The sequence below is a fragment of the Oratosquilla oratoria genome, chromosome 30 (assembly GCF_046742065.1).
Source record: "Oratosquilla oratoria isolate Oo_2021 chromosome 30, ASM4674206v1, whole genome shotgun sequence".
Lineage (NCBI taxonomy): Eukaryota > Metazoa > Arthropoda > Malacostraca > Stomatopoda > Squillidae > Oratosquilla > Oratosquilla oratoria.
This window is the reverse complement of record NC_134806.1, coordinates 13957469-14028768: the sequence shown is the minus strand read 5'-3', so window position 1 is coordinate 14028768 and position 71300 is coordinate 13957469. Positions and strand designations below refer to the sequence as shown.

Genomic DNA, 71300 nt, shown 5'->3' with positions numbered 1-71300 from the left:
CTTCAGTGCAAACTCCATTCAAATGAAAACCTCTATTATGGAGTGTACTTGGGAGCCCCTTATGTATAAAATACCAGTGTGTTTCCTTGGATAAGGTCCTGTAAAGTGTGCCAGTATTAACAGGATTAACCCTTAGCATACAATGACGCCAGTGTCGGCATCGTGAAGCATGAGCGTGTATATGAGGATACTGGTGTCAGGGTCCTGATTATATTTATTTTGTAGTTGTAACTGAGTGTTACTGTGGATGTGCTGTGTCTTGTGACACTGCTTCCGACCCAGGGCAGTGGACAGGATGCAGGGATGACCCGTCATCCAGGAGGTGCCAAGATGAGAGGGAGGGAAGAGGGTGGAGGGGAGTGGAGTGTATTGGGGATGGAATGGGTAGGAATGGTTTCTATGCCTTTGGTATATGTAATGTATATAACCGAGTGACCCCATGTATTCTGTGGACAGACTTGATCTTGTTTTCTGTGGTTATCCACATTCAGGGTAGAAGAGAACAAGTATTACAGCTATAACTTTATATTCTATAATGTGTATTGTAATGCATCATCATATATTAGGCAGCTGTGCATGATTATTCAATGTGTATTGAAGAGATTGATAGTGCAGTCTGTCAATGTGTTCCTGGTTCTCTCTTTGGAAGCAAGTCATGTTCATTGGTTCATCCCATAAGTCACTCAAAGGTTCCTGTCTGATAGTGTTGGTACTAAAAATAGTCGTTATTGCATGGTAGACGTATTTTTTTTTTCTTCTTTATTTTTTACAGAGCCATATAATTTGTATTTTTATTGCTAAAACTTGCATAGTTGTTTCTGCTCATATGTAAATCTACTACTTTGATTTGTCCCAATCTTGCCATATTTGAACTGTTTCATCCGTTCCCCATTTCTTTAAGATTTCGTTTGTTATGACAAAACTCTTGAGCATAATTAAAAAAAAATGTTCTGTTTGCAGGAAGAATTATCTGCTGCTCCTCCAGAACTTTGCAGGAACAACTCAGCTGCTTGAACTGTGCGAACAGCTGAAGAAGGAGGACACCAATGGATAAATCAACTCGTAATTTGTATTATAACTTCGTGATATACTGTATGTAGCATCTTCAATCAAAGTGTTTCTTTTACTCCAAGTATTCTTAGTTTTACAGCACTGTGTGGGACAGAAACATGGAACATAAGAGAGGAGGAGTTTGTGTTTGAGATGAGGTGCCTGAGAAGTATGACAGGGGTTACTAGGCTGGATAGAGTGAGAAATGAGAAGGTGAGGAGGAGAACGGGGTGGAAAAGGAGTCGGGAGATGGGATCAGGAACAATTAGCAAGTACATTATGCATTGTTATTTTTTTTTTATTATTCTTTAAGACCCATTCTTTGTGTGCGTGTATTTACCTAATTGTATTTTACGGGAAGGGGAGCTATGCTCGTGGGGTCCCGTCTTCATATCTCATTTTATCTAAACTATTTTTAAATTCATGTATTGTTTTTGCACACACCACTTTCTCATCTAACTTGTTCCAACTGTCTATTACTCTGTGAGGAAAGCTGTTCTTTTTCAGATCTCTTCTATAGCTGTTTTTTTTTCTCTGTGTCCTCTTGTATTTCTATCATCCCATTTTATCAGATTCTCTCTCTCAATAATTTCTATGCCTTTCATGATTCTGTAAATGGCTATCAAATCTCCTCTCTTCTTTGCTCTAGTGTCTGTAGTTCAAGTTTTGCTAGTCTCTTTTCATATGATAGTTTTGAGAGTGTTGGTGCCAATTTTGTAATTGCTCTTTGTATTCTTTCAAGTTTTTTTTTATACATTTTTTTGTACTTGGTGACCATATCGTTGCTGCATATTCCAATCTTGGTCTTATCAGGGTGATTAGAATTTTCTTCACCATTTCTTCATCCAGGTATGTAAATACAACTTTGATTGTTCTTATTAAATTATAAGTTTCTCCAAAAATCTTATTTATATGTTTCTCAGGTGACATATTATTCATAACAATGACTCCCAGGTCCTTCTCATTTTCTACTTTTTTTATTCCTTCTTCTCCCAATTTATATGATCCTGTTATTCTGTTTTTGCTTTTTCCAAATTCCATTATACTACACTTTTTTGTATTGAACTCCATCTCCCACTTCCTACTCCATTCCTGTACTTTATTTAGATCACTCTGTAGTGATTCACAATCTTCTTTCGTGTTCACTTTTTTCAGTAGTTTTGCATCATCTGCAAAGAAGCTCATATAGCTTTCAATTCCTTCATCCATATCATTAATATATATAGCAAACATTATTGGGGCCAGAACTGTTCCTTGTGGAACACCGCTTATTACTTCATCCCATTTTGAGTGTTTGTCTCTTATCACTACTCTCATTTTCCTTTCTTGCAAAAAGTCTTCCATCCAATTAAGCAGTTTGCCCTGTATTCCTCCTTCAGTTTCTAATTTCTTAAGCAACTTCTTATGTGGTACTTTGTCAAAAACTTTTTTTAGGTCTAGAAATGCACAATCAGCCCATCCATCTCTTTCTTGTATTATATCTATTAGCCTTGAATAGAAACATATTAAATTGGTGACGCATGATCGTCCTTGTCTGAATCCAAATTGCCTTGGATTTAGCACGTTGTTTTTTTCTAAATATTTTACCCATCTACTTTTGACAATTCTTTCACAAATTTTTGCTATTGTACTTGTTAGGGAGACTGGTCTATAGTTGTTAGGGTGTTCTTTATTTCCTCCTTTATATATAGGTACTATATTTGCTTTTTTCCAGTGTTCTGGAACTTTTCGTTCTTTCAAGGAACTGTTTATTATGCTGTGTATTTTGTCTGCCAGTTCATTCCTGCATTCTTTCAGTATCCAGTTTGCTATTTCATCTGGTCCATGCGATTTTCTGACATCAAGATTACTCAAGTGTTTCAATATTTCATTCTTTGTTACTTCTATTTCTTTCATGGGGGGGACTTTCTTTTTCCATTCGATCTCTTCAGGGTGTATGTTCTCCCTTGTAAACACTGATTTAAAATGTTTGTTCATAATTTCCGCCATTTCAATTTCCTCTGTGTATTCAACTCCTCCTTGTCTTAATTTCTCCAAATCTTGTTTGTTTTTCAGTTTGTTGTTTACAAATCTGTAAAATAGTTTTGGTTGATCTTTACACTTTTCTATGACATCTTTTTCATGTTTTCTCTTTTCCTCTCTGCACGTTTGTACATATTCATTTCTATAACAAGTATATATTTTCCATTTTTCAGGCCTTCTGTCTTTTTTCCATCTGGTCCAAGCTTTGTCTCTTTTGTCTTTTAACTCCCTACAACTTTTGTTGTACCAGCACTTTACATATTCTTTTTCTTGTTTTTGTCTTGGGACATACTTTTCCACTCCTTTTTTTTTTTTTTTTTTTTTTATAAATTTTTGTCAAAATATTCCATTTCTCTTCCACTGTTGTTTCTTCTTTGTATATTCCTTCCCAGTTTTCTTTTTGAAAGAATTCTCTTATTTTATCAAAGTTTGTTTTTTCATACATCATTCTTCCTTTTCTATATTGTTAATTTCTTTTCATGTATTTTTCCTCATTTAGTTCCAGTTCAATCAATATGTGGTCACTTTTACTTATTGGTGTTTTATATTCAATCTTTTCCACTATTCTAGGTTCAGATGTAATTATTAGGTCTAGTCTCGATGGTTCTTCTTCATTTCTATACCTAGTGTTCTCCTGTATCCACTGTGTCATTGTATGGTCAGTAATCATCTCAAGTAGAACGTTTCCCCATGAGCCGTCTCCACCCTTTACTGTCATCTCTTCCCAGCAGATTTCTTTGCAATTAAAGTCGCCCATCATAACTATTCTTCCTCCATCTTCCATTATCTTATTTAATGTTATCTTTGTGTCTTCTAACATACTTTTATGTTCACTCTCTTCCCATGAGGCTGTTTTCGGAGGCACATAATTTATCACAAACTTTCTGCTCTTCTTATCTCTGTCTTCCACTTCGATCATAATCATCTCTACTGTATTCTTTCCATATGTGACACAGCTCACGTTTATATCCTTCTTAGTCAGGAACATAAGTCCACCCCCTTGCTTTGTCTCTCTGTTTCTAATCCAATAATTATATGCATCATGTCCTACACTGTTGGGTGGTAGTGGACCTTTTAATTTTGTTTCATCTACGAGTATGCAAAAGATAAGAATATGTGAACCTACAGCTGTGGAACAGCATATGTTGGGGGAGGGGTGTGTGTCACCTTTACATGCAGCCTTTAATTTAATTTTCTTTATTATTATTTTTAACATTTATAAGCAGAACAAAACTGAGATGGGCTGGGTGTGTGGCACATATGGAGGACCATAGAACACTAAAACGATCAGTTATGATGGATAGAATGCCTGGAAAGAAGAATTATATTTAACATAAACATATACATATCCATCACTATGTAATGAATTAGTCAAAACTTACAAGAATGTTAAAATGGATCTTGTATCGTTACTTTTCATTCATTCACGACCTGCCATGAATCTAACTGAATCTTTATTCCCTTTGTACCCAGTTAAGCTAAATAACTCCCACAACACAGTAACAGCGAGGAAGATATCCCTTGTACGAGAGGATGTATATTTTTGTACGGTGTAGACTGGCCCCACTGCTCACCACAATGCATATGTCCTGGGGGCATTCAGTCACAGCTCATTATGAGACAAAATGGGAGGACCGTAAACATATTTTTCTTTTTTTTAAGGTGGAGTGAAGGTGGAGGTAGAATGTAGATTGAGAGAAGCGAGTAAATATCTTGGTGGATTAAAGAGTGTAATGAGGAATAGACATTTGGGAATGGATGCTAAGAGGAGACTGTATGAAGGAGTGATTGTGCCAACAGCACTGTATGGGGCAGAAACATGGAACATAAGAGAAGAAGAGAGAAGGAGTTTGAATGTATTTACCTAGTATTTACCTAGTTGTAATATACGGGAGGGGAGCTATGCTCGTGGTGACCCGTCTTTGTATCTCTCCGCATCAAGTTTTATCTTAAAATCTTGTATAGTGTTAGCACATACTGTTTTGTTGTCTAATTTGTTCCATGTATTTATCGCTCTGTGTGGGAAACTGTTCCTTTTCAAGTTTTTTCTATAACTATCCTTTTTCAATTTTTTCCGTGTCCTCTTGTTTTACCGTTTTCCCACACTAATAGGTCGTTCCTGTCTAAAACTTCCATTCCTTTCATTATTCTGTAGATAGCAAATCTCCTCTTTCTCTTCTTTGTTCCAGAGTTGGTAGGTTCAATTTGGATAGTCTTTGCTCATATGTTAGTTCGGCGAGTGTCGGTGCTAGTTTGGTTGTCGCTCTTTGTAATCTTTCTAGTTTCTTAATATTCTTTTTGGTACTGGGTGTCCAAAGTGATGCTGCGTACTCAAGTTTTGGTCTTATTAGTGTAGTTAGTATTTTCCTTATTATTTCTTCGTCCATATAAGTAAATGCCACTTTGATTGCTCTCAATAAGTTATAGGTTTCTCCGAACATCTTATTTATATGCTTATCTGGTTTCATGTCCTTTCCAATCATCACTCCAAGATCTTTTCATAGGTTTTTTTTTTCTTCCTCAATTCTGTAATCTTTTGATGTTCTGTTTCTACTCTTTCCAAATTCCATTATACTGCATTTCTTAATATTGAATTTTACTTCCCACTTTTGAGTCCAATTCCAAATTGTGTCCAGATCTTGTTGCAATGAGTTGCAGTCCTCTTCCGTTTTTACCTTCTTAAGTAATTTTGCATCATCTGCAAAAAAAATTATATAGCACTCCACGCCTTCATTCATGTCATTAATGTATACAGCGAACATGATCAGGACCAGTACTGATCCTTGCGGGACACCGCTTTTTACTTCTTCCCAGTTGGAGAATTTTTCTCTAATTACAACTCTCATTTTCCTCCCAATCAGGAAGTCTTTCATCCATTCCAATAATTTTCCTCTGGTGTCACCTTTTGACTCTATCTTATTTATTAGTTTCCTATGAGGTACCTTATCGAATGCCTTTTGCAGGTCCAGAAAAGCAGTCTGCCCATCCATCTCTTTCTTGTATTATGTCTACTAATCTTGAGTAAAAGCAGATCAGATTTGTTGTACAGGATCTCCCTTGTCTAAATCCAAATTGATTTGGGTTCAGTATAGATTTTTCTTCCAGGTATTTAACCCATCTGTTTTTGATCACTCTTTCACAAATTTTTGCTATTGTGCTTGTTAGTGAGACCGGTCTGTAGTTAGATGGATCTTCCTTATCACCTCCCTTATAAATTGGTACAATGTTTGCTTTTTTCCAGTCCATTGGTATTTTTCTTCTTTAAGTGAGGATTTAATTATATATATTTTGTCAGTTAATTCTTCCATGCATTCTTTCAGTATCCAGTTTGCTATTCCGTCTGGGCCATGTGATTTTCTGACATCCAGGCTTTTAATTTGATCACTGATTTCTTTTTGTGTTACGTTTATTTCTTTCATTGCTGGGGATAATTCTCTCTCTCTAACTTCACTATTAGGCAAGTTTTCTATTGTGAATACTGATCTGAAGTGGTTGTTCATTATTTCAGCCATTTCCAGTTCTTCTGTAAATTCCTTTATATCTTGGCGCAGTTTTTCTATTTCTTGTTTGTTTTTCAGTTTTCCATTTACATATCTGTAAAATAGTTTGGGTTCTTCTTTACATTTGTCTAGTATCTTTTTTTCATAATTTCTCTTTTCCTCTCTGCGTATTTTTACATATTCGTTTCTTAGTTTGAGATGAGGTGTCTGAGAAGTATGATGGGGGTTACTAGGCTAGATAGAGTGAGAAATGAGGAGGTGAGGAGGAGAACAGGGGTGGAAAAGGAGCTGGGAGATAGGGTTGATGAAAGAATATTAGGATGGTTTGGACACATGGAAAGAATGAGTGAAGAAAGACTAGTAAAAGAGGTATGGAAGGCAGATGTGGAGGGAGTGAACATGAGGGGACGTCCTAGGATGAGGTGGATGGATGGGGTGAAGGGGGCTTTGGGGAAGAGGGGAATGTCTGTTGAGGAAGGACGGGAGAGGACAGAAGACAGGGGTGAATGGAGAATGGTTGTATATGGATGATGTATGGTAAAGTGTCCGAATGGTTAGGCTCAATGACTAAAACACGTAGAAATGTGTTGGCTCTTTATTTGTAGCACAGAATATGATATGTGTGTCGGAGGCTGAATGGGGGAGAGAACTAATCGGCACTGTGAATATGCTATCACACTTACTCTTTCGTGTCCTGAACCAGCACTTGCTTGACCACGACCGCCTGGTAGCGTAGTCAGAGATAATCTGCGTATTGTCCGGAGCGGGCTAGTCGCCCTGCTGGTTCAGCGTAGCGAGTCCCCAATCAGATGCTAGGATCTGGGTCACGTGATGACGCGCATCTGGGTCACGTGATGACGCGCATCTGGGAACAATGGTCATGCTAGGTCGCGTCTCCCCGCCAGCTTAACGCGGGAACACGTGACCCAACGCGAGACGCTTACCATAGAAATAGTCATGCGTTCTACTCATACCACATCCCTCCCCCTGCCAACAAAAGGCAGCGACAGCCGCCGAAACACAAATACCAATTCAGCGTGAGGGAAAAACCGATGTGTACGATGTAAAGAGGTGGCCCACCAAAAATGGGTCGCCTAGTTACGTCAATCACTACGATAAAAAAAACCCTCCGCGGCAAAATGCCAACGAAAAAGAAAAAAAAAAGAAGAAGAAGAAAAAAAAAAAAAAAAAAAAAAAGGGAAATAAAGATACAAGGGCTTCTGCCCCTCTGCAGGCGATGGTGTTGTCATGAGAAGGGGTTGGTGTCCTTCACTTGGCGGTGCTGAGCCCTCTCGTCATCTGAGAGGTGTTCGACGTCCCACGACCAGCAGAGACTGGTAACCTGTAAAAACAACAACAGCAGAATCTTGTCCCAGAGGGGGGGGGGTAGCTGTCATGCAACCGAGGCAGGGTGCGAAGGAAGTATATTGATGTTTTCACAAATGGGGAAATGTGTGCACAACTGAAAAGGGAAAAAAAGTATGGACATGACAGGTTCCAACTTACGTGGACGTACACGGAGAGGTCACATGGCTGTATCTTCCCGTCAACCTGGTGCGTGTGCGTGAAAGATGCTGCTTCACCCTGTCGACGCGCTGTGGAGCTCCAACCGCTCCATGCCACAAGGCATTTAGCTGCCTGCTACAGACTTATGCTTTGCAGAGCTGTAAAAATGAGCAGCGGCAGAAACTTTGCACAGAAGAGGGGGGGGGGGGTTTACGAGTGGATCACACTCCTAAGAAATATGTATATACAACAACCATTATTTACATGAAATATTTCAGAACGAGGGGAAAAATATGCACCTGATCGCTGCCAAATGACGGCAGGTGTGAAGAGAAAGTCTCTACCATGATGGTAGGTTGGAATCCTTCTCACGAGTGATTACTCGGAGGGGTCAGACTCGCTACTCTGGAGTAGGTCTGTAACCTCTTGCTCATGTGTGGGGAAAGCTCTTCGTACGTTTTTATTCTCACACACAGAGAGATTGCCCTCGAGTTTGATCCGGTCCGTGTGGACACAGAACTCACGTCCCGACTTGATATGCTTGATGGCATAAATGACATCGCTCACCCTTCTGATTACTCTATAGGGGCCTTGGTATAATGGCTGCAGTTTTTTTGACACCCCCTGTCTAGGTTTTGCAGTTACGTACACTCTATCACCAAGGGCGAGCTGCTTTACTCTAGCCCTGGGCCGTTTCGTGTGCCTGTCAATAGTGGCAGCCTCTATGAACTTTTGGCACCTATCGAAACATGCATTTGCTAACGCCATTGTTTCGGCTGCAAGGTTTTCGGCGTTGTACCAAGGGGCACTTGGCCTGGTAAACTCAGTTATAGGTAGGACGGGGTCTCTGTGAAAAAGGAGGAAATGAGGGGAATCTCTGAGGACTCTATGGTACGCGGAATTGTACGCCAACACCGCCAGAGGAAGCATCTGGTCCCAGCCGGTTTGATTATCCTGTACTAGGGACCGTAAGATCTTTATAATTGTACCATTTACCCTTTCAACTATGCCATTACTCGAGGGATGCATAGGGGTGATTTTGTGGTGGCTGATGTTTGCCATCGCCATCACCTCTTTGAACGTCTCGTTCATGAATTCACCACCGCCATCTGAGATTACCTGCCTTGGAGCGCCATGTATGGCCAGGACGTGTTGTAGAAAGGCACGGGCTACTGTCCTCGCTTCCTTTGAATTAATAGGTACAGCGACCAGGAAGCGGGTTAGTACATCGACTACGGTCAGGATGTACTTCGCACCAGTTAGCGTGGTGGTTAGTGGACCAATGAGGTCAACGTGCACTCTCTCAAATGGAGCTTTCACGTCAGGAAACTGTCTAAGTGGAGCTGGGAGGTCATAGGAAGGTTTGCAAGTAATGCAGATTTTGCATTTTTTGATAAAATCCTTCACATCCTCCGACATCTTAGGCCAGAATGCAAACTTCTGTAGGCGTTCCAGAGTAACTTGGATTCCGCCATGGCCGGCCATCGGAAGGGAATGGGCGATGCGTAACGCTGCCGCCTTTGCTCCATCAGGGCATACCAGGCGAAGCTCTTCCAACTGGTATGCATTCCTACGCGCATGATATAGGAGTCCGTCGGGGAGGAGTCGGAACTCCCCGATTGGCACTCTTAGGCGCGGGATCTTTGGCACTTCTGACGTCACTCCTTTGAGGTACTGTTTTACTCGACCCCAATCAGGGTGTGTATCCTGATCCTTTCGGATCTCAACCTGGTTCCAGGTGATGGTATCCTCCTCAGTAGTTGTGCATGAGTTCCCTCGGCCACCCGTGGTTACGGCTGAAACTATGAAGTCATCTATAGGGTGGTCAGCCCCCCGTATCCGAGAGAGTGCGTCCGCAACAATGTTGAGTCTCCCAGGTATGTACTCGACCTGGATGTCAAAGTCGGCGATGGCCATCTGCCACCGGAGGATCCGAGTGTTTGTGCCCTTAACAGTGAAGAGCCAGACCAATGGCCTGTGATCACTCATCAACCGGACAGGATAGCCCATGATTAGTGGGCGGTTAACCGTGAGACCGTACACTGCCGCTAACGCTTCTCTCTCCACGGTGCTGTACCGTCTCTCATGCGTGTTCAGCGTGCGACTGAAGTACGAGAGTGGACGTCTCGCACCTCCTTCGCCCTCTTGCTGAAGCACGCCCCCGATAGCCGAGGCACTAGCATCGGTGGTGAGTAAGAACGGTTTGGAAAAGTTGGGATATGGAAGGACCACCGTTGATGACAAATGATGCTTGAGGGACTCAAACGCATGCAACTGAGGAGGTGTCCATGCACCAAGCACACGATTGTTGTGCTTCCCTGCGACGTCACCCTTTGTCATATCTATTAGGGGCAACGAAATGGCCGCGAAGTGCGGGATAAATTTGCGGTAATATCCCGCCAATCCCAAAAAGGAAAGCAACTCTTTCCGACGCGTTGGCCGGGGGAAAGCTTTGATGGCTTGGACTTTCTCTGGCTGGGGCTTTATCCCTTCCTGGGATATTACATGGCCTAGGTAAGCGACCTCCTTCTGGAAGAAATGACATTTCTCCAGCCTCAATGAGAGGTTTGCTTCTTGCAACCTCCTAAGGACATCCTCAAGATTCTTGAGGTGGTCGACCCAGGACGTACCCAGAACAATTATATCGTCCATGTACACCATCGCACTGACCCCTAACAGCCCCGTTAGTACCTGGTTCATCACCCTTTGAAAACAGGATGGAGCGTCCTTTAACCCGAAGGGCAGAGACGTGAACTCGTAATGCCCTTCGGGAGTCGAGAATGCCGTTTTCTCGCAGCTGCTCTCCATCAATGGGATCTGGAGATAACCCTGCTTTAAGTCAAGCAGAGAGAAAATGACGCTGGAGCCGAGACTGCGCAGCATCGAATCGATGTGGGGGAGAGGGAACCTATCATCAACCACGTGTCTATTTAGAGCACGAAAATCAAGACAAAGACGAAGGGTTTTGTCCTTCTTCACAACCGGAACAATAGGAGCATTGTAAGGAGAACGAGATGGGCGAATGATCCCCTTACTGAGCATATCCCCAATGAGGTCTCTAATCTCACCTCTATACTTCTCAGGGAAGGGATAAGATTTGCGGTAGACTGGCGGTCCAAATGTCCGAATCTCGTGTAGGAAGTGAGGCGTCACGGTAAGTGGATCCCCGGTAAGGCAAAAACATCGGCATATTTGACCACTAAAGAGGTCAGAGCCATACTTTCCCTGCCATGTCTATTAGGGAAAATTTTTCCTACTTCCACACGTAACTTGTGTACGCGAGAGCCATCCACTACGTTAGACGCCTGGACCATTCCCACCGAGACGTTAGGTCCACCGTCTATTAGCGCAATCTCCCCTAAGAGAGAAATGTCTCCGACCACCTGGTCCTTACGAACCTCATGGGTGTCCGGGCCCAAATTCAGGAATGGAACTTTACACCATGCCTTGCCATCTTCCATCCTGATCAGCTCTACTACTCCCTGGCCGAGCAGGTTGGCGCCTTCGGCATATGGGCGTGCTGTAAACAGCGCCGAGAAAACCTGACCTGCGGGAGCGAGCTCGTTTGCCCTCTCGAGCATCAATCCTACGGTTCCCCCTGAGAACCCAGGCACCCACTGATGTTCAATTGACTTAACCGGGAAAGTGGGAGTTTCACTTTCCCGCTGGAAACTATGACGCTCCTCGCACACGGCGATGAATGGCGGTGAGTGCTGAGCCGTCCCCGCAAGGATTACGGGAATATCCTTGCCCTTAACTTGGAATATTAAAGGACTGAACGTCAACGTCACTTTGTGCGCCGCGAGGAAATCAAACCCTAAGATAATTTTGGCCGGCAAACCGTCAGCAGGGATGATAAAGAAAGGATGGTGGAACGAAAAACCAGCTAGATCAAAAGGAACATCTACCTTGCCAAGATTTGGCATCTACGACCCGTCGGCCACTATGATTCTAGTGGTACCGACCTGGGAGCCTTCCATGGCGGTAGGCAAAATGCTCTTATGGATAAGAGACACCGCCGCTCCCGTGTCCAAGAGGGCACAAATAGACTTACGCGCGAGTGGCTCTAACAAGGTAACTGCGACCATGGCTAAGCTTCCACTCGGCGTACGGGAGCTAGCTAAATCGACGTGAACAATTGTCACTGCCGACTGCTGTTCAACCGTCACCTTGGATTGTGGACACTCCTGCGCTGGCCGTTTTTTGACGAGCCACTTGCTGCACGACCCCTCTGAGCCTCATGACCGACACTAAACTCAGTCTCCCGAATTTGCCCTACACCCCCGCAAGACTTGCAACACGTGGTAGGTCGACCGCGTGGTCTATAATAACACACATCAGTCGCGTGTCCTGCTTTCTTGCAATGGGTGCAGTATGGACGCCACCTATTGCGATTACCACGGCCCCGGGGACGCTTCCACGTGTTCCTTTGTCCCCCATGTCTGTGAGTCGAGTGCATGGCTTCCTCGTGAGGGCACGTTGCGATCTCTCGCTCATGGCGAGGGCGCACCTCCACCTCTTGCGAATAGCGAGAGGGTGTCTCTGACTCTCGCAGATTGCGAGGAGAGGAAGAGCCTGGGACTCTGTGTACAGTGGAAATGTTATGTGATTGTGAAGTTGTGTGGGAAAAGACGTCTGTGGCCGGATATTGGTGGGTCACGGCAGGGGCGGCTGGGTACAAAGCCATAGGGGAATCGGCACCGCCCGCGTACACCGTCTTAACCGAACCAGGATGCCGATGGGCATAGTCAATGGCCGCATGGAGAATGGCAACAATGGACGCTTGCTGGTCTGAGGTGAGGGTGGTGCCGAATTGAGAGGGCATAGCCCGTTTAATGCGGGTTACCGCAGTAAAATTAGCCCACTCATCGCGCTCTGGGTGATACACCGTGTAGGCCGAGACCATGTCGGCCAGACGAAGCGCGAATGAAGTGAGTGTTTCGGCTGGATGCATAGTTGCTTCCGCCAAACGATCAGCTAAAGCGCCAGCCGACGCGGGCGCGTAGAAAAAAGTGCGGAACGCTAGTTTGAACGCGTTCCAATCATCAGGATGCCCACTTTTGGCTAACCGAGCGGCAATCGCGGCATCACCGGCAGTTTTCTGCTGAGTGACGGCGATTTTGTCAGCCTCCGGGATCTCGGAGGACCACCTTTCATCTAACAGGGCGAGCCATGATTGCGCGTCCGTGCAAGCAGGCAGATTGGTAGTGGGATGATAATTTATCCCTGATGAAATGAATATTGGGACATCTGCAGCCGCCTGCAGTGCCCTCGCCTGGTTGCTGACGGGTACACTCGTACGCCGCGACATGGCAAAGAAATAACCGGCCTAGCTCTAGCTAGCACTCCTGTATGTGCACTGAGTATTTGGAGAGTGTGGACTTTGTAATTTGTATGTATGTTCACTGAGTAATAGGAATGGGTACGTATACACGAGTTAGTCAAACTCTAACCACCGCTTGCCACCACTATGGTAAAGTGTCCGAATGGTTAGGCTCAATGACTAAAACACGTAGAAATGTGTTGGCTCTTTATTTGTAGCACAGAATATGATATGTGTGTCGGAGGCTGAATGGGGGAGAGAACTAATCGGCACTGTGAATATGCTATCACACTTACTCTTTCGTGTCCTGAACCAGCACTTGCTTGACCACGACCGCCTGGTAGCGTAGTCAGAGATAATCTGCGTATTGTCCGGAGCGGGCTAGTCGCCCTGCTGGTTCAGCGTAGCGAGTCCCCAATCAGATGCTAGGATCTGGGTCACGTGATGACGCGCATCTGGGTCACGTGATGACGCGCATCTGGGAACAATGGTCATGCTAGGTCGCGTCTCCCCGCCAGCTTAACGCGGGAACACGTGACCCAACGCGAGACGCTTACCATAGAAATAGTCATGCGTTCTACTCATACCACAGATGTTGTGATTGCATGAGGTGGAATGGGCGGGGGGATGGGGGGTGAGATAGTATGTGTGAGCAGAATTTGACGCAGCCCGAAGTGATTTCTCCCCATCCTCTCCTTTTATGCAATGGGGGAACGGAGAGGGTGGGTCGCCGATTTAATGAAGCGGCCTTGCTGTGGATGTGCTGTGTCCTGCGACACTGCTTCTGACCCAGGGCAGTGGACAGGGTGCAGGGATGACCCGTCATCCAGGAGGTGCTCAGATAAGAGGGAGGGTAGACAAAACAAAGTCTTTCTAAATTTGTGAGAAATTTTGCATTGAAGAGTACAGTGTGCTTGATATCCCTGTGGGTACGTGTTAATCATTATTTCTTCGCAATGTTAAACTCGGTCAATCAATCTTAAGCACTTTGGCACAATGATGCCTGCCTACCTACCTAGGCATCATGAGGCATGAGTGGGTAGTACAGTAGGTTGCCGGCTGGCATAAGCGTCTTGATTATATATTTTGTAGTTTTACACGAGTTCCCCCATATTCTGTGAACTGGTTTGACCACGTTTTCTGTGTTTATTATTACTCAGAGTATAAGAGAACAAGTACTACAGCAGTGACTTTATAAAAAATATAGATAGTGTGATGCAATGTACATATGGCAGCTGATGCTGCACACAAGAATTTGACTTGTACTGAAGTGGATAAGCACTGTGTCCTATAATTTTCTTTTCAGTACACGACTCCAACAACTGTATTTCCTTCCAGCCACTTCTATACTACTCTTGCATTAATCACCTTCCTAAAAATATCGCCACATTGAGATTGGTGCAAAATGCTTCAGTCTCTTCAATTTTCTCCCAAATGCCAAAGATCTCATCCTCCTACATCTTGGATGGCACCACCACACACATTGCCACTTTTTCCCTCTCACAACCGACCCACCATGCTTCCAAATTCGGCTTACCTTTTCCTCTCCGTTAAACTCTAACACGTCCATCTTTCTTCTCACAAACACATTTGTGCCACAACTACAGTGACTCAGTTACTAGTTCTAGTTGGGATTGGGAGTCCTTGTTCCTGACTTCATACGAGGAAAATACTGTGGGGGATCCCTAGTCATTACCCTTAGGCCCATTTAATCCCCATGCATGCATGCATGCATGTATGGGAATTTGGTAGTGGCATGCATGCTCCTCCTTGACCACCACAACTGTGATGAGGATCGATTTAGCTTGTCGTCACAAACTACTCCCGATAAGGTAGTTAGAATGGTGCCCCTAACAGAGGACTTTGTAATGTGGAATTTCATGAACCATGGTCCAACTTGCTGGCAGCAGGCAGGGTTTGAATTTTTGTCACTTCAACTGCATGTAGCGATGCTCTAACCTGTTTGGCCAGTGAGTATCCAAATGCAACTGCACTATGTTAAATATCCTGACTTACACATATTCGCTGCCTCGGAGTCTCACTGCAGGTTACCCAGTTTGACGCACGTAGGTTAAAGAGCAAAACAAATGGGGAATTTAAATTCTTTGATTATACTTCAGGGTTGAATAAATAAGCATATAGACACTAGCTCTTTTGAGACTCGTTTCCTTAAGAACCAGAAACCTGTTGATATTCAAATTGGAAGACTGGACACCAAAATGCAAAGTTGAAAACAGGCTGTACTGTTGCAGGCTTTGTGCTCTCAAACTTAAACCTAGAGAATATACAGTCAAGCCTGTCCTGGTCCACACATTACGTAACACAAATTTGTCTTGCTGGGAGGACTGTGTTGAGAGGATGGTGCTTTTCACGTGTACAAAGATTACGACTTTCATACAGTACCCCAACTCCCATTCTTAAGCTGCGATCAGCTACACAAAACCTGTATTTACGGAAAGAATTCGTTCAAAAAACACTGAAGGCGACCTGGGTGTCCTTCCCAATGTGCTCAAGCTCCCTACGTAAACCCAACCTCCGAACTGCTTGGCAGTTCTATTTGTAAGTGATAAAGTGACCAGGCTCCGGTATGCATTAGTCCACCCACACACTTCACTGCCGGTGGGAGACTACTACATTCGGAATTGCTCGAAATTCCGAGGATAGGGTTCCACTACGTGTTTCTTAATTAGGAGTGTTAGCACTCCTACACCTGACTATAGGTGCTCAGGTTGGGAAAGATTAAGAAACACTGCACTTGCAAAATACAGCTTTCTATCACACACAAGTTTATCTGATCTTGGTGCAAGATCCTCTCGTATTAAGGTAATTCTGCTCACGAGTCCCATTACAAACATGAATGTCATGGCATTAATACTGTTGGCCTGAGTGGTGTCCAAAAATCTGAAGGTGACCGATTTGGTCCAAACTTGCCCCACGGAGAGAGAGTTGAACACAATGCACAGCAAGGTAGACATGAGCAGCCTGAGCCCAAGGGCGTGGCGGTGGCACCCCTCCAAATTTGGCCCTTTTCACCCAGTATTCACTTCTAGGCCTCTGGCATTAATACCCCATCAATTTAACCCAAAATCCAAAGGACACCGTTTTGGTCCAAACTTGCCCCACAGGGAGAGAGTCGGTAAAAGTACACAGCACGGTAAGCATGACCAGCCTGAATCTAAGGGCGTGGCAGTATACCACCAAATTTGGGTCTTTTCACCCAGTAATCACCTTTTGGCCTCTGGCACCCATACCGTTGGCCTGAGTGGTGTCAAATTGGACTCCACGGCAGCCCTAGCCGCCCTCGACCTGTGGGTGAGATGGCAGGTAAATCGGAGAGAGTGACCAAAATGACCCAAAATCCACAAAATCTCAAAGGATTAACCCCATCAATTTAGCCGAAAATTCGAAGGTCACCGATTTGGTCCAAACTTGCCCCACAGAGAGAGAGTCGGTCAAAGTGCACAGCAAGGTAAGCATGAGCAGCCTGAGTCAAAGGGCGTGGCAGTGGCACCCCTCCAAATTTGGGCCTTTTCACCCAGTAATCACCTTATGGCCTCTGGCACCCATACTGTTGGCCTGAGTGGTGTCAAATTGGACTCCACGGCAGCCCTAGCCGCCCTCGACCTGTGGGTGAGATGGCGGGTAAATCGGAGCAAGTGACAAAAATGACCCAAAATCCAAAAAATCTCAAAGGATTAAATTTAACCGAAAAATCGAAGGTGACCGGTTTGATCCAACCTTGACCCACAGGGAGAGAGTCGGTGAAAGTGCACAGCAAGGTAAACATGAGCAGCCTGGAACCAAGGGCGTGGCAGTGGCACCTCTCCAAATTTGGGCCTTTTCACCCAGTAATCACCTTTTGGCATCTGGCACCCATACCGTTGGCCTGAGTGGTGTCAAATTGGACTCCACGGCAGCCCTAGCCGCCCTCGACCTGTGGGTGAGATGGCGGGTAAATCGGAGCAAGTGACCAAGATGACCCAAAATCAAAAAAATCTCAAAGGATTAACCCCATCAATTTAGCCGAAAATTCGCAGGTCACCGATTTGGTCCAAACTTGCCCCACAGGGAGAGAGTCAGTCAAAGTGCACAGCAAAGTATGAGCAGCTTGAGTCTCAGGGCGTGGCAGTGGCACCCTTCCAAATTTGGGTCTTTTCACCCAGTAATCACCCTTTGGCCTCTGGCACCAATACCGTTGGCCTGAGTGGTGTCAAATTGAACTCCACGGCAGCCCTAGCCGCCCTCGACCTGTGGGTGGGATGGCAGATAAATCGGAGAGAGTCACCAAGATGACCCAAAATCCACAAAATCTCAGAGGATTAACCCCATAACTATAGCCGAAAATTCGAAGGTGACCGGTTTGATCCAACCTTGCCCTACAGGGAGAGAGTCGGTCAAAGTGCACAGCAAGGTAAACATGAGCAGCCTGAGTCTAAGGGCGTGGCAGTGGCACCCCTCCAAATTTGGGCCTTTTCACCCAGTAATCACCTTTTGGCCTCTGGCACCCATACCGTTGGCCTGAGTGGTGTCAAATTGGACTCCACGGCAGCCCTAGCCGCCCTCGACCTGTGGGTCAGATGGCGGGTAAATCGGAGCAAGTGACCATAATGACCCAAAATCCAAAAAATCTCAAAGGATTAACCCCATCAATTTAGCCGAAAATTCGAAGGTCACCGATTTGGTCCAAACTTGCCCCACAGGGAGAGAGTCGGTAAAAGTACACAGCACGGTAAGCATGACCAGCCTGAGTCTAAGGGCGTGGCAGTGGCATCCCTCCAAATTTGGGTCTTTTCACCCAGTAATCACCTTTTGGCCTCTGGCACCCATACCGTTGGCCTGAGTGGTGTCAAATTGGACTCCACGGCAGCCCTAGCCGCCCTCGACCTGTGGGTGAGATGGCGGGTAAATCGGAGCAAGTGACCATGATGACCTAAAATCCGCAAAATCCTCATCAATTTAGTCGAAAATTCGAAGGTCACCGATTTGGTCCAACCTTGCCCCACAGGGAGAGAGTCGGTAAAAGTGCACAACAAGGTAAGCATGAGCAGCCTGAGTCTCAGGGCGTGGCAGTGGCACCCCTCCAAATTTGGACCTTTTCACGCAGTAATCACCTTTTGGCCTCTGGCACCAATACCGTTGGCCTGAGTGGTGTCAAATTGGACTCCACGACAGCCCTAGCCGCCCTCGACCTGTGGGTCAGATGGCGGGTAAACCCCATCAATGTAACCGAAAATTCGAAGGCAACCGATGTGGTCCAAACTTGCCCCACAGGGAGAGAGTCGATCAAAGAGCACAGCAAGGTAAACATAGGCAGCCTGAGTCCAAGGGCGTGGCAGTGGCACCCCTCCAAACTTGGGCCTTTTCACCCAGTAATCACCTTTTGGCCTCTGACACCCATACCGTTGGCCTGAGTGGTGTCAAATTGGACTCCACGGCAGTCCTAGCCACCCTCGACCTGTGGGTCAGATGGCGGGTAAATCGGAGCAAGTGACCAAAATGACCCATGAATTTAGCCGAATATTCGAAGTTCACCGATTTGGTCCAAACTTGCCCCACAGGGAGAGAGTCGGTCAAAGTACACAGTACGGTAAGCATGACCAGCCTGAGTCTAAGGGCGTGGCAGTGGCATCCCTCCAAATTTGGGTCTTTTCACCCAGTAATCACCTTTTGGCCTCTGGCACCCATACCGTTGGCCTGAGTGGTGTCAAATTGGACTCCACGGCAGCCCTACCCGCCCTCGACCTGTGGGTCAGATGGCGGGTAAATCGGAGCAAGTGACCATGATGACCCAAAATCCGCAAAATCCCCATCAATTTAGCCGAAAATTCGCAGGTCACCGATTTGGTCAAAACTTGCCCCACAGGGAGAGAGTCGGTCAAAGTGCACAGCAAGGTAAACATGAGCAGCCTGAGTCAAAGGGCGTGGCAGTGGCACCCCTCCAAATTTGGGTCTTTTCACCCAGTAATCACCTTTTGGCCTCTGGCACCAATACCGTTGGCCTGAGTGGTGTCAAATTGGACTCCACGGCAGCCCTAGCCGCCCTCGACCTGTGGGTCAGATGGCGGGTAAATCGGAGCAAGTGACCATAGTGACCCAAAATCCACAAAATCTCAAAGGATCCCCATCAATATAGCCGAAAATTCGCATGTCACCGATTTGGTCCAAACTTGCCCGACAGGGAGAGAGTCGGTCAATGTGCACAACAAGGTAAGCATGAGCAGCCTGAGTCTCAGGGCGTGGTAGTGGCACCCCTCCAAATTTGGGCCTTTTCACCCAGTAATCACCCTTTGGCCTCTGGCACCAATACCGTTGGCCTGAGTGGTGTCAAATAGGACTCCACGGCAGCCCTAGCCGCCCTCGACCTGTGGGTCAGATGGCGGGTAAATCGGAGGAAGTGACCAAAATGACCCAATATCCAAAAAATCTCAAAGGATTAATTAACCCCATCAATATAACCGAAAATTGGAAGGCGACCGATGTGGTCCAAACCTGCCCCACAGGGAGAGAGTCGGTCAAAGTGCACAGCAAGGTAAACATAGGCAGCCTGAGTCAAAGGGCGTGGCAGTGGCACCCCTCCAAACTTGGGCCTTTTCACACAGTAATCACCCTTTGGCCTCTGGCACCAATACCGTTGGCCTGAGTGGTGTCAAATTGGACTCCACGACAGCCCTAGCCGCCCTCGACCTGTGGGTGAGATGGCGTGTAAATCGGAGGAAGTGACAAAAATGACCCTAAATCCAAAAAATCTGAAAGGATCAATTTAGCCGAAAACTCGAAGGTCTCCGATTTGGTCCAAACTTGCCCAACAGGGAGAGAGTCGGTCAAAGTGCACAGCAAGGTAAACATGAGCAGCCTCAGGCTAAGGGCGTGGCAGTGGCACCCTCCAAATTTGGGTCTTTTCACCCAGTAATCCCCTTTTGGCCTCTGGCACCCATACCGTTGGCTTGAGTTCTGTCAAATTGGACTCCACGGCAGCCCTAGCCGCCCTCAATCTGTGGGTGAGATGGCAGGTAAATCGGAGAGAGTGACCAATATGACCCAAAATCCACATAATCTCAAAGGATCCTCATCAATTTAGCCGTAAATTCGAAGGTCACCGATTTGGATCCAAACCTGCCCCCACAGAGATAGAGTCGGTCAAAGTGCACAGCAAGGTAAGCATGAGCAGCCTGAGTCCAAGGGCGTGGCAGTGGCACCCCTCAAAATTTGGGCCTTTTCACCCAGTAAACACCTTTTGGCCTCTGGCACCAATACCGTTGGCCTGAGTGGTGTCAAATTGGACTCACGGCAGCCCTAGCCGCCCTCGACCTGTGGGTGAGATGGCGGGTAAATCGGAGCAAGTGACAAAAATGACCCAAAATCCAAAAAATGTCGCGCTCCTTGTTTACGACTAAATATGAATATATAGATGGGTAGGTGGTAGCTGGTCAAGATAGTTTAGATCACAAGGAACTCGAACAAAGTTTATACATATGATTTTCACTTCACTTTTGGTGGTGAATGAGACTAGTGTTTCTCAAATATGTGACTTTTATTATTGTGATATTATTACTTCAGAGTCAAAATAATGACTGTGCTATGTACGGGTGTGCGGGTGTGGGAGGCTGGACTTAATTAATAGACACCGACCTTGTATGAATCCTGGTTGCAGTTCCAACTATAACCTCTGATCGTTGAACGAATCACTTATACTTAGCTTTAGGCTAGATTGATATATAATAGTTTAGAGCTCTGACAACTTTAACTGAATACTTTTGAGTGTCCGAGCAGACTGAACTTGACTTAGATGTTGGCTAGGAAGAAAGCTCTTAATGATATAAGCTCCTCCTACAACTAATTTTGATTTGCTAAAAATCTCTCTGTATGGGAGAAATGGCCAATGGGGACACATGAGAAACATACGCCTCTTCTAAGTTCCCGCCTTCCGTAAACAAGGCTCAGTTTATACGGGGGTTAGAGATCACGAATCCATTACATAAAAGGACGACCTCACGAGACAGAAAGTGTTATGGGCTGATAAGGTACCCAGCGCGCGACGCGATGACGAAAACTAGTATCATTAGTATCACTGTCTAGTGGTGATGATGCCGTCGTCAAACCAATCACCACAAAAATCTCAAAGGATTACCCCACGAATTTAGCCGAAAATTCGAAGGTGACCGGTTTGATCCAACCTTGCCCCACAGAGAGAGTCGGTCAAAGTGCACAGCAAGGTAAACATGAGCAGCCTGAATCCAAGGGCGTGGCAGTGGCACCCCTCCAAATTTGGGCCTTTTCACCCAGTAATCACCTATTGGCATCTGGCACCCATACCATTGGCCTGAGTGGTGTCAAATTGGACTCCACGGCAGCCCTAGCCGCCCTCGACCTGTGAGTCAGATGGCGGGTAAATCGGAGAGAGTGACCATAATGACCCGAAAGTTCGCAGGTCACCGAGTCAAAGGGCGTGGCAGTGGCACCCCTCAAAATTTGGGCCTTTTCACCCAGTAAACACCTTTTGGCCTCTGGCACCCATACCCTTGGCCTGAATGGTGTCAAATTGGACTCCACGGCAGCCCTAGCTGCCCTCGACCTGTGCGTCAGATGGCGGGTAATTCGGAGAGTGTGACAAAAATGACCCTAAATCCAAAAAATCTCACCCCACGAATTTAGCCGAAAATTCGAAGGTGACCGGTTTGATCCAACCTTGCCCACAGGGAGAGAGTCGGTCAAAGTGCACAGCAAGGTAAACATGAGCAGCCTGAGTCCAAGGGCGTGGCAGTGGCACCCCTCCAAATTTGGACCTTTTCACCCAGTAATCACCTTTTGGCCTCTGGCACCCATACCGTTGGCCTGAGTGGTGTCAAATTGGACTCCACGGCAGCCCTAGTCTCCATCGACCTGTGGATGAGATGGCGGGTAAATCGGAGCAAGTGACCAAAATGACCCAAAATCCAAAAAATCTCAAAGGATTAACCCCATCAATTTAGCCGAAAATTCGCAGGTCACCGATTTGGTCCAAACTTGCCCCACAGGGAGAGAGTCGGTCAAAGTGCACATCAAGGTAAGCATGAGCAGCCTGAGTCAAAGGGCATGGCAGTGGCACTCCTCCAAATTTGGGCCTTTTCACCCAGTAATCACCCTTTGGCCTCTGGCACCAATACCGTTGGCCTGAGTGGTGTCAAATTGGACTCCACAACAGCCCTAGCCGCCCTCGACCTGTGGGTGAGATGGCGTGTAAATCGGAGGAAGTGACAAAAATGACCCTAAATCCAAAAAATCTGAAAGGATCAATTTAGCCGAAAATTCGAAGGTCACCGATTCGATCCAAACTTGCCCCACAGGTAAAGAGTCAGTAAAAGTACACAGAGCGGTAAGCATGAGGAGCCTAAGTCTAAAGGCGTGGCAGTGGCATCCCTCCAAATTTGGGCCTTTTCACCCAGTAATCACCTTTTGGCCTCTGGCACCCATACCGTTGGCCTGAGTGGTGTCAAATTGGACTCCACGGCAGCCCTAGCCGCCCTCGACCTGTGGGTCAGATGGCGGGTATATCGGAGCAAGTGACAAAAATAACCCAAAATCCAAAAAAATCTCAAAGGATTACCCCACGAATTTAGCCGAAAATTCGAAGGTGACCGGTTTGATCCAACCTTGCCCCATAGGGAGAGTCGGTCAAAGTGCACAGCAAGGTAAACATGAGCAGCCTGAGTCCAAGGGCGTGGCAGTGGCACCCCTCCAACTTTGGTCCTTTTCACCCAGTAATCACCTTTTGGCCTCTGGCACCCATACCGTTGGCCTGAGTGGTGTCAAATTGGACTCCACGGCAGCCCTAGCCACCCTCGACCTGTGGGTGTGATGGCGGGTAAATCGGAGCAAGTGACCATAATGACCCTAAATCCACAGTCTCAATTTAGCCAAAAATTCGAAGGTCACCGATTTCGTCCAAACTTGCCCCACAGGGAGTGAGTCGGTAAAAGTACACAGCAAGATAAGCATTAGCAGCCTGAGTCTCAGGGCGTGGCAGTGGCACCCCTCCAAATTTGGGCCTTTTCACCCAGTAATCACCTTTTGGCCTCTGGCACCCATACCGTTGGCCTGAGTGGTGTCAAATTGGACTCCACGGCAGCCCTAGTCGCCCTCGACCTGTGGGTCAGATGGCGGGTAAATCGGAGCAAGTGACCATAATGACCCATAATCCACAAAATCTCAAAGGATTAACCCCATCAATATAGCCGTAAATTCGAAGGTCACCGATTTGGTCCAAACTTGCTCCATAGGGAGAGAGTCGGTCAAATTGCACAGCAAGGTAAACATGAGCAGCCTGAGTCTAAGGGCGTGGCAGTGGCACACTTCCAAATTTGGACCTTTTCACCAAGTAATCACCTTTTGGCCTCTGGCACCCATACTGTTGGCCTGAGTGGTGTCAAATTGGACTACACGGCAGCCCTAGTCGCCCTTGACACTTGGGCGAGATGGCGGGTAAATCGGAGCGAGTGACCATAATGACCCAAAATCCAAAAAATCTCAAAGGATTAACCCCAATCAATTTATTAGAAAATTCAAAGGTGACCGACTTTGTCCAAACTTGCCCCACAGGGAGAGAGTCGGTCAAAGTGCACAGCAACGTAAGCATGAGCAGCCTGAGTCCAAGGGCGTGGCATTGGCACCCTTCCAAATTTGGGCCTTTTCACCCTGTAATCACCTTTAGCCCTCTGGCACCCATACCGTTGGACTGAGTGGTGTCAAATTGGACTCCACGGCAGCCCACAGCCGCCCTTGATCTGTGGGTGAGATAGCGGGTAAAATGGAACAAGTAACCAAAATGACCCAAAATAAAAAAAAATTTAGCCGAAAATTCGAAGGTCCCCAATTTGGTCCAAATTTGCCCCACAGGGAGAGAGTCGATCAAGGTGAACAGCAAGGTAAACATGAGCAGCCTGAGTTCAATGGCGTGGCAGTGGCACCCCTCCAAATTTGGGTCTTTTCAACCAGTAATCACCTTTTGGCCTCTGGCACCCATACCGTTGGCCTGAGTTCTTTCAAATTGGACTCCACAGCAGCCCTAGCCACCCTCGACCTGTGGGTGAGATGGCAGGTAAATCAGAGTAAGTCACCAACATGACCCAAAATCCAAAAAATCTCAAAGGCACTCATCAATTTAGCAGAAAATTCAAAGGTGACTGATTTGGTTCAAACTTGCCCCACAGGGAGAAAGTCGGTCAAAGTGCACAGCAAGGTAAACATCAGCAGCCTAAGTCAAAGGGCGTGCCAGTGGCACCCCTCCAAATTTGGGCTTTTTCACCCAGTAATCACCTTTTGGCCTCTGGCACCCATAGCGTTCGACTGAGTGGTGTCAAATTGGACTCCATGGCAGCCCTAGTCGCCCTCGACCTGTGGGTGAGATATTGGGTATATCGGGGCAAGTCACCAAAATGACCCAAAATCAAAAAAAATCTCAAAGGGGTACCCCATGGAATTTGGGGGGAAATCCGAAGGTCAGCGATTTGCTCCAAACTTGCGCCACAAGTAAAGAGTGGGATAGGGTGCACACCAGCGTAGGCAGCACAATCGTGGGACCAAGGGTGTGTCGGTGAGAGCCCTCCAAAGTTCGGCCTTTTGACGTTTATGCCTGTGGCACGGATACCGTGTGTCTGACTGGTGTGCCACTGCACTGCAGGGCATCCCAGGCCGCCCCGGACCTGTGGGTGTCATAGCGGGTAAATCGGTGGAGGTGACCAAAATGACCCAAAATCAAAAAAATCTCAAAGGGGGTACCCCATGGAATTTGGGGGGAAATCCGAAGGTCAGCGATTTGCTCCAAACTTGCGCCACAAGTAGAGAGTGGGATAGGGTGCACACCAGCATAGGCAGCACAATCGTGAGACCAAGGGTGTGTCGGTGAGAGCCCTCCAAATTTCGGCCTTTTGACGTTTATGCCTGTGGCACGGATACCGTGTGTCTGACTGGTGTGCCACTGCACTGCAGGGCATCACAGGCTGCCCCGGACCTGTGGGTGTCATAGCGGGTAAATCGGTGGAGGATGATAATTCTGCACATGAAAAATGTTTTTAAATTTCTGCTATGACCACTTCCCCTATTCATCAGAAACGTAAACAAATACCACGTGCAGCGCGTATGATGCCTGACGTATGAGAGTCAGGTGCGTTCTGATTGGCTGTATGCAAATGAGTTCATATTGGGGTCCCCAAGTCCTGTAGGAGAAAAATTTTTGCGGCCGGGGCACGTCGGCCGAAAGGAGTGGGCAACCCCGCCCAACGTGGACCAGCAGTCGGCCGACATCACTTTGCCCGTCCACGGGGTCCTCCACCACGGTCAGCGGGCCGGGGCACATCGGAACGATCATGCGAAGTCAGCTTTGCACCCCCCCCCCCCGTCACGTTGTCGGCCTCCCGCCAACTTTCGAGGTGTGCCCGCCACCGTCACCCCGCACTCGCTCAACATCACTTTGCATAGTCGGAAGTTCTCTGGAACGGTAGAGTCTACGGACAGCGAACGCTAAACATGGAAGAATAGAATCAATCTCTGGGTCGTAACTTGCCAAGGTTGGCAACGAAACGTACCCGAAGCGGCAAGGCAAAGGGGAACGTGTGCGGGCGGCGACACCCGTTGTAATATGAAAATAGAGAAGTTGGTGGCGATAAATTCATTTTTACAAGTTCACTGTTTTCAAAACAATGGCCTAACTTAACCTAACCTAACCTCGCAGTGTTCTGTGGACGACTCTCTCCACTCCCATCCACCCCCCTCCCTCCCTCTTATCTTGGCTTTTCCTACATCTCGCCCACTACCCTGGGTCAGAAGCAGTGTCGCAAGACACAGCATATCCACAGCAAAGCAAATTCATTAAATTGGCAACCCCCCTCCATCCCCTCATTTAAAAAACTCATCCTTTGATGCATGTTGCAGTTTATGTGTTATATACAAAATCTCAAAATGTGAATAAATCAATACTAAATGAAAAAAATTATTCAAATTTATTTACAAGTCTTCTTCCATAACATGGATAGATTTGGGAAGATTACAAAAAATATACATATACCAAAGGCTTTTTCCCTTTTATAAGGGAAGTAGCCAAAAAAACAATGGCATAAAATCCACTCCAACCAATTCCATCCCTATATACTCCACTCCCATTCACACCCCTCCCTCCCTCTTATCTTGGCTCTTCCTGGATGACGGCCCATCCCTGCATCTTGCCCATTGCCTTGGGTCAAAAGTAGTGCAGCAAGACACAGCACATCCACAGCAAAGACGCTTCATTTAATCGCCAACCCCCTCTCCGTCCCTCATACAGAAAAAGGGAAGCTGGGGAGAAATCCCTTCAGGCTGCGTCAATTTATTATTCACACATACTCCCTCACCCCCCATCCCCCACCCTCTCCTTTCCATGCATCACAGAATCATCCATACACAACCATTCTCCATTCACCCCTATCTTCTGTCTTCTCCCATCCTTCCTCAACAAATATTCCCCTCTTTCCTAATGCCCCTTTTACCCCACCCATCCATCTCATCCTTGGCTACCCCTCACCAGTGCTGTCAGTACAATCACTCCTTCATACAATCTCCTCTTAGCATCCATTCCTAAATGTCTATATCTCATTTCACTTTTTAATCCCCCAAGGCATTTACTTGCTTCTCTCAATCTACATTCTACCTAGCATCAAGGTCTCCTAATACCACTACATTGACATTTCTCCCTAAACCCTCTATGCACTCATTTAAATCTATCCAAAATGCCTCCCTTTCCTCTACATTTTCTCACTACCAGGCCCATATGCACTTACAAAAACCCACATCTTCCTTCCCAGTTTCACCTTCATCCACATTAACCTTGAAGAAACCTCCTTCCACTCCACCACACGTTTACCTATCTTTCCACTTACTAGTATAGCCACCCCTTCTCTCCCTTGTCCTTTTTTCACTCCTGACACACCTCCCAACTACATGTTGTTAGCACTACCCTGAGTCTTTAATAAATCGACGATATGCTGCTAGTTCTTGTTCAGATATTGCTACAGTGATTAACATGTTTTGAGAGTCCTCAGGATCCACCTCCTCTTTGGATATACCTGTCACCTTACGCAACCATCTGAAAAGAAAATAGGTTAATAAATACTAAAGTTACAATCAAATTCTATTTGATCCAATTTAATTTGATTTGGTTTAATATTGTGAAACTCCCCCTATCAGGAGGCTAGGACAGTGCCCCTTATAAAGGACTATGTAGCATAGAATTTAATGAACCATGCCCTAGGTTCAACTTGTCAGTGGCAGGGTTTGAACTGCCATCACCTTGATCTTCATAGCAAGTAGGGACACCCTAACCCACTTGGTCAGTGAGCATCCTCATTTGATAAAAAAAAGTTTTATCTATCAGGGACCAAACAACTGTACAACTGGGTCATCCATAGAGAAACACTTTCTAATGCTATTTCTAATGCAGACACATGTTGAATGTAGAGAAGGTTAAGTGAGGGAATGATTACAAAGGATTACAAAGGCGGAGCATGCCGACAGGAGACCTTTTGGTCCATATCACAGTGGGAGACTCTAGGGATATGATGGGATTAGCTATAGGAAAATATGGGTGTGGGATAGGTGAAGGGTGAATGCATACCTTGGCTGACTGCCTCCCTTATACAGGGGAAAAGGCATATCAGTCAAATGTTGCCTTGAACTTCATTAAGTGTAAAACCCACAGCCTCATAGTGGTTGGCAATAATCCTCAGAACCTCCCATAAATCTCTCTGGGAAGAAACTCTGGACTGTTGTCTGCTCAAAGTGGTAGGTGTTAACTCTATTCTATTTGTTCATGGCATTGCACATATTGTGCGTCATCTGTTTTGTGTTGTTTTGATTTTGTATGTAGGAGGAGGGAACACCAGGGACTCGAGGAATTGAGAGGACTGGTATGAAGGCTTTTCTATTTGTAAAAGAAAAATACAGGTAAACGTCGACTTACGATGGCCGCGACTTACGATTGTTCGACTTTACGATGACGACGACGACGACGACGACATGATAATTTAACCCCTTCCATACGGTGCCGCACACGTAGGCGTCATGAGGAGCAAGTGGATTCGCGACGCTGCCATATCGGCGTCTTGATTATATTTATTGTAGTCGCCCCTGTGTTTTTACATTCTCTCAAATGTGCCTTGAATCCCATTCTCTGTGGTTTTCAAAATTCGCGGGTGAAAGAGAGAACGATCGATATAAGCGGTGACTATATTTTATGATGCGAGTATTATTACGTCACGTCGTATGGCTGGCATGATTTAAGTTCCGTACTGAAAATACATATTATAGTGTTTGAATATGGTAAAAAGGATAAAAATAATTAAATAAACTACTGTACATGTTTAATAGGCTATATTCAGTATCTCTGGTGGTTAATATACAGGTAGGCTAGGTACAGTGACCACGGAACAGTGATACACAAATTGGGGATCGACTTACGATGAAATCGTCTTACGATGGCTCTATCGAAACCTAATGCCATCGTAAGTCGACGTTTACCTGTACTGCTCTTATATTCTTTTATTTACCTTCCCACACTGATCTATAAGTTAAACAAGTGGTAGTAGAGCACAATTGTGGCAGATGGTAAAGAAATTATCAAGTATAAAAGAGAATTTCGAAAAATAAAAAGATGGGCAACAACAAATGTGGTGGATGAGCACGAGTGCCAGTCTTTGGAGGAAATCAAAACTATGATCGTTGAAAGCAAGAGTTGAAAGCATGGCAGATCGTCACAAATCTTCGAAAGAAGAAACATACTGTGACAATCACTTTGTCATTCCCAGAAGGATGCGAGGTAAGGAGCAAAATTTTGAAGAAGTGAATATTGACAGTATCATCCATACACAACCAATTTCCATTCACCCCTATCTTCTGTCTTCTATCCTTCCTCAACAGACATTCCCCTCTTTCCCAAAGCCCCATTTACCCCATCCATCCATCTCATCCTAGGTCGACCCCTCATGTTCACTCCTTCCACCTCTGCCTTCCACACCTCTTTTACTACTCTTTCTTCACTCATTCTTTCCATGTGTCCAAACCATCCCAATACTCTTTCATCTACCCTATCTCCCAACCCCCTTTCCACCCCCATTTTCCTCCTTACCTTCTCGTTTCTCACCCTATCCAGGCACCTCATCTCAAACACATTCAAACTACTCCTCTCTTCCTCTCTTATGTTCCATGTTTCTGCCCCATACAGTGCTGTCGGCACAGCTACAACTACAAAAATATAATGAAGATGCCAAGAATGGCATCCTCATATACCCACTTATGCCTCATGATACCTATGTAGGCATCACCATATGTAAGAGGTTAAATTCCTTGCTTCACAAAGTCCTCTATAAGATGGTATCATCTTAGCATATGCATATATACAATTACAAACACACAAAATAAAAATATCAATCAACTGTCTTATATGCAAGTACCTTATATTTTCACAACCTGATGGAAGCTTAAAGATTCTTATATGTCTGTTGGTTACCCTCAAAATTTCTTGCTCCAACACCATAAGCACTTCCTGTAGACCTGCAAAAAATAATAAATAAATTAATACAAACATACATACCAAAAGGCAACCTCCTCAGCAAGACCAACAAGCAATTTCCCCCGGTATAACAATGTGCTCACCCTCTCTCCACCTACAAACCACAATCTAAACCATCGATGATCACCCATCAGACCACTTTCCAATAGATTAAATGTGAAGGAACAATAAATCCTACATAACTCCTCCTGTATGACAGGTCATCCCTGCATCTTGTCCCTTGCCCTGGATCAGAAGAAATGCAGCAAGACACAGCACATCACCGGCAAAGCCGCTTCACTCATTGGCAACATCCCCTCTCCATCCCCTCATGCACTAACAATGAAGTCAGGGAGAAATCCCTTCAGGCTGCATCAAAATATCATTCAAACATAACCACTCCCTAACCCACCCTATTCCCCACCCCTTCCCTTCCATGCATCAAAGTATTAGCCATACAGTCATTCTCCACTCACCCCTTAAAAAAATATATGTATATAAATATAAATATATATATATATATATATATACATACATACATGAGGTCTGTTAAAAAAATACTTTCTTTAGAAGTTACAGATCTGGGTCCCCTTCAAAGTACTCTCACCCCCCCCCCCCCAAATGCACTCCACATTTCTGGCCTTTTGCAACAGATGGCGTCCCTCAGATGTTTCTGAACTTCAGTGTAGTAAGTCTAGTTCACTGTGGAGCCTTCGGGGAGGTACTCATAGTGAACAACACCCTTAGCATTGAAGAAAACTGTCAGCATCTCCTTGATCTTGGATCGAACTTGGTGAGCTTTTTGGGGTCTGGGGGATGTTTCATCCACTGGGACAATTGGACTCTCGTTTTAATGTTACTCTCACCCCCCCCCCCCCCCAAAATGCATGCACTTATCTTCTTCCTTTCAAGGGTCTTTTGAGTTCGGGGAACAAGAAAAAATCACAAGGAGCAAGGTCAGGTAAGTAGGGGGGATGAGGAAGAACAGTGATCAAGTGCTTGGCCAAAAGCTCTCAAGTTCTGAGGGCTGAATGGGCTGGAGCGTTGTCGTGATGGAAAAACCAGTCACCACTACTCCACATTTCTGGCCTTTTGCAACAGATGGCGTCCCTCAGATGTTTCAGAACTTCAGTGTACTTAGTCTGGTTCACTGTGGAGCCTTCGGGGAGGTACTCATAGTGAACAACACCCTTAGCATTGAAGAAAACTGTCAGCATCTCCTTGATCTTGGATCGAACTTGGTGAGCTTTTTGGGGTCTGGGGGATGTTTCATCCACTGGGACAATTGGACCTTCGTTTTAATGTTACTCTCGTTTTAATGTTACCCACCCCCCCCCCCCCCCCCAAAATGCATGCACTTATCTTCTTCCTTTCAAGGGTCTTTTGAGTTCGGGGAACAAGAAAAAATCACAAGGAGCAAGGTCAGGTAAGTAGGGGGGATGAGGAAGAACAGTGATCAAGTGCTTGGCCAAAAGCTCACAAGTTCTGAGGGCTGAATGGGCTGGAGCGTTGTCGTGATGGAAAAACCAGTCGCCACTCCTCCACATTTCTGGCCTTTTGCAACAGATGGCGTCCTTCAGATGTTTCTGAACTTCAGTGTAGTAAGTCTGGTTCACTGTGGAGCCTTCGGGGAGGTACTCGTAGTGAACAACACCCTTAGCATTGAAGAAAACTGTCAGCATCTCCTTGATCTTGGATCGAACTTGGTGAGCTTTTTGGGGTCTGGGGGATGTTTCATCCATTGGGACAATTGGACCTTCGTTTTAATGTCAAAATCATAAACCCACGATTCATCACCTGTTATGATCCTGGGCAAGAAGTTTTCATCTTCTGAATGATTAAGCAGTTCCTGACAAACCCGGACGCAATGGGCTTTTTGTTTGTCCGTCATCAGGCGTGGCACAAATTTTGCAGCAACACAGTGCATCTTCAATCTTTTTGTCAAAATCTCATAACAAGATCCAACTGATATCCCACACTCTTCAGCAAACTCCCTGACAGTCAATGTCGATTTGCCTGCACCAGGGTGTTGATTTTGTTGCTCATCATCTTCAATAGACTGTAAACCATCCTTAAAATGCTCATGCCACTTGAAACATACCATATGCTTCATAGCAACATCACCATAAGCCGTGTTAAGCATAGCAAAAGTTTCAGTAGCAGATTTTCCAAGTTTAACACAAAATTTCACAGCAAGTCATTGCTCCTTCATGTCATTCATTCTGAAATCCACAAAACGAAAAAATCGCACTTCACTAAAAACTGCATAGCTAATACACAAATAAAGATATCCGCAATTGGGAAATGGCGTCGTAATCACATGATCTGTGTGAACCTAGAAAGTAGTCCAGTGGGCTGAGATCAGGGGAGTAGGGCGGCCATGGATTGTCGGTCCTCCTTGAGATTAATCAGTCACCTGGAAAGTGTTGCCTAAGGTACTGAAGAGTGCGGTCAGAACAATGAGGTGGTGCACCATCCTGTTTAAACACAACGATGTTCATGTCAAAACCTCTTCTTAATGCTGGAATGAAGCGTCTTCGAAGCATTTCGATGTATTGGTCTGAATTCACTGTCACTCGATGACCATTATCTTCTTCAAAGAAGTATGGGCCAAAAATACCATTCATTCCAAGTGGACATCACACAGTTATTTTTTCTAAACTCAGAGGTTTTTCAACCTGTTCTTGAGGCTGTTCATTGGCCCAAAACCTAAAGTTTTGCTTATTCACATGCCCACTCAAATGGAGGTGTGTATAGAGAGGGAAATGAGAAAAATAGGATACGGTGGGAGAATGAAATTATGGACTTAAGGAACGAAATCGTTGGACTAATGTCTTGCTTAGTGCAAGCAAACATTGAAATTTCTGACGTGAGAAAAACTAACTTGGATCTAAGAAACGAGATTAAGGAAATGAAAAATGATATAAGAGAACTGAAGAGTGATAATGAAGAAAAGAGAATTAATGATACTACTAATAGCAAAAACTTAAAAAAGAGGTAAACAACAAAATTCAAGAAATGACTGAAAAAATTGAAGAGAACTTAGATGAGGAAAGTATCCAAAAGATTAAGAAATGGAATGAAAACATTGAAAATAAATTGTTTTCAAAGAAATAGTCCAACAACAAATGCAGGAAAATGCAAAAGACACAACTATCCAAGTAATTAACGAAAAGCAAATTGGGTCAGAGACACAGTGGATAGGAAAAAATGTATTGTGGTATATGGACTAAAAGAAAAACATGGTCTGGTGAGGTACATAAGAGAAAAAGAAGAAAAAGAAACAGCAATAACAATCCTAAAAGAAAATTCAGGATGGAGCCCAAGATGCAAGGAAAGACGTAGACGATGCATATAGAATTTGTCACTGTTCTAAGGATAAAAATCGACCCCTAAAGATGGGCAACTTAGCAAGGAGTGAAAAGTATAATAAGATATGGATAAAAAGAGAAATGAGTATTGAGGAATTAGGAAAAGAAAAGACACTAAGAGATGAAGCAATAAAAAAAAAAAAAAATGCAAAGAGAACAGAGACTGAAAGCAAGGAATTCCATTGGAGAGTAATCAACATGAGACTGAGGAAATGGTACATCAGAATGGGCGAACCAAAGACAGAAAAAAAATGGAGAAAGAAGAAAATTGGAAGTGGCCTATACCAACATCAACGGATTAATTCCTGGACTGAACGAACTTAATGATTACCTGCTAGAAGAAAAACCAGACATATTGGGAATTGTGGAGACTAAACTAAGGAATGAAATATCATCCATCGATGTTGGACATGACTATACAATTACTGGATTAAAAACAGAGACAAGAAACAGGGAGGAGGAATCATGTTCTTGGCCAAGAAAAACTTGAATGTGACAAAAATTGCAAAGGGCAAAGGTAATGTAGAACTGATCATGATAAAAGTCAAAGACAAGAACATGAAAAGTAGAAAGTTTGTGGTGACTTATGTGCCCCCAAAAACAAATGCTTGGAAAGAGAACAAGCACACGAAAATGCTAAAAGATACAAGGCAATCATTAAATGAGATACTAATGGGCAGGGGTAATCTGGTAATTATGGGGGACTTCAATTGCAATGAAATCTGTTGGGAAAACATGACAGTGAGAGGAGGAGATGACTTGTGGGGTAATGTACTACTGGATATGACCATGGAATATACAAAGACTCAGTGGGTCAGTGAAAACACCAGATACAGAAATAACAAGGAGCCGTCGAAACTAGATTTAATATTTACAACAGAACCTGAAATTGAGGATAAAATCCAATACAAGACACCAATTGGAAAGAGTGACCATATACTCATTGAGAATGAACAAAAGGAAGAAATATACATGGAGAGAAATGAAAAGCATAGGAAAGGAAGATTGATGTACAACAAAACGGACTTTGGAAAACTAAAGAAATTCTTCCAGAATGCAAACTGGGAAAAATTTTACATGGAAGAGACAAAAGTAGAAGAGAAATGGGATATCTTGATGGATAATTACAATGAAAGGGTGAATAGGCACGTACCAAGACAGAAGGTAGAGTGTACATTAAATGCTGGTTCAACAAAAGATGCAGTGAGGCAAAAGATAGAAGGGACAGAGCTTGGAAAAGATGGAGAAAAGATAAAAAACCTGGAAAATGGCAAGTATTTAAACTATAGAAATGAGTATGTTAAAGTGAGAAGACAGGAAAAAAGGAACCATGAAAAGGATATTATAGATAAATGCAAAGAGCAACCCAAGCTATTCCATAGATACATGAATGGTAAACTTAAAAACAAACAGGAAATGGTACCTTATCAAATGCCTTTTGTAGGTCCAGAAAGGCACAGTCTGCCCACCCATCTCTCTCTTGTATTATATCTATTAGTCTTGAATAGAAGCAAATCAAGTTTGTTGTACATGATCTTCCTTGTCTGAATCCAAATTGGTTTGGATTCAGTATAGTTTTTTCCTCCAAATGTTTAACCCGTCTATTTTTGACAACTTTTTCATAAATTTTTGCTACTGTGCTTGTTAGTTAGACCGGTCTGTAGTTACATGGGTCTTCTTTGTTTCCTCCCTTATATATTGGTACAATGTTTGCCTTCTTCCAGTTCTGTGGTACTTTTCCTTCTTTAAGCGAGAATTTAATTATATTCTATATTTTGTCTGTTAATTCTTCCATGCATTCTTTCAGTATCCAATTTGCAATTCCATCTGGACCATGTGATTTTCTAACATCAAGGATTTTAATTTGGTTGCTGATTTATTTTTGTGTTACGATTATTTCTTTCATTGAGGGGGATAACTCTCTCACTATTTCCTCACAGTTAGGTGAGTTTTCTATTGTGAATACTGATTTGAAATGGTTGTTCATAATTTCAGCCATTTCCAGTTCTTCAGTATATTCATTTACCTTGGTGCAGTTTTTTTAATTCTTGTTTGTTGTTCAGTTTTCCATTTACATACCTGTAAAATAGTTTGGGTTCTTCCTTGCATTTATCTATTATCTTTTTTTCATAGTTTCTCTTTTCATCTCTGCATATTTTTACATACTCATTTCTAAGTTTGATGTTCTGCTTGTTTTCTTGTCTCTTTTCCATTTCTTCCAAGCTTTGTCTCTATTATCCCTTCACTACAACTTTTGTTGTACCAGCTTTTTATGTATGTTCTTTCCATTTTATTTTGTGGTACATATCTATTCACTCCCTCATTATAAATTTCTTTTAGTATGTTCCATTTTTCTTCCATCCCTGTTTCTTCGTTTAGGAATTTATTTTTCCCAGTTTGTGTTACGAAAGAATATTTTGAGTTTCTCAAAATTTGTTTTGTTCTACATTAGTCTTCCTATTCTATGTTCATCATTTTTGCTTTGATCCATTTGTTCTTTCAATTCCAATTCTATTAGTACATGGTCACTCTTGCCTATCGGAGTTGTGTAATAAATTTTATCGACAATCTCAGGCTCTGTCATAAGTATTAAGTCTAATTTTGAGGGTTCTTCACCCTATATCTAGTATTTTCTCTAATCCATTGGGTCATTGTGTATTCAATGGTCAAGTCAAGCAGGACATTGCCCCCAGAGTTCCTCTCCCCCCTTCACTGTCATTTCTTCCCAACATATTTCTTTTGAATTAAAGTCACCATAATTACTGTATTTCCTGTCTTTCAGTATATTAGTTAATTCATATTTTGTGTCTTCTAATAATTTGGAATGATCACTTTCTGTCCAGGATTGTGTTTTGTGGGGCACATACACCACTACAAATCTTCTACTCTTCATATGTTTGCTTTCAACTTGTATCATAATTGATTCTACTTTATTTTTTCCTTCAGTTGTTTTTATTACATTTAAATCTTTATTGGTCAAAATTAAAACTCCGCCACCCTGTTTATCCTTTCTATTCTTTGTCCAGCAGTTGTATACCCTTGTCCCACCATGTGGGGATGTACAGTATACTTTAATTTAGTTTCCACTATTCCCATTATGTCTGTTTTTTCTAAGGCCAGGTAATTGTTTAACCACTTCACTCTGGGCCAAAATCTCGTGGGCAGCATTAGCTGCCAGACGTATGATGTTGCATTATAATACTTGCATCACAAAAAATAGTCACCACTTATATCGATCGTTCTCTCTTTCACCCGTGAATTTTGATAACCATAGAAAATGTGATGAAGCCAGTTTAGAGAGTATGTCAGTTACGCAGGGACAACTACAATAAATATAATCAAGACGCCGATATGGCAGCCTCGCGTATCCACTTGCTCCCCATGCCGCCTACGTAGGCGGCACCGTATGGAAGGGGTTAATTCATTCATTCATTCTTGAAATTACTCCATCTATATTAGTATATGTATGTATTTACCCAACTGTATTTATCTAATAGTAGTACCATACACAGGAGAAGAGCAATGCTTGTTGGGTACTGTCTCCTATTCTCTAATTTTCTAACATGCCTAGACTCAAATTCATGTATGGTCCCTACTTAATCTATATCTTTGATTTCCAGTTATTATATTTATATTTGAACTTGTGTATTGTTTGAGCATGGGCTATATCACCTTCTAAGCTATTCCACATATTTATATATCTATAAGAAAAACTGTATTTCTTCACATCCTTTCAACATGTTGTCTTTCTTAATTTACTTCCATGACCTCTTAAAGCACTTATATCAATATCAATGCAATCTATCCCCATCAGTGACCTGAACACTGTAATCATGTCACCTTTCAAGGTTGGTAGACCCAGTACCTTTAGGTAATGGGTCTACCAACCCAACCTGGGTCTATATGTATGTATATACATGTGTCTAGTATCTGCTCTAGCATCTGTCTGTTTTACTGTAATTTTTCTATTTCTTCAATCTACTTTTTTAACTTTTGTTTCAGATTGATTTTTCAATTACGTTCTCTGATGAGTAGACCTTGACAGTTTAAATACTTCAGAGATCTTACCATGACCAGTCAGTGATGACAAAGGCAATGCTCCTTCTAGATCTACTTTCTTGTCCGGTGTAACTATGTCCATCTTATTTCCAACAGCAATAACTGGAGTCTTGGCATCAAGGGGAAGACTGCTTAAGGTCTTCTCCACTGTCTGTCCCTGGGCTCGGTAGTCAGGATGACTTGCATCGCGTACATGAATCACAACATCCTGTAAATTTTGTAAATATAAATCAATGCTGTGGTGCAAATATCTCATAATTCAAATTAAGAAGATGAGTGAGATTAAGTGAAAGTGATGAGAATCTCTCTCCCATTCTTAATTACTTTGCTTTACAAGAATTGGTATGTAGAGTGCAAACATCAGGAGATGAACAGATCTATCATGGTTCATATCCTGCTATGGAAGCCAACTGATGGCAGTAAGAAATATCAATCAATCAATCTTATACTCCAAGTCTCTTGCTGGAGACCCATAGTTCCCAGGTGCCAGCAACATCCACTGTACAGGCTCATAGGTCACTCCAGGAAGAAATATTGTGTTGTTGTCTAGTGATTAATGTAGGGCAGTGTAGGGTGAGGTATTCTGTGATGGTTGCATCTAGGGCAGTTTGATTTTATGGCCAGGTCTATTCTGTGCTGGTACTGTTTTATGGCTAGATGATTTCCCAAACATACTCATTTCTAAGTTTGATGTACTTTTGCCATTTGCTTGTTTTCTTGTCTCTTTTCCATTTCTTCCAAGCTGTAGGAGGAGATAGAGTGGGGGGGCTGCTGATTAAGTGAAACAGCCTTGCTGTGGATGTACTGTGTCTTGGTATATTGCTTCTGACCCAAGGAAGTGGGTGGGAGACAGGGGGTGACCCTTCATCTACAAGGAAGCTAAGGTGAGAGGGAGGAAGGGTGGTGGAATGGAGTGTAATGGGTGGGAGTGGATATGTGCCTTTTGACTTGACTACCTCCTTTATAAGGGGGGAAATTCCTTTGTACATAGGTAGATATAGCTTAATACTAAATGAATGGCATGGTGAGAGGTAGGAGGAATAGAAGCAATGAATGATACTCACACCCTGGTGCCAGTGGCAATACTAGCAAGGTTTGCCATGTAAACAAATTTTTGTTTGCAGTCTTACTTCTACAATGCAAATCTGTTTAAGTCTTTGTGGAAATGCCCAGCTTTGACAATAACATAAATCAAAATCAAACAGTTACAATGTCTTACCGCACAAATAGCATCCTCTAGTGTGGCTCTAAAGGATGCAATTAAAGATGTTGGAATGTCTTGGATGAATCCTACGGTGTCAATGAAAACCACTTCCACACCACAAGGTAAATGACCCCCATGGGCTGTGACATCCAGAGTTGCAAAGAGCTGATCCTTACCTTCAGCTCTCTTGTCTCCTGTTATGGCTCGGATCAATGAAGTTTTCCCTGTAATAAAATAATTTATAATAGTATACATACTGGTCAATGATATTTCCAAGTTATCACATTTAATGTGAGCTTGCATTCACTGTGACTTGAAAAAATGGCACAATTTTCATTTAATAATTATAATAATATACTATCAGACCTCGGCCAACACAATTTCTCCATGCATGAGAGGGTCTGGGAACCTAACCTATTTTTCCCATAAGACCTGATATTTGCCCAATATGAATTTTGTACTGCATGACAGCTAACCTAACCTAACACTTGTGTTTGGTGAGGCCTGACTGTACATGTAACAAACAATGAAACAGGATTCTACATTATAACAGATGGGCAAAAGTACAGTATCTGAAGTTCATTAAGCTGCTTATGATCTAACAAACAGTGTGAAGGACTAAGGATAAACTGGGGAATAGTATAAGCAACTTTTCCTATAGTAAAAATCAAGGGCAGGGAAAGGTCTTTTGAGTCACTGTACCATGCAGCATAAATACTTAGCTCCTAAACTACCGTGACATATTTTACAGATTTTAGTCTGTCATGCTTGATTATTCTATATAACCCCATGAACATCACCATCTCGGAAGAATTAAGAATCTCTATCAGGGTTGACACAGATTTTCATGTGAGTGGAAGGGTGGTGAGGAAAACACCAGGAACCGTTGGAGTCTTATTGCTAATGTTTCGTCCTGAAAGGACTTCCTCAGAGTCCTTTCAGGACAAAATGTTAGCGAACTCCAACGGTTCCTGGTGTATACCTCACCACCCTTCCACTCATTCTGTCTTACGCACTTCAGATTTTCATGTACTTGTACTTCAAGTTTAAAAATTCAATGGTACTTGTACATGTTCTAAGGGGAGAGAGTGGGGGAATATCAGATCATTTACAAAGGATTACAATGGCAGAGCATGCCAACAGGAGACCTTTTGGTCCATATCAAGGTCAGATGCGAAAAAATATAATAATGATAGATGAATAAATAAATAAATACAAACTATTATAAAGTAAATAATAATAAATAAAATAAATGTATAGGTATAGTTAAATAATAAACAAACAGGTAAATAGTAAATAATAAGAAATTCATATATAACTAATAATAAATGAGAATCAAGCAAATAATAATAAACAAACAGACAATGCTGCTGCCCCCACCACTGCTCCACCTCTCCTAACAGCCACTGGGGGACATTAAACCAAGCACAGCATATGTCAAGATGCTGTTCATTACCCATCTACCCACAGCCAACAGAGCCAGCAGGAGCATCAACATGCTCCATCAGATGTGGCTCCTGTACCTAGCACCCATCCAATTTGTCCTTGGTAATATCAATGACAAAATCATCACCGCAGCAGCAGTGCTAGCCTACAGGCACCAACAACAACAACACTGGACCACCATGATCTGATGCACTGCAGACCTGCATCTTACCCTTGGGAGTTGCCATGACTCCTGGAGCTTTGTCCTGGCAGATGTCAGGATACCTCTACTTGGTGCTGACTTTCCCATTCATTACAGGTTACTGATCAACATCACAAACAGCCATCTGGTCTATGCAACAGCTCCCACCTGAACTACCCTCCAAACTGTATCATGTCTCCAGCAGAAATGGTTCATCTCAACTCCACTGCAAACTGCATCACAATCAACCAAGGATACCGCCATTGATGCTAGACATTCCTATGCCCAACATTCATCAAGCCACCTGGGGGCAATCTCAACATGTCTCCAGTGGAGATGGCCAGTGGCCATCCCCTTGTATGCAGAATGCCCTCTTAACCTCTTCACTCTGGGGTACATTGCACGTCTGGCAGCATTAGCTGCCCGATGTGCGATGTTGTGTCATAATAATTGCATTATAAAAAATAAAGTCAGTGCTCAATCGTTTGTTCTCTTTCACCCGTGTATTTTGATAACCATAGAAAATATGATGAAGCCAGTCTAGAGAGAATGGAGGTTACGTAGGTACAACTACAATAAATATAATCAAGATGCCGACATCGGCATCATCGAGTACCCACTTGCTCCTCATGCCACCTACGTAGGCGTCACCATATGGAAGTGGTTAAGCCAAGGCCACTAGAGGGGAGTATTGTACAAACCACGACAACCATGTGGTGTGGAGCGCATACCTTGCCAACACGACCCTGCTTGACCCAACCTAACCTAATTCAGTGCAATTATGTAATTATGCACCACAGGTGACTACCTACACAGTATTTATATATTGGCTCCTGGCCCCATGTACAATCAGTTCAGTTTTACCTTACAAATAAAGATGAATTCACCAAACCTCTTTCTCTTCTCACAGTAGCATCATCGCTATACCCTACTCTCATCCATAAGAACATGTACATCCAAAACTCTTCCTACTCTTCTCCTGGGTACCACTATATAGTCCATTAACCCCTTCCATGTGATGACACCTATGCAGGTATCATGAGGCACAAGTGGTTATATGAGGATACATGACCCCCGTATTGAACTGGCTTGACCATATTTCCTGTGGTTATTAACCACTTCAGTACGATGATGCCTACATAGGCATCATGAGGCACGAGTGGGTACACAAAGATGTTGGTATCAGTGTCTTGATTATATTTTTTGTAGTTGCACATGTGTTACCCCCGGATTCTGTGAACTGGTTTGATCACATTTTCTGTGTTAATTATTACTCAGAGTAAAGGAGAACAAGTAATACAGCAGTGACTTTATATTTTATAATACCAGTGTGGTGCATCGTACATATGGCAGCCAATGCTGCACATGAGAATTTGACTTGTACTGAATTGGTTAATATTCAGTGAATGAGAATGAGGAATACAGCTGTAACTTTATATCTTATAATGCAAGTATTGTGATGCATCTTTGAATCATCGTAAATCAGGCAGCTGATGTTGCAAGTGAGAATTTGACTCGTATTGAAAATGTTTCAACCCTATCTACCACCCATCCACCCTCTCCCATGTGTACTTATGTTTCAATTTTTTCCTAAACACTGTATTAGCTATCATCAACTCTCTAAACACATCACCATCAACTTTCCACTATGATTTTTTCCTGCCACTCCACACTTCCCAACCACTACATCTACTGGTTCATCTCCTACTCTAGCATGAAGATCACCTAATCTACAGTGACATTTCTCCCTAAACCCTCTATTCACTCATTTAAATCTATCCAAAATGTCACTGCCAGGCCCACTTGCATTTACAAAGACCCACATCTCCCTTCCCAGTTTCACTTTCATCCACATCAACCTTGAGGAAACCACACACCTATCTCTTCACTTACTAGTATAACCACCCCTTCTCTCCCTCATCTTTTCTTCACTTCTGATACCCTCCCCACTACACTCCCAAGCTCAAACTTGCCCCTCCTTTTCAACTTAGTTTCACTCAAATGCCAACACATTCATCTTTCTTCTCACAAACATACTGCTTCTCTTCCCTTTTACTCTTATCTGTACCACACTCATGCACATAAAAAGACACAAACCTTAGGGTTTTGGTTAGAAAACTCCTCCCAGACCCTCTTATGCCTTTGCTTTTTTTTAGGAATGTCCCCTTTGGGGCTACAGAGAGTAGGATGTCTAGTCCTATCCTCCGTCCCGTTTAGTTGCAGTATTCTTTCTCCCCTACAACACAAGCCTTCTCCAAACCTATAAAGGCCTAAAATACATCCTTAACTTTTCCTAAAGCTTTCTCATAAAAATCTGATTCATGCAACCTTTCCTTTCCTAAACCCATAATGTTCCTCACTAATTACTCACTCTGCTCCTCTCCTAATCCTCTCAATTGAAAACCTTTCATAACCCTTCCCAACTACACTCAACAAACTGATCCCTCTAAGACTACTACAATCACATTTGTCCCCTTTTTCCTTGTAAAGCAGAACTATACAGGCACTCCTCCAATCCTCCAACACACTACCCTCCCTTAGATATACATTAAACAACCTCATTAGCCAATCCACTATTACTGTACCTCCCTTCTTCAGACACTCCACATGACATTCATCTAACCCAGGTGCCTTACCTGCTCTAATCATTTTTAAAACTATTTGTACCTCATCTTTTCTTATGTCTCCTTCATTTTCCTCTCCCATCACCACCATTTTCTTAGCATCTCCCACTGCTACCACCAATAACCTCCCTAGCGTCCTCTATATTCAACAGCTCTATAAAATACTCTGCTCATCTTCTCCTTACCTCCTCTCATTAACATATGTCCATCTGCTCCTTTTACCTTTTCTTCTCTACTTGACTCACCTCCCCTTCTTTCAAAAAATCTTTGTACTACTTTCAATTTTTTTCTGTCATACTCCTACCCCATCTACTTTCCTTTTTGCCTCCTTTATATTATGTTTTGCTTCTCTGTTTTCTTTGTATCTCTTATTTGTTTCTCCCATCCTTCTTTGCAACCAATACCTGAATGCTCATTTCTTTTCTTCTTTTCATCCCACCACTAACTATTACTTCCCATCCTCCTTGTTCCACATACCATCTTTGCACACATTATTACTCCCTCCTTGAAACACCCCCATTCCTCTTCTACTCCTAACTCCATTCTATCCTTCACCACCTCCCCACACTTCTCTCAGCTTCTACTTGTACTACTACTCTTTTTCCATCTCATTTAACCTCTTCACTCCGGGGCACATCGCACGTCTGGCAGCATTAGCTGCCAGGCGTGCGATGTTGCGTCATAATAATCGCATTATAAAAAATAAAGTCACTGCTCAATCGCTCGTTCTCAATCGCCCGTGAATCTTGATAACCATAGAAAATATGATGAAGCCAGTTTAGAGAGAATGAGGGTCACGCAGGTACGACTACAATAAATATAATCAAGATGCCGACGTCGGCATCATCGCGTACCCACTTGCTCCTCATGATGCCTATGTAGGCGTCACCGTATGGAAGTGGTTAAAAAGTTGACTCCAAGCACCTCTACCTTCTACCCTTTTCCTCCCTCTCTACCTAGCCCCCTCCCACTCTCAACTTGCCTTCTACCAAATAATGATCTGATATTCCTCTACTCTTTCCCCTAAGAACATGGACATCCAGAACTCTTCCTACTCTTCTTCTAGATACCACTACATAGTCTATTAATGCCTTATCAGCCACCCTTCCATCCACCACCTTCTCCCATGTGTACTTTTGTTTGACTTTTTTCTTTAATAGTGTTAGCTATCATCAACTCTCTAAAGTTTAGAGTCTAAACACATCTCCACTATGATTTTTATCTGGCACTCCAAATTTTCCAACCACTCTATCTATTGGTTCATTCCCTGCTCTAGCATTAAGATCTCCTAATACCATTACATTCTCCCCAAAACTTTCTAATCACTTATTCAAATCTACCCAAAAGGTTCCCTTTCCTCTACACTCTTCTTACTACCAGGCACATAAGTGCTTACAAACACCAACATCTCCCTTCCCAGTGTCACCTTCATCCAAATTAACCTTGAAGAAACTTCTTTCCACTCCACCACACTCTTTCCTATCTCCTCACTTACTAGCAGAAACACCCCTTCCCTCCCTCATCCTCTCCTTACTCCTGACACCTTCCCCACTCCACTTCCAAACTCAAAATTACCACTCCTTTTTAAATTAATTTCATTTAATGCCAACATACCCATCTTCTCACAAGCATACTGCCTATCTCTTCCCTTTTATTCTCATCTGTACCACACCCACACACATTAAAAGACCCAAACCTTTGGGTTCTGATTAGAAAACTCCTCCCAGACCCTCTTATGCCTTGATTTCTCATAGGTGTACATGCTAGTGCCAATGGTTTCATTCAACAATGGGGATGTCACCGTCAGCAAACAGATTAAAACATAAATATATTCAGATACTGATTTGATTTATTACTACTGGAAACAATCTAATTAGAAAATACTTTCAAACCTGCATTGGTGTATCCAAGTATAGCTACACTTGGAATGCTGGAATTAATTCTTCCCCTTCGAAGAATTTCTCTCTTTCCTTTAAGTTTATTAAGAGAACCAGATAATTTCTTTTCCCTTTCTTTAAGCATGTTCTTCTCTCTTTCCCCATGGACTCGTGATCTACAATAGAATGACATACATTTATTGATTTCCTGTCGATGAAGAGTTTCAAACAAGTTATTCAAATTATATTTTCCTTTCAATTTATATCATCAGAAGTATTACTACAATGTATATCACATGCATATCATCTAAAAAACTACTAATCATTGAAATGAATACCTCATATATGGAATTTCTGCCAATGCAAGCTGCATTCTAGCTTCAAGTGTTTGCGCATGAAGATGAAATATTCCAAGAACAACTGAATATCTATCAATCACCCTTACTCTAAAAATACTCTCCAGCTCTCTGTAAGAAAGATAAAGAAAAATATATTATATATATATATATATATATATATATACTCTTTCATCAACCCTATCTCCCAACTCCCTTTCCACCCCTGTTCTCGTCATCACCTTGTTTCTAACTATATCCAGCCTAATAATCCCTATCATACTTCTCAGGCACCTCATCTCAAACACATTTAAACTCCTCCTCTCTTCCATGTTTCTGCCCCATACAGTGTTGTTGGCACAATCACTCTTTCATACAATCTCCTCTTAGCATCCATTCCTAAGCGTCTATTTCTCATTACACTTTTTAATCCCCCAAGGCATTTACTCGCTTCTCTCAATCTACATTCTACCTCCACCTCTACTCCCTTTCCCACCACATTTGCACCCAAGTATCTAAAACTATCCACTTCCTCCAGTCTCTCCCTTAATACTCACTTCCAGTCTGCTGCCACCTTCTCCCATTGTACATCTCATCACCTTACTTTTACCCACATTTATCTTCAACTTCCTTCTTTCACACACCTTCCCAAGCTCTGTCACTAACTTCCTCAATCCCTCCTCTGATCCTGCTACAAGCACAATGTCATAAGCAAACAATTACAGGCTTATCTCCCCTTTTCTCTATTTTCTTTAACCATCTCCAATCATGTTCCATGATGCGTCACTGACACAAAGGGACGCGGGTATGGCACCATAAGCCACATCCTAGCAAGAGCCATAGTGCTTGCCATTCTTAGTAAATTGATTATAACATTAGATCCAACAAAGTAGTAGGTTACCTTAAATTAGATATGATAAAAACCTGAATTAAACTTTTTCTCATGTGAGCATGACTAGTTGCAAGAGAGTTGCAAGCCAGCAGCAGAGGAGTACAAAATCGAGGCCTTCTCCCCTCAGAAGTCAGAGGACATGTAAACAAAATGACACTATGAAGTAGTATCCTCGCATAGGTAATGACTAAAATTTTGTAAGCCTTCTTCACACACAAATAAAGAAGTAGAAGGATTGTGTAAAACCAGGCAAATAGTGATAGAATAGACTTATAGAGGCACACATCGGCACCTGTCCCAGGCACCAATGTTGTGTGGTTGTGGTATAAATTTAACCTCTTCACTCCGGGGCACATCGCACGTCTGGCAGCATTAGCTGCCCGACGTGCGATGTTGCGTCATAATAATCGCATTATAAAAAATAAAGTCAGTGCTCAATCATTCGTTCTCTTTCACCCGTGTATTTTGATAACCATAGAAAATTGATGAAGCCAGTTTAGAGAGAATGGAAATTACGTAGGTACGACTACAATAAATATAATCAAGATGCCGACGTCGGCTTCATCGAGTACCCACTTGCTCCTCATGCCACCTATGTAGGCGTCACCGTATGGAAGTGGTTAAGAAGACATGGGCATTGAGTCTCTCTGACTTCCATGCTCACACTCTGCTCATACCCAACTTCATTGTAAGTTGAAATCTTATTTTTATATAATATAAATTAAATAAGTTTTGCACATCACATCTTTTCTTGTCCAAGTGAAGATTGGAATTCCATTAAAAGGCAAAATAATCACACTGGCCAGTGGACTGAAGGAACTGTTCAAATCACAGCCGAGATTTGATACATTAACTCACACCCAAGTATCTAAAACTATCCACTTCCTCCAGTTTCTCTCCCTTGTACATCTTGGCCTGCTGCCACTTTCTCCCCTTGTACATCTCATCACCTTACTTTTACCCACACTTATCTTCAACTTCCTTCTTTTGCACACCTTCCCAAACTTTGTCACTAATTTCCCCAATCCCTTCTCTGATCCTGCTACAAGTACTAACTGAATATAGCTATGAGTTACCCAGTTTGAAGATGAATTATAATTACATGCTCCCAATTCTTTTTTCTTTTTTTCTGATTTCCTTTCCTACCAAAGTAGTAAAACTGATAGCACAAACTTACTGCACTTGTTTTGACTTCAGTATATCTAAGCTGACAAATACAGTAGAACAACTGCCTAAACTCCTGATTTCTGATGCAAGACGTTCCAGAGTGCCAGTGCCAAAAACACCCTTTGTTTCGGTACTTTTTACATGAACAACTTCCTGAAATAAACCCATTGTAATTAAAATGGAGTACATGAGCTTCAGGTTCATGTTACTGCTCATAACATAGTTCAAACTCATTGACATGCTATTCAGCAAAATGTAATTTCATTCAAATCAAATATTATCTTAAGGGCCAGCTTGCCAAATTATGAACTTAATGATCTTTGCTTGGATAGGTCCTCTAATGCATTATTACACTGCAAATACCATAAAACAACAGTAAATTTTAATTCTGTTCACTTTAAAAAAAAATTACTATTTCCATCTATAACCCTAATATAGAAACTAACCTTTGCAACCACTTTATACATTGGTAATGTGCTGATGAGAGCAGCAGCTTCATCCAGTAATAACTCTCCATTTGTATCTAAGCGCTTTCTTGGTCCCCACTTAACCCAAGGTTGCAGCACCATCACACCTGAAACCCCATCCTGTCCTTTGATCTTCCCTGGAACAAATGCTGAACTGGTTAACAAATCATATTCAGGATCTTCTAAGATATTTTCCTCTTCATTTTCATTCCACTCAGAATCTGGGACTTCTGCTACCAATGATAAATGTTTTTTCTTTTTCTTTTTTAAAAGACTGGGGGTTGTTCCAAACTGACGCAGATCAATATGCACAGCATGTAGGGGATTTTTACCAATGTTTCTCACTTGGCACATATGTAAATATTTGTTGCCAACAACACTTGCTACATGTTTCACAAATCTTGTGACATTCATACTGGTTTTGAGAATTGTAAAAACCATCTTGCTTAATCATGAAAGTCATAAACAAAATCACATCTGGCCCCAATAGTAAGCCAAATAGAATTATTCTTCCTCTTCTTCTAAAACAGGCTTTGGTCGCTCTGATATTGGATTTAAATATGTATGCTTATCTTCAGCTGCCATCCATGCTGCTTGACAAGCATTGGCTCTTACAGCTGTAACTTTATATGCTACAAAACTTGCAACTACACTGGATGCTAATATGTGACCACCTTTGCTATAGGGCAGTGCTTTGGTAAGCAAGTGCTGACCAATGTAAGTACCACCAAAACCTGTAAGAAAAAATTAAATAAAGAAAATATGATTGAATAAAAATAATAACATACCTATACCAATAATATAAAATATTTCTATGTTACAACAGCACATTGCTACAGACTACTTTTCTTACATTTCAAGTGAATCATTTCTCAGAGAAATTTTATATAAATCAGACCCAACTTACTTATGGTAAAAGATGCTAGACCAGTCATAAAAGTGCGAGACATGCACTCCATATATGACTGAAAGGCTGGATAGTCTTCTTTATAAGAGTTTATCACCTCGGTGGTATTGTTCATGATGTGGACAGAATATTATTTTGGGTTGCTAATGTACTGGTTTGCCTGAAATGTTAATACATACAGGTTACATTCAATTCTTTCATTCTTGAGTGTTATCACCAAATTTATAAAAAAAAAAAATAACAACCTTGCCAAAAGAAAAGAATACAAGATCTTTACATTTTTCTACCAATGACAGAGCTCCACATATAGGGTTGACAATCAATCACACATGTGGGTTTATTGAACTTCATAAAACCAAGTGCTAGAAAAGGCTAGACTAATTTCCTTACTGCTTGCAAAAGGAAAAACTCACAACATAACTACAAAACTCCCCTCACCTCTTCTCACATATCTCCTTCGAAATGGATCTCCTACAAAACAGACATGGAGCAACAGACTGACTTTACCCTTTCTAATGTCAAATCTGCTTCCTCCTTCAACCATTCCCCTCCTTTTCTTCCTCAATTTAACTCATCTTCTTTCTTGTTCATTTCTTTCAATCTATCTCCATCACTTGTTTCTATCATGTATCAACATATCTGTTCCCTCTGTTGTTATTATCTTAACCTTCAAATTGCTGGTTATCATCAACAAAATACAATACCTTCACACACCTTCTTCTATCTTGTTTTTTGTCTTCCTTTTCTTATTACCACACTTGCCTTATCCAATTTTTACACTAGTCTGTCCCCTGCATTCTTTTTACAAACCCATATTACCTCATAGCTCCCCTTCCCGTAAAATACAACTAGGTAAATACACCAAAACGAAGGAAACGACACAATGGAGAAAGAAAAAGACGAAAAAATATTAAATGAACCAACAAAGAGAGGCCTGGATATAAGTAAGATAGATTCGCCAAGAGGAGTAATTCCCAAAAGAATATATTTAATTGACACACCAAGAATAAATCAAAGGTGGGAGAACAACAGTTTTTCAGGTTTTCAAAGAAATCCAGGAGAAATAGGTAAAGGCTTAGATATAGATACAGAAGTTTGATATAGCAATGCATTAAGATATGGTGAAGTAAACGAATTATTGGAAGAAATATAGATTTAAAATTAGACTACCGAGATTTACTTAGGGAATTGATTAGTTTGCGTAAGAGTAACGAGCAACCAAATTGAGAATTAAGTGACCTAAAGAGCAAAATTTATATGCTCAGAAGAGAAAACAAAAAAATGAAGAATGAGGACAGAAATAACAATGAAGAACTGAAAAAGGAGCTCAAAGAGCAATTACAGGTAGTGATCAGAAAAGTAGAAGAGTCAATTAAAGAAACAGACCTCCCTGAAAAGAAAGAAAGAAAAAATCAATGGAAAAAAGAACTGGAAAATAAAAAAATATCCTTTAGAGAAATAGTACAAAAGCAGATGAAGGAAAATACAAAGGAAACAGTTATGAAAGTAATTAAAGAAAAGGAAAAGTGGGTGAGAGATACAGTTGACAAAGGTAAATGCATTGTGGCCCATGGTATCCAAGAAAAACATGTGTATAAATACCAGAGAGAAAAGGAGGAAAAGGAAATAGCTAAGGAAATTCTGAAAGAAATTCAGGATGAAGGGCAAAATTTTGACAAGGAAATTGATGAGATTCACAGGATAGGCAAATATTCAAAAGAAAAACAACACAGACCTCTGAATATAAAATTAAGAACTCAAATGATAGCCAAGGAGGTACTATTGAAAGTGATTAAATTAGCAAACAGCGAGAAGTTCAAACATATATGGATAAAGAAGGAAATGAGTGATGAGGAAAAAGAGAAAGAAAAGGCTCTTATAATTGAAGCCAACGATAGAAATGAAAAAGAACAGATGGAAAAAAATTAGTTGTTTTTTTTAGAGTACTGGATCTGAGACTGAAAAAAATTGTACATCAGGAAAATGGAAACTTAAATATAAAAAAAAAAAAAAGAGAAGAAAATATGAAACTAAAACTGGCATACACAAATATCGATGGTGTGGTCTCTGGAATTAATGTTCTAAATGATTATCTGGAAACAGAAACCTGACACTATGGGAATTGTGGAGACAAAACTGAAAGGCCCTCTATTAACAAGTATGGTGGGACAAGGTCTATATAACAACTGGGCAAAAAATAGAACAGTCAAACAGGGAGGAGGTGTCATGATATTGACCAAAAAGGGTTTAAATGTGACAAAGATAAATGAAGGCAAATATAATGTGGAATTAATTATGATTAAAGTTGTTAATAAAAATATGAAAAGTACGAAATTTATTGCAGTATATGTGCCACCAAAAACACAGGCTTGATCTGATAGTGATCATTCTAAATTACTGGAAGACACAACGAAGGTGCTAAATGAGTTACAGAAAGAGTGTGGTAACATAGTAATTGTGGGTGATATTAATGCAAAGGATATAATCTGGGAAGAAATTGTAGTAAAAGGGGGAGAATTCTGGAGCAACATTCTACTGAATGTTTTTTGGGCTTTTATGGATCTGGAAAAGGCTTATGACAGGGTAGACAGGAAGGCACTGTGGGAGGTATTGCAGATATATGGGATAGGAGGAAAGCTGTTAAGAGCAGTCAAGAGTTTTTATGAGAGTAGTAGAGCTTGCGTTAGGATTAGAAATGGAGAGAGCGAATGGTTTGAGGTAAAGGTGGGACTTCGTCAGGGGTGTGTTATGTCACCCTGGCTGTTCAATCTTTACATGGATGGGGTGGTGTGAGAGGTGAATGCAAGGGTAGTGGGTCAGGGGTTGGAGATGATTAAAGAAAATGGAGAAAAGTGGGAGGTGAGCCAGTTGTTGTTTGCCGACGACACTGCGCTTGTAGCAGGATCAGAGGAGGGATTGAGGAAGTTAGTGACTGAGTTTGAGAAGATGTGTGAAAGAAGGAAGCTGAAGATAAATGTGGGCAAAAGGTGATAAGATGTACAAGGGGAGAGAGTGACAGTAGGCTGGAAGTGAGCATTAAGGGTGAGAAACTGGAGGAAGTGGATAGTTTCAGATACTTGGGTGCAAATGTGACAGGAAAGGGAGGAGTGGGGGTGGAGGTAGAATGTAGATTGAGAGAAGCGAGTAAATGCCTTGGTGGATTGAAAAGTGTAATGAGAAATAGACATCTGGGAATGGATGCTAAAAGGAGGTTATATGAAGGAATGATTGTGCCAACAGCAATATACAGGGCAGAAACATGGAACATGAGAGAGGAAGAGAGGAGGAGTTTGAATGTGTTTGAGATGAAATGTCTGAGAAGTATGATAGGGGTTACTAGGCTGGATAGAGTGAGAAATGAGGAGGTGAGGAGGAGAACAGGGGTGGAAAAGGAGCTGGGGGATAGGGTTGATGAAAGACTATTAGGATGGTTTGGACACATGGAAAGAATGAGTGAAGAAAGATTAGTAAAAGAAGTGTGGAAGGCAGAGGTGGAAGGAGCGAATATGAGGGGGCGTCCTAGGATGAGATGGATGGATGGCGTGAAAGGGTCTTTACAAAAGAGAGGAATGTCTGTAGAGGAAGGACGGGAAAGGACAGAAGATGGGGTGAATGGAGAAGGGTTGTGTATAGATGAGGCTGTGATGCATGAGGGGGAGTGGGTGGGGGATGGGGGGTGAGGAAGTATGTATGAGAAAAAAATTGACGCAGCTCGAAGGGATTTCTCCCAGTCTTCTCTTTTCCTGCATGAGGGGACGGAGAGGGGGGGTCGCCGAATTCATGAAGCGGCCTTGCTGTGGATGTGCTGTGTCTTGTGACACTGCTTCTGACCCAGGGCAGTGGACAGGATGCAGGGATGACCCATCATCCAGGAGGTGCCAAGATAGGAGGGAGGGAGGAGGGTGGAGGGGAGTGGAATATATGGGAAATGAAATGGGTGGGAGTGATTTCTATGCCTTTTTCTTTTTGGCTACCCCCTGTGTAAGGGGGGAAAAAACCTTTAGTATATGTATGTATGTACAAGTAAAGTTATTGAAATGGAAGATTTCTTGAATGGGAGAAAAATTAGGGTGGTACTTGGAGACAAAAACTCGACCTGGGAAGAAATGACAAGTGGAGTCCCACAAGGTACTGAATTGGCTCCAATAATGTTTGCTTCTGACCCAGGGCAGTGGACAAGATGCAGGGATGACCTGTCATCCACGAGGTGCCAAGATAAGAAGGAGGGTAGAGGGTGGAAGGGAGTGGAGTGTATTTGGGGTGGAATGGGTGGGAATGGTTTTTATGCCTTTGTTTTTTTGACTACCTCCCTTGTAAGGGGTAAAGCCTTTGGTATATGTATGTATGTATATATATAAATGACATGGATCAAGGTGTGGAATGTTATATGAATTTCTTTGCAGATGATGCAAAACTACTAAAGAAAGTAAGTGGAGGAAGACTGTGAATCACTACAGAAAGACCTAGATAAAGTCTGGGAATGAAGTCAAAAGCGGGAAGTGAACTTCAACACCAACAAATGTAGTATAATAGAGTTTGGAAAAAGTAAAAATAGAACATCAGGACAATATAAAATTAGTACAAAGGAAATAAAAAAGTTAGCCTGGAAAGGGACCTGGGAGTACTTAGCATATCAACAAAATAGTTGGAGAAACCTTCAATTTACTAAGATCAATGAAAGTGGGTTTTGACTACTTGGATGAGGAAATGGTAAAGAAAATATCAGTCACACTGATAAGACCAAGATTGGAGTATGCTGCGACACTATGGACACCCAGCACTAAAAAGAATATAAAGAAATTAGAAAGAATCCAAAGAGCAACAACAAAGATGGCACCAACACTTTCTAAACTGACATACGAACAAAGATTATCCAAACTGGAACTACCAACCCTGGGGCAAAGAAGAGAAAGAGGAGATCTACTGGCCATTTACAGAATTATGAAAGGGATGAAAGTCCTCGACAGAGAAGATTTATTAAAATGGGGTAAGAGAAAAGAGGACATGATAAGAAACTCAAAAAGAATAGTTATAAAAGATCTGAAAAAGAATAGTTTCCCACACAGAGTGGTAGATATCTGAAACAAACTGGATGAGGGAACAGTGTATACAAAAACTATACAAGAATTTAAGAACAAACTTGATGCTGAAAGATACAAAGACAGGTCACTATGAGCATAGCTCTCTTCCTGCATAATACTAGGTGAAATACAGACATACATACATACATATACCCCTTACACGGGGGGGTAGCCAAAAAGAAAAAGGCATAGAAATTACTCCCACCCATTTCATTTCCTATATATTTCACTCCCCTCCACCCTCCTCCCTCCCTCCTATCTTGGCACCTCCTGGATGACAGGTCATCCAGACAATATATATATATATATATATATATATATATATATATATATATATATATATATATATATATATATATATATATATATATATATATATACTATATATATATTATATATATACTGTATATATATATATATATATACACATATATATACATATATAGTGTGTGTATATATAAATATGTATATATATATATATATGTATATATATATATATATATATATATATATATACATATATATATATATATATATATATATATATATATATATATATACATACATATACCAAAGGCTTTTTCCCCTTACACGGGGGGTACCCAAAAAGAAAAAGGCATAGAAACCACTCCCACCCATTTCATTTCCTATATATTCCACTCCCCTCCACCCTCCTCCCTCCCTCTTATCTTGGCACCTCCTGGATGATGGGTCATCCCTGCATCCTGTCCACTGCCCTGGGTAAGAAGCAGTGTCACAAGACACAGCACATCCACAGCAAGGCCGCTTCATAAATTCGGCAACCCCCCCCCTCTCCGTCCCCCTGTGCAGAAAAGGAGAAGACAGGGAGAAATGCCTTCGGGCTGCGTCAAATATTTTCTCATACATACTTCCTCACCCCCATCCCCCACCCACTCCCCATCATGCATCACAGCATCTATACACGACCCCTCTCCATTCACCCCTATATTCTGTCCTCTCCTGTCCTTCCTCCAGACATTCCTCTCTTTTGTAATGCCCCTTTCACCCCATCCATCCATCTCATCCTAGGACGCCCCCTCATATCCACTCCTTCCATCTCTGCCTTTCACACTTCTTTTACTAATCTTTCTTCACTCATTCTTTCCATGTGTTCAAACCATCCTAAAACTCTTTCATCAACCCTATTTCCCAGTTCCTTTTCCACCCCTGTTCTCCTTCTCACCTCCTCATTTCTCACTCTATCCAGCCTAGTAACCCCTATCATACTTCTTAGACATTTCATCTCAAACACATTCAAACTCCTTCTCTCTTCCTCTCTCATGTTCCATGTTTCTGCCCCATACAATGCTGTTGGCACAATCACTCCTTCACTCACACTTGGAACAAACTGGATAATGAAATAGTATGCGCAAAAACCATTCATGAGTTTAAAAGCAAACTAGACATTGCAAGATACAATGGCGGGACACCACGAACATAGCTCCCCTTCCCGCAAAATACAACTAGGTAAATATAACCTCCTCTTAGCATCCATCCCCAGATGTCTATTTCTCGATACACTTTTCAATCCACCAAGGCATTTATTCGCTTCTCTCAATCTACATTCTACCTCCACCCCCACTCCTCCCTTTCCTGCCACATTCGCACCCAAGTATCTAAAACTATCCATCTGGGGTATTGGCTGCATGTTATTGTGGCAAAGTAGCATGCAATCGATACTTTAGGGTATATATATATATATATATATATATATATATATATATATATATATATATATATATATATATATATATATATGAGGCACCCCTACGGACCAGAGTCACACATCATTTTGTCTGTGATAGAGGAAAACTCTCTTCATAGAGAAATTATGACTTTTATTCTACAACTATCCCTCCATTAAGCTGTCCCCCAGCCCCTTGTTACTGTCCTGTGCCATTTCTCTGAATAATCATTTCCTTTTTTCACCGACCCTGTGGTGGGGGAAGAGAATGCTACCACCAAGTCTTTCCACTTGTCGTAAAAAGCGACAAAAAACGGGATGGGGGGTGGGATTAGGAGTCCTACTACCTGTAGCCCCAAAAGGGGACATTCCTAAAATATATATATATATAAATATATATATATATATATATATATATACATATATATATATATACATATATATATATCTACAAAGTAATGTCGTAACACATTCGTAAAATTCAACAAGAACCCACTGTATTGGATAAGAAGAAATGAAATAGACGATATCCATATATTTCGATCACGAACTGTGATCCTCTTCAGTGGAATACAGAGTAGTGGAGCAAGAGGCATGTCTTATATACAGAGAAAGAAGAAGGAACATGGGTAGGACTCAGGTAGCGTCTAATGCTTTACGGGGCAAGTCACCCGCCTTCACCAAAGATGGTAATAATTTATGGACTGCCCAGGGAGTAATGCAGTCTGGTGACCATTGTCCATTTGAAATATTAAAATTAGGAATTTCATTTATCGAGGATGATTCTATTATTTTCCTTTTAAAACTGCACTTTGAATTAAAAATAATTTTTGCCTCGCTCCAATACATACGATGGCCTTCCTTGTCTACGTGTTGGAAGACAGCACAAGAAAATTCCGCAGGATCAAAAGGAGTGGTTGTGGAAGTTAGTGACAGAGTTTGGGAAGGTGTGCAAAAGGAAATTGGAGATAAATGTGGGTAAAAGTAAGGTGATGAGATGTACAAGGGGAGAGAGTGGAAGCAGATTGGAAGTGAGTATTAAAGGAGAGAGACTGGAGGAAGTGGATAATTTTAGATACTTGGGTGCAAATGTGGCGGGAAAGGGAGGGGTGGGGGTGGAGGTAGAATGTAGATTGAGAGAAGCGAGTAAATGCCTTCGGGGATTGAAAAGTGTAATGAGAAATGGACATTTGGGAATGGATGCTAAGAGGAGATTGTATGAAGGAGTGATTGTGCCAACAGCACTGTACGGGGCAGAAACATGAAACATAAGAGAGGAAGAGAGGAGGAGTGTGAATGTGTTTGAGATGAGGTGCCTGAGAAGTATGATAGGGGTTACTAGGCTGGATATAGAGTGAGAAATGAGGAGGTGAGAAGGAGAACAAGGGTGGAAAGGGAGCTGGGAGATAGGGTTGATGAAAGAGTTTTAGGATGGTTTGGACACATGGAAAGAATGAATAAAGAAAGATTAGTAAAAGAGGTGTGGAAGGCAGAGGTGGAAAGAATGAACATTAGGGGTTGACTTAGGATGAGATGGATGGATGGGGTAAAAGGGGCTTTGGGAAAGTGGGAAATGTCTGTTGAGGAAGGACGAGAGAGGACAGAAGATAGGGGTGAATGGAGAATGGTTGTGTATGGATGATGCTGTGAAGCATGAGGGGGAGTGGGTGGGTGATGGAGGTGAGGGAAAATGTGTGAAAAATAAATTAATGCAGCCAAAAGGGATTTCTCCCTATCTTCTCCTTTTCTGCATGAGGGGATGGAGAGGGGGGTTGCCGAATGGGACCTTTCGCAGTCAGGCTCGTAGATTCCTATTAGCGCTAGAATTTTCAATTGTCTCGGATTTCACGAGGCAAAGGGGTGACTTAGCTAATTTGGAAACCGATATTTAAAAAAAGATACGACATAAATTGCTGCATAAATGTATTTAAAATTAAAAACATGACTCTTAATGTTATAATTTTTACTTACTGGTATGTGATAAGGCTTTGTTAATTTAATTATAAGGTAAAACTAAAAATAGGTAATTATTTTTACTGAAGTATGAGCAGTAAAAATAAGAGGATGTTGATTTCGGTTTGTGCATTTTATCTGAGAGCGTTGAAAAATAATGGATATCACTGTCACGTCCTGTATATGAAGATAATCAGTGAGATAAAAGATAACAACAGTGGTGGCGGACATACGATGTGAGCGACGTTAGTGTAAAGAATAGCCTTAGATCTGCTGGGAGCTATTTTCAAACAAATATGACTAATTTTACGTGTGCCGTGGCAGACTGCACGTCAGATTCAAGAAAAAGTAAGAGAAAGACAAATGTTAATCATATCGGAAAAATTAAGTCTTCGATGCAAAATTATATTTTCTATACATTACATGGATTTGCCTATTGCTTGGTGCATTCAAATGAAAGTATATATCAGTATACGTCCATTGAAGTCGGTAGAAAATGACAAATTGCTTGGCTTGATACAATTATAGGCTGTTTTACGAATATCATCTGTAATTATAAATAGAGGCTCAAACAATGCTATATGCCGTTTGCAATCATGAAATTAATTGACTTAAATTTCAGACACAATAATGTACAATGATACACCTCTGTAAGCTTGTAAAACTTGCCCAAAAAAGTATTTATTTTCCGGCAAGAATTACAAAATCTGGCGGTGTATGGTATCAAATTGCTCACTGCAAAAGGTGCCATTAATGATGTAGTCTTGCTGTGGATGTGCTGTGTCTTGGAACACTGCTTCTGACCCAGGGTAGTGGTCAAGATACGGGGATGACCCATCATCCAGGAAGTGCCAAGATAAGAGGTAGGGAAGGGGGTGGATGGAAGTGGAGTATGTTGAGAATGGAATGGGTGGGAGTGGTTTTTATGCCTTTTTTTTTTTGGCTACCTCCCTTGTAAGGGGGAAAAACCTTTGGCATTTGTATATATTTGGAAGATTTATTCTTTTATGGGAAGGTTAGGCTAGGAGCTATTAGAAATTGCAAGTTTCACATCCATGCTTATGTGTTTCTGAAATTCTATTCCAGCTTCAAATAAACCTGGGCTGCATCACCTACCAAAAAAGATTTGAAATTTCTCTTGCTATCATAGCCTCATGTAAAATACTTTCACCATGACACCCAACAAGACATCCAGCCACTTTAGGATGGAGAATATTTTCCTTTTATTTTACTTGGTCTGCACTATTCTCCAACTGCAGCCCATTATGTCCAGAAAAAGAGATGTTGTCCTTCCCTTGACAGTCTAGCCAAGCACTCCCATATAGTATATGGGAGTGTTTTTTTTTTCATTATTATTATTATTATTTTTTTTTTTTGTAAGGGTTGTGAATCTTTATGGTAGATAACTGTCCAGGATGTAACACTTCACCCTACCTATGCTACAAAACTTGTTATGGAAGGAACTAAAGACTGAACTGTACTCAATTACGCATGCCAACAACACAGCATATACTCATTAAGGGATTTGTGGGAAAACCCTCTTCCAACCATGGGTATATCATATACCCATGGTTGGAAGAGGGTTTACCCATGGTTGGAAGAGGGTTTTCCCACAAATCCCTTAATGAGTATATGATGTGTTGTTGGCATGCGTAATTGTGTACAGTTCAGTCTTTAGTTCCTTCCATAACAAGTTTTGTAGCATAGGTAGGGTGAAGTGTTACATCCTGGACAGTTATCTACCATAAAGATTCACAACCCTAACAAAAAAAATTATAATAATAATAATAATGAAAAAAAGTTGTGTAGCTACCATGTCTTAGTAAATACAGTGGTCTCTGACATTCTTAGGGGTTATGCAACATTGACCCCTGTAAATGTTAAAAATATGTGAATGTCAATGTATGCAAGAGGGAGGCTGAATCCTGAAAGAAGTATATTATAATAATTATAGCGAAACAGTACTGTCCGATATCTGCCTTGTAATCTGTCACCTGGTCATACATTAAGGATTTTAAAATGTACCGCTCCATCATACTTATATTAAATGATAAAGTCATTAATGCTCAGCAGCTATTATACTATACCATACACAGATAGTCAATGCCATACTTATGAAGCTGCAAAGATTTCTATTGTTGTCAATGTTTTTCAATCAAATTGTAGCCATAGTTATTCTGCTAGCAACCATTTTCTCAACCTTCAGTCAGTGTTACCAGTCATTTCCGTACCTGTTATTTTGTCGTCAACTTCGGTGGCATAGGCTGATTGTTTTAACATGTTAAGTAATTGGCAAAGACTATATAGGAAAGACGGGAAAGCTCACGGAGAGCCGCATCGTCCACATACATTTTACTGTGCGGCTCTCTCAATAGATGGCGTGTACGCCAATCACCAGTTTTAACTGCATCGTCTGTTTGTTTACAATTAAGCGGGACATTCAATCATAGAGTGTGGGCGGAACTATCACCCAAGTGTGGTGTGCAAAAAGAAAAAAATGCCTTTCCCCATCTAATACTTCAAGTTTTTCCTAAAGATAGAGAAAGGTAAGAGATTCAACATACACAATACATGGAAACTTTAACAGAAAATGGAGGAATAAAATAGAACATAGTTAAAATCTTCTTTATCTTTGTCAGACTCAGTGCAGTGTCACTTAGCTTGGAAATGAAAATTATAGATGAATACCTTACAAATATCTAGAAATATGAATTGATCATGTCAAATTCATACCATATCTTTATGGCAGTCCCAGGCAGGCACAGCAACTTTGATATAGTTATGTCATGTTCTTAGCTTATGTGGTAAAGTTATAAACTTTTACCTTAATTTTGAATAAATGGCCAAATACACAGCAAAAAAAAGTTGAATCGCATGCATGTTTTTTTTTTTTTTTTTTTTTATGGGTTGTGACTGCTTCCCTAGATTGGTGGAGGTGTGCCAATTGGATACACACTTTTCGCGCTTAAATTTTCGCGGGCTTTTGTGTCCATAATAATGCTTATGTGGTAACTTTTATTGTTTGAGTTATCAGTAATGATTATATATTTTCTTTTAAGGGTGTTTTTACCCCATCTGCATATATAATATAGCCCCTATAAGGTAGTGTGTATCCAATTGGCACAGTTCCCACCGTTTACGTTACGCTTGTTGACATCGGATGGGAAAAGTCAAATCATTATATATCTTCACATGGTAGCTTAGAAACAAAAATTTTGTATTGTATAGGTAGAATAAAACACTATAATTGTATACACAACTCTATAATAGAGAAGGAATTGTCATTATGAAGTTTTTTCAATTTCATTTTAGGTTGTCGAAACCAAAAATGAAACGTACTATATACTACACTGAAGATGAGTTAGCACAGCATGTAAACTCTCATGAGTTTCAACGTGGTTGTGATAATACGGCGGTGACAATGAATTAAAGTAATATAACCATCGTGACTGTAAATGAGGGTTCTAGGAGATAGTGCCAAGGTGGCACAGTGCTCGCAACATCACCTATTTATAGTTTTTGCGTCGCCAGACATTTATTGAATGCTTAGAAGGTCCTCATAGGGATTTGAGTGCTGTCATTACATCCTGTCTTCCCCTCCCCCATCTAAATTCCACATCCGGTTACCTCCTCTCCCTCAGTGCATAGGCCTACGTATCAATCCCCCCCTCCCCCTCTCACACTCCACTTCCGTCTCTATGTAAGTGCAATTTCATACAAAGAATATATTTTTCACATAGAAACACAATTTCATAAAAGAAAAATAATAAAAAGCATCATTTTTACACATTACACATAAAAATTCATTTCCAAAATCACCCATTTTCATTTAGTCAGGACGAAGTTTTTTTTGTACAATTGAGGTTTTAAAGGTTTTGTGTGAGATGAATTGACATATGTAGGTCATTGTTATAATGTTTTTTTTACCAAGTTCCTCTTATATTAGGCTCAGGAACACGTAATCTCAATCCTTTGATTTTCTGTCAAAGTTTTTTTCAATTGTTCATAGTTGTCATTTTTTATTTTGGAATTACGTTAATTTTGTATTAGCAGGACTCTACGAACCCTATATTTATATTATAGTAACTTTAAATGGACAAAAAACACACGCATATATTTTATTTTAATTTTTTATTCTGTGTATCCATTTGGATACATGCCCACCGGAATCGCCAGCGCGCGCCACCTCCACCAATCTAGGGTAGTTCTTTGGTAGTTTTAAAATTTAACGGTTTTTGTTGAATGATTTCTCTGTGTTATGCTTGTTCTTTTACGGTCTCAATAAACGTCGACCAACGCCGACCAAACCCAAATAATGACGGCTTTTGCTCAAATGCATAATTTTATATAGAAATTAGCATGTGGTTGCATTATTTGACCAATTTTCTTTTTAAATGTGTGATTATCATGTAATTTGATCAAAGAGAAGTTACGTTTTTATCGTCTGCAAAATTACTTAAGTCGACCAACGCCGACCAAACCCAAACAATGGCGGCTTTTGCTCAGATGCATAATTTTATATAAAAATTAGCATATGGTTACATTATTTGACCTATTTTCTTTAAAATGTGTGATTTTCATGCAATTTGATCAAAGAAAATTTACGCATTTATCCTCTGCAAAATTACCAACCACAGCTACGAATGCCGTCCGACTCACTAATAGCCGACCAACGCGAACAAGGGCGGTTTATACTCAAATGCACGATTTTGTATTAAAAAAAAAAAAAAAAAAAACTAGCATATGGTTGCATTATTTGACTTATTTTCTTTAAAATGTGTGATTTCCATGTCATTTGATCAAAGAAATTACGTTTTTATCCTCTGCAAAATTACCAACCGCAGCTACGAATGCCGTCCGACTCACTCATAGGCGACCAAATCTCAAACAAGGACGGTTTTTGCTCAAATGCATAATTTCATATAAAAAACTAGCATATGGTTGCATTATTTTACCTATTTACTCTAAAATGTGTGATTTCCATGTAATTTGATCAAAGAAGTTTTGTTTTTATCCTCTGCAAAATTATTTTATGCATGATTGCAAATCTTGTTTGTTTGATTTTGTGACTTATTTCTTGCATGTTCATCCTTTCATTTTTGTCTATGTTTTTTACAATACAGTACCTGTCTTGCTACATATGTATATATTTTTGTTTGTTTGCTTTTGGGGTTTTCCTTTGTTCTGTTAAAATTGTTTGCTTTATTTTTGCTTAATATGCATGTTATGTCTGCTTCTTTGTTTAATTTTGTTTCATATTATTGTTTTTGATTACTGATTTTCCAATGTTTTGTTTGGTATTTAATATCTGATTGCATGTTTTGGTTGCCTGATGTATGGTTAATTTTTGAAGTTGAATAATGTTATTTCTTTTAGTTTGTTTGGTATATGTTCTCTACAAGACAGTATTGCTTTGTTGCAAATAAAAGAATCTCATGTATACCAAAGTTTTACTATCCTTGTTTGTATAATTTGTGTACAGATACTTGAATAAGTATACAACGTTCAAACATAAGCACAAGCACAAACAAGAAAAACATGATATTACAGAAATAATAAGATAAATATAACTAAAATAACCTTTTAAATTTTAACTGTTTACTCAATTTCAAATATTTAGTAATGAATGATGCATTGTGCAGAAGTATTTTACCAATTTTTGATTTTATAAATGTGATCATGTTGTAGTGACGCAGCCACAGGCGGTCACACACTTCCCATAGTTGGCAAGAGGTGAATATGAGCTAGCCAATCAGGAGCCAGCAAATGGTTCTCGAGCGGCTAGCGACCTCTCTTGCCAGCTACGCTGAGCCGCGAGCGACCCTTAAATAGGGCAGCGGCGGCTTGAGGATGGCCGCACAGGCGCAGGGATATTCTTGGAAAACACACAAGAGTCCATCTCCGTGAAGCTTCCCCCCACCTCCATCTTCTCGGCCGAATTAATCGCCATTCGGGAAGCCATTAAAATAGTTCTCGCTCTTCCCCATCCGCCAGCTTGCATCACCGTGCTCTCAGATTCAAGAGCCAGCCTTAAGGCACTTCAGAGCTGTCAATGCGACTCGCAACCAGACATTTTGCAAGAAATACTGCACCTCACTGCTGAGGCCTCCAACAAAGATATTCAGATAAGATATCAATGGGTTCCCTCACATGTGGGGTTGCACGGTAATGAAAAGGCGGATGGGGCAGCCAAGAAGGGCGCCTGAAGAGGACATGTTTTCCATCAAATTCACGGTCAGCGACGCCCTGCACAAGATCAACAGAGCCATCTGGGAGACCTGGAAGGCAGACTTCACCGCCACTGCCATCGCTCGGGGATGGCCGACAACAACCTGTCACGGAGGAAAACCCCCGACCTTCCCCTCTGTACCCCCTTATATGTTAGCCATGATATCCAGAATAAGGGTAAATCATTGGCGAACCAAATTTCTAAATCTTCTCTGTACCTGTGGCAGTGAACAGGTCTCTTTCAATCACTGCCTTTTCGTTTGCAGACAGTTCAGGGACCATTTTAAAGTTTTAAGAAATCTCTTCGGAGATCCCTCCACCGCCCTAGACCAATTGAGGGCAAACAGCACATCAGACGCCGGAAAATCTCAAATAATCCTGGCTGCCAGCCTAATCTGCTCTTCCCCCGTGGGAGGCCTACTATGACCCCCTCCAGCCGGGTCAAATATAACAAAATTCCGCACTCCGGTAAATGAATATATAAAATATAAAATTGAATTAATAAATAAATAAGATATTACGGCCATAGAAGCAATTAAAGACAGTCCTGAAATCGGCTAGCTCCGCAGGGACTAAAATTAAAAAAAAAAAAAAAAAAAAAAAAAAAAAAAAAAAAAATAGTCAGGACAGATTCAACTCAGCGCTCCTAGAGGTCGGACGTCTCTTCAACCAGCTCTCTCAACAAGCTCCAAGTATCATCGCCGGCCGGTGGTGGCTGGGAGATACATCTCCTAGCTGCCGCCGGTCTGGCATGGCCGACCTCTAAGCTGACGTCGGCCAATACAAACACACACACACATTTCCCAAGTCACGTAAATCTCTGTGGCACATGCACACTTTCTCGCTAGCAAAGCAGAGGCCCAATCGTCTCTCTCAGTACGCCCAATCTGACCGCGGGCTGGTTGACGGAGAGACTTGGGACACCTTTCTGTCCGACCGGCACGCAACCAAACGCTGGCCTCTCGCTGACGCTGGTGAGCGAGTTTACACTTCTGACATTTACACACAATTCCCAATCGCGTAATTCTCTGTTTTCAGAGTTGTGATTGGAAGGAAAGAGACCATACAACACCCGCCCGTCTGCCACACCAACCACATCCCCATGATAATAAAAATACGTACTGCAAACCCAGTCTGGGGATAAACAGACAACGCTCGCCCCACCTGTGGCTAATCAGGTTCGCCCTCGCCAGCGGTGGCGGCGTGGAGTTATCTCCTTGCCGCTCCCGTTCTGGTCACTGATCTCTCGTTGACGTCGGCAGGCGGGTGTACACCGCCCGTCTGCCCCCCCCCCCTCGCACCGCCCCCTGATCAGCTCTAAAAGGACTTCAAACCCAGTCTGGGGATAAACAGACAACGCTCGCCCCACCTGTGGCTTATCAGGTTCGCCCTCGCCAGCGGTGGCGGCGGGGAGTTATCTCCTTGCCGCTCCCGTTCTGGTCACTGATCTCTCGTTGACGTCGGCAGGCGGGTGTACACCGCCCGTCTGCCCCCCCTCGCTCCGCCCCTTGATCAGCTCTAAAAGGACTTCAAACCCAGTCTGGGGATAAACAGACAACGCTCGCCCCACCTGTGGCTTATCAGGTTCGCCCTCTACACGCGGAAAGTGAAATCAACTCACTTCTCGTAAGATACACACATACACCTCTCACGAACAGAGCCACAAATCACGCACAAACATATACACTTACTTTTTCTTCGACTAAAATTCGCTTCCTTTCTAACTTTCTCTTCTACTACATCTTCTCATTTCAGTTTACCTCCCACTAAAGATTTTTCCGTTTTTCCACCTTTCTCTACTACTACGCCTCCTACCATTTTCTAAACTTTAGTTGGTGATCCTAACCCCGTTGGTAATCCTAACCTCCGGCGTCAGGCGCTTCCCTCCAAGCTCCTGGTCCAATCCTCCTAAGCCATGACAACAATCTAGCCCCTAATCGCTCGCAATTCGCCCGGTGGCAATAGCCCTCTTTTATACACTACTATCTTTTCATTTTCTAACAGACATTCTTCCCCTCCCACAAAACCCGATCCCGCGCAAGCGAGGTGGTCTTTTCTTGGAATCCAGAATCCAGAATGGTAATAGCCACGGCAGCAGCAACAACATCTCGTCCAGTCTTGTAGCAGTTCCATCGAGCCTCGCCGTCATCAGCCGCCACCGCCTCTGACGTTAGGCTCACCGTCCAGCTACGACTGATCAGATCCACTAACCAGTGGCTATTACTTGTGGTTTTACCAAAGAGATTAGAATAAGAGACCAAAGTGAATTTCATTTTCCCTGGCTTGTTCGAACCAAACCACTACAATGTGTGTAAAGCATATAGTCCTGTTTGCATGCAAAAGTCATAAAATTACTACTCATTATTTTATAAAGAGAAAGGATCAGTTTTAAAATTTCCATAAACACTATATATAATACAAGTGTATGATTTGAAAGCGCGCTACGCCACTTCCGATTTATAGTTTGCGGCTCTGTCGATAGATGGCGCGCATTCACGCTGGATGGATGACGTTTTCTTATTAGTAAAAGATAGAAGCTTTCCCATCTTTCCTATATAGTCTTTGAGTAATTGGCGATGGCATTGCGTAATCTACGATCAACACATACGGTACTTCTTCCTGCATTTTCGTTGATGTTCACTAATAACTATAAAACATACATGCTTGGTCTCCCAATTATATTGTTGTGAATATCTGTCATTATCATGCTTCAAAAATTAAAGAATGCATAAGTTGCATGAATATTACTGTATAACGCGTTTATTATTAGTTTGATTGCAAACGACAGTTTTCTCTAGCTTGGCTACTCGCCAATATAGTTTACTTTAGTAAGTCAATGGGAAACATTCACTCCTTCTGGAAGTGCTTTTTTGTCATTAGGAAGTAGAATTTTATTTTTCTATATTAAACTTATTTGGTTTACTGACTTATCTACAAGATCCATATATATTTTATAAGTATACCTAGTGAAGTTAGTAAAAACAATTCTGTTAGTATAAAGCGTTGTAATCAAGACTGCCGAAAGGACGGTGAGTCCCAAAATGTCTAAATTGTTATCTATTATAATTAGTCTGGCCTTGCTGTCTTCCTATACTGCCTGTAAACCAAGTAGTGTGATGGAGACAGAGTTGATCCTTGACTTGGATTATATTTTCATTTAACTTGTACTAAGTATCAGAGCTGGACACCAGTCCGTTAATCCGTCGTTGTTAACATGTTATGATCCGTACGACACTTTTTCCGAGACGGTGCGAGCGAGGGTCGTCTGGCAGCACAGTAAGTCGTGTTTACCAAGTTCTGCGAATGCAGATCATCACTGAGCGTCAGAGTTGCCAGATTGGCGTTTTTAATGCCAAATTTTGTTTTTTTGGAATGTTTTTTACCGTGTTTGGCAGGAAAATTTGTTGGGTGGCATTTTTGGGGGGAGTTTTTAAATACCCAGTCGTGATTAGAGATCATTCTTTTACTTGTATCAAGAATTAAATGATGTATATGAATGATATAAATTTATCTTGGTTATATCATGCGGGAAATGTTGCAAATATTTTGTGCCTAGCCAACGGATGTTTCAGCTCTTCTTTAGTGAAAATATGTAAGAACGGAGTAGTGCATCAAACATGTCTAAATCTGATGATGCTTTTGATTATATTTAGACACAATAGAAAAGTCACATGTTTTCTAGGAGGTTGTTTAATAAACTGGTTTAATTTATTGTAGAGGGTACTAAGAATTTTACTTAAGAACTTAAACGTAATGTATGGAGTAATGCATTTTATTTTAGTTATTAATATTTTTTCTTTCTCACATAATACGGAGTATAATATATTTTATTTTGGAAGTTCATATCTTTCTTTCCTTTTCACACACAGTCTTGAAAGTCGATTTATTTCAGAGGATGGTGGTTTATTACAGTACCACTAGAATTAAATGATGGTGTACATGAGTGATATAAATTGATCTTGGTCATATCATGTGACACTTTTATATTGGCTAGTCAACAGTAAAAATTATTTTATACTACTACTTGATCTTGGTTATATCATGTGGTATTGTTTTATATTGGCTAGTCAACCGTAAAAAATAGTTTTCATATTGTAATTGTAGTTATACACATTATTTTTAACTACACATGTAAAACCAAAATGCAAAAAAACAATTTGGCTGTTTTTGGCAGCATTTTGTCAGAAGTTGGCATTTTTCCTGGTAGAAAACCTGGCAACCCTGCTGAGCGTGGTTGATGGAGTTGGCCAAAATCATAATACTTGTAGAATTTCTTGTAAGTTCGAACATGTGGGGCATATTTGCATACTAACTTGAATAAATGTAGAGTGATTTTTATTTTATTTTAAAAACTATTGTTGTTTATTTCTTTATAATACAAAGATTGCATAAATATTGCATACAATTAAATAAAAAAAATCATTAAATTTTATTTGAAATGCGCTATACAAAATTTATAGGCTATGAAATATGACATTGCATACATGGTATTATGCAAAGTAGACCACTTGAAAAAAGAAACTAACGAAGCAGAGCGCTTTCGTATATTACATATTCAATGCAAAAAGTACATAGTTGAATAGAAATACATATTTTGTATATACATGAAAAAGGAATACAAAAACTCCATTAAATATTGACGTCAACTTCGCCGTGTTCCATCATGCCAACCAAGAAGACCACAGAATGGACTGGGATAACGCACCAATTATATTCAAATCCCATTGTAGCTTTCAAAGTGGTACCATCGCAAATGCCAAGATATTCCGCAAACTACGTTCCAAGAACTCGGTGAGATGTCCCTTGGGTACTGGTGCAACTCTTGCGTAACGAACGGGTGCTTCGAGGATAAACTGTTGCTTTTTTGTATAACCATAGTAGTTTGTTGCAGGAAGCACAAAAAGGGAACAAATATTTTTGCACAATACACCAAGTATTGAATTTAAGATTTGTTATATTCTTGGGGGTGTTTCTCGGCGTGTTTCAAGTATCGGTTATCGCTTATCGCCCCCCCCCCCCAATAACAATCCTGGATCCGTGCCTGGGTGGTATGGATCAAACTTCACTCTATTTAGAAAAACTATTGTGTTTTTAGTATAATAGACTGCATATAGTTGAATTATTTTCTTTAAAATGTGTAATTTCCATATAATATGATGAAAGAGAAGTTACGTTTTTATCCGCAGAGATATGATAGATTCTGAATGGAGAACATTCACGCTCGATTGCTCATCACATCGATTACGCCCTGTCATTTACCCTAGTCCCTATCTCTGATTGACGTGCTAACCACACCGCAATTACCGAAAGTACTGCTACCCGAGACTTCCCCCTTCTTGAGGAATCTCGCTCTGGCAGGATTATGTCCCGGTCTCACGCGTTTAGGCGCACTCGGGCCTCGTGTTCGATAATTGTTGCGAGATTACAAAGGATTACAAAGGCGGAGCATGCCGACAGGAGACCTTTTGGCCCATATCTAGGTTGGATGCGAGAAAAAATCATAATAATAAAAAATAAATAAATAAAAACTATAATAATGTAGCTAACAAATAGAATACATAAATAAATGCAAAGGTATAGTTAGATAATAAACAGGTTTCGTGCGTTGAGCGACTTATTTGGCACCAAAAATATTTTTTTATGTTCATTCATCCATAAATAAATAAATAAAAGTAAATAAAGTATAAATAAAGAATGACCAAAGTAGTTATGTTGGTGCTCAAAAAATAATAATGGCATTTTGGTGTTCTAAATTTTAAGTAAACAAAGAAACGAGTTAAGCGTAAACATGTCCAGCTTCAGAATAAACTAAATACTTTGCGAGCAGCATCGCGATGGCATATCAGATGTCAATGATTTCCTTCGACGTGTTGGAAGAAGTCTGCGATCATGAACTAAAAGTTTCAATAAACTGTGTTTCTCATGATGATATCTGTGCTAGAACGTTGACAAATACCGGTAATTCTACTCGTCTTACATAATTGTAAACTTATTAAAGTGAATGATTATATTACATTGTATTGAAAAATGTATATCATATGTGTCTATACATAGTAAAGAATTATCTATACATAAATTTCAATCGTTCTTGAATGATTGTATTACATTGTATTGAAAATAATGCATATCATATGTGTCTATAAATAATAAAGAATTGTATATACATGAATTTCAATCTATCTTTTTTTCTTAATACAGATATTTTAAGCTGATTATCCTATTATAACTTGAAGATGAGGACTAATTGTCCAGAAGACTAAATGCCCGAAGACCAGTTATTTTGCAAAGGAAGACCAATTGTCCGAAGACTAAATGTCCGAAGACTAAATGTGACAATGGTTAATCAATTAATAAAGGTTTATTGTATAAATATACAATGCGGGTAACAGCACCCCCGGGTACGGACAATTGCTCACCGAACAAGTGATAAATAGGACATTTGCTCACCAAATGATTATTTTAGTTATATTGAAGTTTATTACAGCAATAATATACAAACAATATACAAACCTAATAACATAATATACAGGATTTTTCAGTTATATTGAAGTTTATTACAGCAATATCACAGGATTTTTTGTTATATTGAAATTTATTACAGCAATAATACACAAACAATATACAAACTTTCATATTTTAGTTATTAATTAATTATAAAATTCAATACCAATTTCTTCCATCAATATATAGTGATTACAGTTTTACAACTGGTGCAGTACTGAAATGGGTTTATTGTCCTTAGTGGTTTACAAGTCCAGTCTAATGGTGTGGCCAACTGCATTTAGAAAGTCAGGAAGACACTGACTTCCTGCAGCATACCCCTGGCACAGATAAAGTAAATCTTTACCATAATTGTTAGAGGCCAAGAACTTATCAAACTCTACAATATAATCTAATGCATTGTTTCATTGACTAATTACCCTAACACTTCTAGTTCATGAACTAGAAGTGTTAAGGTTAGGAGTCAATTCAGACTATGAAAGTAAAATTTTAGACTTATTAAATGACAGAGATACATACGAATAGTTAGCCACACCATTAGACTGGACCAGTAGAATATCATTACTATATATTGATGGAAGAAATTGGTATTGAATTTTATAATGAATTAAAAACTAAAAGTTTGGATGTTGTTTCTGTATTATTGCTGTATATATGATACAATATAAGTTCAAGAGAAGTAAAAGATAATCCTTTGGTGAGCAAATGTCCTATTTGTCACTTCTCCGGTGAGCAACTGTCCGGTGAGCAATTGTCCTACACCCCAGCACCCCAGTGGGAGAGTTGTCGTGCCCTAGTGGGTGGAAGGTGAGAGCGTGGTTCATACTTTCACAGTTGTTATTGGTCCATTTGAATGGAAGATTATAATTTCGTTGAGGTTGAAACACATGAGAACGCAACGAGGGAACCAGTTTCTCACTAAAGTACTCTGTGAACTTCGGTAAATCCTTATCGAATTTTAGGCGCATCATATGAGACCTCTCATTCACAGTTTCATTTTTCCTTGATTGTTCCGTGGACTCAGCATTTAGATGACGTTTTGCATTTTCCTCCAAGTGGCGGGTGCACAGAAGGAGCGTCGTGTTCGGGAACAGAGGGCACAGAACATCCCACGTAGAGTCGTTGTTCTTGCCTTTACAGATTGTTGTCCGCACTCGTAAATTCGTGGCTAGGTGCTAATTCCCGCACTATGCTACCGAAAAAGAGTTGAACTGGCAATTCCATCCCCGGTTACATGAATCGTTCGGTTCTTCACACCACCACACTTGTATAAATTTTGTATAGCGTATTTTAGATAAAATTTAATGAAAATTTTGTATTTAATTGTATGCAATATTTATGTAATCTTT

The 71300-nt window shown here is 41.6% G+C and overlaps 2 protein-coding genes across 4 annotated transcripts; both read right to left on the bottom strand.

Annotated features, from left to right (window-relative positions):
* Positions 1-26373: 26373 nt before the first annotated feature.
* Positions 26374-48017, bottom strand: LOC143041030 (putative GTP-binding protein 6). Of its 2 annotated transcripts, XM_076212619.1 has the most exons (8): positions 47556-48017; positions 47120-47262; positions 45054-45182; positions 44731-44891; positions 38603-38811; positions 37393-37591; positions 29856-29955; positions 26375-27493 (listed from the first exon to the last, which is right to left on the bottom strand). In XM_076212619.1, exons 1-8 carry the CDS (start codon positions 48015-48017, stop codon positions 27361-27363), a joined length of 1536 nt encoding a protein of 511 aa, XP_076068734.1. In that variant the 3' UTR covers positions 26375-27360. The 2 variants fall into 2 exon arrangements, with proteins under 2 accessions (XP_076068735.1, XP_076068734.1); XM_076212620.1 differs by lacking the exon at positions 45054-45182 and having other exon boundaries at positions 26374-27493.
* A 52-nt stretch (positions 48018-48069) lies between these two features.
* On the bottom strand, positions 48070-59659 carry LOC143041032 (transmembrane protein 141). Of its 2 annotated transcripts, none has more exons than XM_076212622.1 (3): positions 59454-59659; positions 48484-48643; positions 48070-48310 (listed from the first exon to the last, which is right to left on the bottom strand). In XM_076212622.1, exons 2-3 carry the CDS (start codon positions 48596-48598, stop codon positions 48081-48083), a joined length of 345 nt encoding a protein of 114 aa, XP_076068737.1. In that variant the 5' UTR covers positions 48599-48643; positions 59454-59659; the 3' UTR covers positions 48070-48080. The 2 variants fall into 2 exon arrangements, with proteins under 2 accessions (XP_076068737.1, XP_076068739.1); XM_076212624.1 differs by lacking the exon at positions 59454-59659 and adding an exon at positions 59335-59451.
* Between the last annotated feature and the right edge of the window lie 11641 nt (positions 59660-71300).

What these genes read in the sequence shown, in the direction of transcription:
- LOC143041030 (XM_076212619.1), bottom strand. Translation starts at nt 48,017, where the DNA reads ATGGTTTTTACAATTCTCAAAACCAGTATGAATGTCACAAGATTTGTG. An exon ending in GCAGAAATTCCATATATGAG is followed by an intron (nt 44,892 to 45,053) that starts GTATTCATTTCA and finishes ATTCTATTGTAG; the next exon opens with ATCACGAGTCCATGGGGAAA. An exon ending in TAGAGGATGCTATTTGTGCG is followed by an intron (nt 37,592 to 38,602) that starts GTAAGACATTGT and finishes CAAAATTTACAG; the next exon opens with GATGTTGTGATTCATGTACG.
- LOC143041032 (XM_076212622.1), bottom strand. Translation starts at nt 48,598, where the DNA reads ATGAACAATACCACCGAGGTGATAAACTCTTATAAAGAAGACTATCCA. An exon ending in TCTAGCATCTTTTACCATAA is followed by an intron (nt 48,311 to 48,483) that starts GTAAGTTGGGTC and finishes TTTTTCTTACAG; the next exon opens with GTTTTGGTGGTACTTACATT.